Consider the following 69,946-nt stretch of genomic DNA (forward strand, 5'->3'; position numbering starts at 1 on the left):
CCGACAAGGAAATAATTGGTAAAGATGGAGAAGGAGGAGAAATAGAACAAGTGGCGGCGGACGAAGAAGAAGAGAAGCAGGAAGAAGAAGGTCCAAGGAGAAGCAGGAGATCTAGAAAAAGCAAGCTTCCCAGAAAGAGCACCTGAATTTTCTTCTTATTTTCATTTCTTGTAGTATTTTGTAACTGTGCCTCTTGAATTTTGGTTAATTGGGAAAATAGCTTCGTATCAGTTTCGACACTACATATGCTTCTACTATGTTTTCTTCTTGTATTCGTTTTGGATTCAATCCCCATATTGTTTTACTGTTACTTTTGCTTTTTTTAAAAATAAATTTATTATAACAATATTTATAACCAAAAATTGAAGTTAGCTGCTTCCACACTCGACTCCCCAGCCTGCATTCATGCGCCGCTTCTTCCTTGAGGTTCCCATCATCTCAGTTCCAACCTTCAACTTTTCTTTTTATCTACTCTGATTTCAATAATTTAGTACGGCGAGAAGAATGATCAAAATTATCAACTCAATTTTACAACGATAAATAATACTCCGTTCATTCATGAATAAATGTCTTAAAAAATGACATAAGTTTTTTTTTAAAATTATGTTATTTATTTAGTAAGTGGAGAAAGAAGTCCACAAATCAAGAACAATGAAACAAGTTAATTAAGTTAGAGTGGAGAAAATGCCACAAGTTAGTAAGTGGAGAAAGTGACCAATAAGTTATTATTAAAAATAGATTATGATATTTTTTATGGACGGACCAAAATGACAAATTAAGACAATCTTTTTGTGAACGGATGTAGTACTAATTTAATTGCATCATGCAAATCATGTACTTAATTGAATTGAATTATTTTATCAATTGTGTATTATTATTCAAATTAAACTTATGTAGTTGTTCGAATTGAAGGATTAGATAAGATTACATTAAATTAATCATATACTCCCTCAGTCTCACAAAAATATGATCATTTGTGAGTGACACGAGTTTTAAGAAATATTAGATAAAAGTGCATTGTGAATGAAAAACATGTCTCACTTTACTTTACTTTATTTTATGAAAAATAGAGATGAAAAGTAAAGGGATTGTGGTGGGAAAATATAAATATTTATGTTTTTTTTAGACGGCCCGAAATGACAATAAATTCATGTTTTTGTGAAATAGAGGGAGTATGATATCTTGTTCAGTTAGATAGATACGGCCCAGTATTCAATATGGGTCAATGTCACATACGAATAGTCTTGAATTATGAATATTGACCCTATGACAAAATTAATCTTAGGCTATCAATCTCAAGTAAATTAGAACCAATTCAATTAAATCTTAGGCTAACTCAATTTCAAGTAATTAAGAACCAATTCAATCTCGCCAATCGAATGCCACCTAATGGATTAAAGTTGGTGGTAGAGTGTCATATTTTTCTGTTCATCAAATTGACTTCAATTTCGTTCAACTGCTCTTTTGCCCTGGATTTCTTCGACGGTGCCTCAATCATATAGCTCCTTCAGGCATCATTTTACAATATTTTTGGGATCATCAAAAACTTCTTCAACCTCATATTTTAACAGTGACTTCTATGGCTTGAAATTCATAAAATTACATTTACATTTTTTTTTGGAAATCTTCCCGACTTATGAAGGAACCCTATACTTTCAAATTTTGAAGACAATTCATAGCCCGTGTTAAAGTTTCAATCTTTCCAAAAATGGGAACTCTAATTCTACTTAGGTCTCTAAATCTGGTTATGTAAATTTTGCATATAGGTAATGTTATAATGTATTATAATCACATCATAATTGAGCAAATAGAATATTTGAAAACACGAATGAAAGCATTGTATATTTTGAAGGGTTTTTTTTTTGTTTACTTTGGGAGAGGGGGAGCGGTGGGGTTTAATCCCTGAACCTCAATGTTCGTAAATAGAAGTTCGCACCGCTTGGTGTCCCCTTAGGGACATATCTTGAAGGTTCTAGAAAACAAACTTTGCAATGTGCATTTAGATTATTATATTCTTAGCGCTCTTTTAATTCAGTATATCTCTGTATTTAAAATAATAATAAATAAATAATTATAAAATTTATTATTTTACTTTATAATTCATAATCTCTAAATTAAATACCTAATAAATAATATTTAATCCTATTTTTTCTCTGCAGAAGATGAATTGAAACACAAACAACAATCTATCATTCATAAAGTGATAATTTGGTTGGTGTACTGTGGGAAAGAAAGATGAGATGAGTAGAAAAGTTTAGAAGAAAAAAACTTATTTACAGATTTTCACAGCAGTACATATTCATTCTCCAACTCAAAAAGTACATATTCTTTCACTTCTCTTGCATCACATATACAGAGATTTTAGCGCAAAATACATGCAGAAATAGAGAGAATCAAATTACAAGAAATCTGGAAATTTTCTTATAACCGAATAAAATTACAAAATTTCTTATAACCGAATGAAATTGATTCTTATAATAAAATTACAAAATTTCTTATAACCGAATACAAAACATTTGCAGAAGTTCAACTATATGGCCAATCATTAATAAGCAAGCTGCTTTTTTCAACTTCTCTTCGGACCTATCTAAAAATGAATTAGCCTCAAAAATTTCAACTCCTTTGGCTTTTGCTGTAAGAGGATAATAGACGAAACCTAATACATGTCTCATTTAGTCTTTGCTGGGTTCAAAATCATCCCATCTGTGTGTTCTCCATGTCGGAGCACAATTATATCGAGGGTCGCCCCATGGACCTTGTCTAAAGAATGACATCTTCAGCATCAACATTTCTGCTGAAGGCAGACGAAGATGTCTCAAAAAACCTTTGAAATTCAAAACACACCTGTTCAGCGTGCAGATTTGTGGTGCCGTTCTTTTCTATAGCGAGTATGCTGTGGATCGAAACCGCCTTCCTCTGCTCCATAGACAGCCCAGGATGGTGTAGGAGCCATGTAATCGTTACTGGTAAATGGTTCTCCAGTTGATACCTTCAATTCAAAAATAGACAAATTTCAGCAATTAATGGCAAAAAACAATCTAAGAGGCATGCGGAACTACAAGCTGAATTACGTACCAGGTCATGGAACTTCTCATAGTCTATCCATGTATGCCACTGGCCATTGACCTTAAATTTGTCAACTTTAGCCAAAAGAACACAACACGAATGGACATGCTCACAGGCAACCTCATATGCCCCATCACTCTTTCGAGCAATCGCTTCTGAAAACTCTTTTACATCATAATGCCATGGAACATTTTCCATTGTTAGCTTCGATGTGGCTGACCTGTAATAGAATTCTTCTTGTGAAATCAATAAACAAAAGTTAAAGACAAAAAGAATCCTAGTATGGGAGAGAATCTTACGATCCACAGTACGTCACCCCTTTAATTTCAATAAAATCAGGATTTCCGACATCAAATAGGCTGGAATAAGCATCTATATCTTCTGTATTCCATCCTTTTACTAATGTCAAGCGATACACAGTTCGCTGTTGCTTCTCTTTCAGTGCTTTCAAAGAGTCCTGACATTCATTTCAGAATACCTCAACTTAGGCACGTTATATCAAAGAAATCAGTTTTGGGATTACTAACATGACAGGATAGAGTAAAATAACCATGATGAAAACCTGAGATGCGATGATGCGACAAATATCCAGCTGTAAATAAACTATGCATGTCACTGATGGACGATGTTTCCTTCACTAGAAATTGGAAGTAAAGGTGACTAAATGTTGATGAAGGAGTCTAAGGTTTCATGAAGTCAAGGATTCCTAAGAGAAGCTGTAGAACCCATCATATGATACAATTGATCGAGAAGGTAATTTTTAAGAATTTTGGGTTACAAGTGATTAAGAGGTAATAAATAACAAAATGCCAATCCGTCATATGATACAATCGATCGGAAAGTAATACTTAAAGCATTTAGAGGTATAACAGATTAAAAGGTCAGAAAATATCAAATTACTAATAAATACCAAACTGCCATATGATACAATTGATCGGAAAGATATTTCTTAAGCATTTCAGGTTGTAAGAGATTAAGGTAATAAGCTATCAAAATACCTATAAACACCAATCTGGCATGTAATACAAGTGACTGGAAAGGTAATTCTTGATCATTTTGGGTTATTAAGAATAAATAGGTAATAGAAATAACAAAATACCACTAAATGGATATACAAAACCATGCATAAAGCAAATATTTGAAAAACTTGATATGTGTCCTCTATAAAAAACAGAATCAATTCTAGGACAAACTTCATCCAAAGTTCCAAACTCGCAATTCACAGGATTTTTTTCATCTTGCACCCGAAAAAGGGAGAACTATTGTTTGTATTATTCAGATTTCTTTTTTCTTTTGGGGACAAAAGATTGATAAAGTTTTTCAACATCGGAGCTTGAATAATCCTTTTCTTGCGTTTTTCCCAAATACTTAATGTCTGCTCCCAGATATTATATGACATAGAGTTAGATATTCATAACACTAATGTAACTTCTAAATATAAAAACACCATCTAGTTCTAGTAATTTACTCACGAGAAATCTCTCCCAGAAGTCCCCGAAGAGCGGTCTATCAATAGCCTTCAAGCTATCCTTAGTTGCAGCATCTACACTCACATAGAGCTGCACGATCCAAATAGAAAAGGTGTTAGACCTTATCTGTCATCTATTGGGACGAAAATTGCCATCCATGTTTTATGCTCTTCTCAAAACATGTTTTCCACTTAAACAAATGGAGAAAAGAAGACAGAAAAAGCACACCTGCGTGATAGGTTTCAATGACATAATTTTTTCAGGAAACTGAGCATTTGTCACAAGAAAAGTTGAGATTCGCCTCCTATGTAGCTCATCGACAAGAGTGTTGATCTCCGGATACATGATAGGTTCACCAACAAGTGATAAGGCACAATGTCTAGGAGAAAGGCCCTCGGATAGACGTTCTGCCTTTACACCTGTGCATATTTGAAGTTTTGAATAGCTTAGTCAATTATCAGCAATACCAACAACCAGCTTAAAGCCTCACAAAGCAACTCAAAAGCAGAGAAAGAAAATTAACAAAGAAAATATTGACATATATTATCTCCTTGAACCAAAAAAAAAGGCTAAGACAAAGAAAGAACGAACAGATATGTAAAAGATTGACAAAACAGCATACCAACCACTTTTCTGTCAAAGTGTGCTACAATTACAACTAATATATCTTCAAGAAAATTTTGAACTGAACATTTAATACACTCCACAGGAAACATCGATAAAATCTATATCTTATCTGAACATTCTTGACACAATTCTCAAAATTTAGCAAGGGATTCTTATCGTTAAACTCAGATCAGGACCTCAAAAGAAGTACACGTACATAAATTTTTTATAAAGATGATACACTCTTCAACAGTCTGTATTACTTACAACTATTTGTAACTTATATACAGCGCGCAAAAGCATGCATCATGCATTCTCGCAATCCTCTCATATATTTGTAGAGTTATCTTATTAGAGTGAGGTGTTTTAGCCATTTCTTTGAGCATAGTAAAAACTGGAAATTGAAAGATTTCGATATTTAAAAAACACTTATCAGCCTTACCTGGAACTCCTTTCATCTGCTTTATCATTTTTGTATGTAGATCAATTGCGGTGTCAACGATTACCAATGGATCATCCATCTTCCACTGCCAACTCTTCCCTACGGGATTTGTGTGATGTCTCCAACAAAAGACACATTTGTTTGCACATGCTAAACTAGGGGTAGCCTCCATGCACCTAGAGATGTAAACAATCAAAGTCATAAATGAAAGTCATTGATATTAAAATGGAATGTAGTGGCCTTGGATAAACCTGCAGTTATATTAGTACTGTGGCTTTCGATCTTAAAAGAAGAGGCAAACATATGTCTCATAAATAAGCTGAGTAGCTTTAGAGACTCAAGAAATTGAATTACTGAAACCGCATATGTAGATCAGGATAATTGTAGCATTATTGGTGATAAATAGGTAGTCTAACAGAATATATTACATGAATACAGGAACACATAAACACAATCCAAACCTCCAAGTTAAATAACAGTCGCCCACAACACAAACAAGCTTACCTGTGACTCTCAATACCATAAAAAGAGTGCTTGTAACATCCTCCACGCCCTCTAAGCTGGGACTTGGTCCATCTACAAATTTTAACCCCACTGTGAGAGCCAATAACTTTATACCCCTGCCACCAACATCAACCAGTTAAGACAATAGTTCATGTAATAGAAACAGACCACCAGAGCATTTGAAGCGTATGTAACACAAAATTATGTTGACTGATTCTGAAATCAACACACTGATTCATATACGAGTTTTTACCTGCTTCTCTAAATTTGCCCGTATCACCGGAGTCACCATTTCTTTCTCCCCATTCACAGTATGTCCATTCACTGCCCCATTAGCCTTAGCTGCCACTGCTGATCTTCTTGAAGGCCCCTTTCCAGCGATATCCTCAAGATCAACAACATCCGATTCTTCCACCTCATCATCATCTTCCTCGCTAAAATCTCCTTCACTCTCACTCTCAACTACATAATTTTCCAAACCCTGCTCATTTTCTTTTAAATTACCATTCAAAACCTCAAGAATCTTCTGACTCCACCGATCAAACACCCCATTCAAATCCCCCAAATCCACATCTCCCTCCTCCAACTCCACCAGCTCTCTACCCCCAAGCTTCCGCAACTTCGCCGCAACATCTCTGGCCACGGCATTAAACGTCTCCCCGTAACTCCCACTCCCCACCCCAAAAACAGCAAATCTGCAGTCCTTGAGCACGAGCGCCCCAACCCGAAAATCATCAGCACTCTCGGCCAGCCAATTCACCAAGAAAGCCCCATCATGAGGGGGGCCGCCGTTGTCCCACGTCGACGCGACGACCAAAACGAGGGTTTCTTTGCATAAATCCTCAGGCTCGTAGTCTTTGGGGTCGACAAGATCAAAAGGGATGTCGTTGAGGGTCAAGAGAGCGTGGAGGCGCTGCGCGAGGACTTTGGAAGTGTTGGTCTGTGATAAGAAGAAGAGTTTGCCTCTCTTGGGAGGAGCGTGGCAGTGGGTTCCAACGACGGCGCGGCGGAGGTGCGTGAGGAGGCGGCGTTGGCGATTGCGGGATTTGTAGAGGAAGTAGAGGGTAGCGGTGGCAGAAAGGAGAGAAAGGAGAGTGAGGCGAGCGGACGGGGACATGGTGTTCAACTTCAAATTGTTTGGGGAATTGAAAGCGGCATTTGCAGCTGATGCTTCCAACTGAGGTTTTGGAATAGTTTGCGGGGTTTTGCGCCCAATTGGTTGTCGATGCTACATAGGTTACACAAGATTTGAGGCCTCCACCTTCGACATAAATTTTAAATTTTAAATTTTTAATAAATTAGGTTCATTTCTATTCCGATTGATGAGTGGAGGGGAGAAATAAAGTGAATCATAATTATGAATTTATGACTAATGAGCTCATATTAAATTTTAAATAAATTGTGCAAACTCGCGATAATAATAATTAAAAAAAAAACCAAACTCATTAAAAAATAAATTATACATACTTTTATAAGGCGATCGAGAAAAAAAAAACATCCTTATAGGACGAAGATAATATATTCCCTGTCCATCTATCTATTACTCCATATAATAGGATTAAGCCTTAACCTATGTGGCATATCTCAAATCTCACCATTTCAAAATTTACCATATATAATCTTCATCATTTATTAATTAATTAACTATTACATTCTATATAAAGATTCATTAATCATAATAAATATAATTAATAATAAATGTATATATATATAATAATATTAACATTACATATAATCTAAATTAATAAATTTTATTATTTATTTTTTCTAGATAAAAATTAGATTTATATGTCTGATAAGAAAAAAATTATAATCTATATATGATAAATTATTTTAATTGAATGTTAGTGATTAGATGTATATTTGTTATTAATTTTATATTTCTCAATACCGTACATATTATATGTATATGTTGCAATATATTATATTGTGTGTATATATATATATATATATAATATTTATATTCTTAATTTTCAATAAAATTAATTTTAAATTAAGTTTGAATTGAGACATGCACGTATATGTAAATTATAAATGGGTCCGGTCATTGATTTACATGTTTGCATAATAAGGCACAAATTCTGTAAACTGATTAATTTAAAACAAAATCTTATTTTATGTCTATCAAAATAATTAAAATTTTATTTTTATTTTTTATAAAATAAATCCATACATTTTATTTATATAGGGAAGAAAAATATATTTTTCATTTCTGCAAACTTTATTTGTTTCTGTTCGTCCATTACTATAATAATAATAATAATAATAATAATAATAATAATAATAATAATAATAATAATAATAATAATAATATATTCTATAATACGATTAGACCTTAGCCTACGTGACAAGCCTCAAATTCTTTCTTTTCAATCTCAATCTCCAAAGTGGCATTTGAGAATCCAATCTATATATTCTCATTCTCACTTTTAAAACAAAAGTCACGCCTCCCTCTTCCTCACCCCATCGCCGTCGTCCCTGAATCCGGTCGGCGTCGTCTTCCCCTTCACTGTCTCTCTCTTCTCTCAATCCTTTTCTCTCTCTAAAGTCGATTGCACACTCAAATCGAGCCCTAATTCCCCCCTTAAACTGCCCGCCTCTTTCTCCCTCTAAATTCCGGCGTCGCCGCCGTCCTAAGGGCGGCGTTGCTCCGCCTCATCTCTGACTCCCTCTTCCATTCCTTAATTAGTTCGATTATGTTTCCACTTCTTAAACCCATGAGAATTCTCCATTCGAAGCAATTAATACAAGAGCCCTAAGATTTCTTTTTCCTATAACCCGTTGTCGTTCCTTCTTCTAGACTCCGGCGAAATAGTCGCCGCTGAGCCCTGGAGTTCGTCCACCGTGCCGTCGACCCCCACCCCACCGACGACTTCTCTGTTTTGATACCTTCATTTCTGAATCTGTCGTGATTCTTCCTACACACCTTTGGTAAGTATTAAATTAGTTTCCTAATTTAATAACACGTTTCACTATTTTAAATATAGAATGATTATTATTTTAGAAAAAATAAATTTTGGAAAGAATTTTAACAATGGAAACTTATAACCTAGATTTTTAGCAGAGTTGCCAGAGCAGAGTATCCAGAGCAAAGGGCCAGAGCCAAGTTGCCAGAGTAGAGATGCCAGAGCAGAGCTACCAGAGCAGAGATGCCAGAGCAAAGTTACCAGAGCATAGTTGCCAGAGCAAAGCTTCCAGAGGAGAGCTGTCAGAGCAGAGTTGACATAGCAGAGCTTCCAGAGCAGAGCTGCCAGAGCCAGAGCAAACCAGAGCAAAGCTTCCAAAGCAGAGGGCCAGAGCCAAGTTGCCAGAGCAGAGCTTCCAGAGCAGAGATTCCAGAGCTAAGTCATTAAAGTCAGAGCCAGAGCCAAGTCGCTAGATCCAGAGCCAAATCGCCAGATTAGGCCTTAGTTAATTGCATACCTACATTCTTAATCCTCGCTTTTCCGATATTTATAAGTTTTAATTGCATACCTAGATTTTTAGCTATAAATTCCTTAGTTAATAATGATTTACGCTGCATCGTATTTTTTCAGCCAACACAAGGTACTTTTGTTCTTCTTTTGCTGTGTTTAGGGAGCAAAGCAAACCTTTTGCTGTGTAATTTTAGTGCTTCGTATTTGAATAAAATTTGTTTCTGACTTGTGAAAGATATGTTATAAGCCTTTCGACGGAATATGTAAATTACAGTTGATTGGGGTCCATATAATACCATTTTGAGTTGCCAGAGTAAAGCTTCCAGAGCAGAGTTGCCATAGCAGAGCTTCCAGAGCAGAGCTGCCAGAGCCAGAGCTAACCAGAGCAGAGCTTCCAGAGCAGAGGGTCAGAGCCACGTTGCCAGAGCAGAGATGTCAGAGCCAGTGCTAACCAGAGCAGAGGTTCCAAAGAAGAGGGCCAGAGCCAAGTTGCCAGGGCAGAGATTCCAGAGCTAAGTCATTAAAGTCAGAGCCAGAGCCAAGTCTCCAGATCCAGAGTCAGAGCTAAGTCATTAGAGTTAGAGCGGGATGATGAGGACAGAATCCAGCTCAGTAATTAGGGGACAACGACCTGACAAGTTATAATCTAATAATAGCCTTAATTAGTTTAATGGCGAGCATGCAGAATAGATGACCAAACGAATTTACTACTTTACCCCAACTGTAATGCCTATAAATACCTACGATGATGAAATAAAGCACACGCTCTCTCTTTTACTGCTTTAAGAACTCTTCTCTTTTCTTAGAGTTTGAACTAATAAAATTACATATATAAATAAAATATCTAAATTGTTAGAGTTATGTTTGTTAGATAGTTGACAATTGGAGTCATGGTTGAATATAATTTCATATTTGATGATGGTCTCTCAAACTCTAGATGAGATGATGCTCAAAACTCCAGACGAGATGATGCTCTTTCAAGTTTTAGACGAGATGATTCTCTTTCAAGTTTCAAACAAGATGATGCACAGAAGTTAGAGGTGATCTGTTAAGTTTGCGACGAGCTGATGCCCACAACTTGGTTGGTCTTAAAACTCCAAATGATACGATGTTCGATAAATCAGTTATGGTCTTTTAAATATCAGGCGATATTATTTTCATAATTAGTTATGCTTTTAGAAGTTCGGAATTATATGATACCTATGTCAAATTTATATGTATTTCTACTCTCTTTTTATTTCTTACGCGTCAATTTTTTATAAAATTTCATATGAAAACTAATGGGTATTTTTATGATCTCAACAAAATTAATAATTTAATTGCTAAAAGTTGTTGACATTACTATAATTTAAAATGTATTACTAATTTAATTAATTATATAAATAATTTACATAAAAAATTATTTTATATAATTATCATAAGAATAACATAAAATATATAAATTACAAGAAAATATGTACCCGTCGAATTTCGACGGGTAATACACTAGTAAGAGTGTATATGATTAGTAATGATACTAGTTTTAATAAAGAGTGTGTTATAATAGAAGAATGGACTTATTTTTATTAGGGGTTATGGCCAAAAAATACTCGAAATTTGAAAAAAATTGTAATTTTAACTTGAATTTTCAATTAAACCAAAAAATATATGAATTTATATTTTTGTTACAATTTTCTCCTAGGTTTGACTTTCAACGAAATTAGAGCTTATTTGACAATCGAAATTAAGTTAAATATATTAATTTTTGTTGAAATTCTATTTTGAAGAAGTTTCCAACAAAATGAGCTTGTCTTGCTTGGAGCGAACTTGTACTAGATATTTTTTGGATTTTCATCTGCCCATCTTCCTTAACTTGCTCTCTTTTCGATCTTCAAATAAACCGACTTCGAGGAGTAAATTTCACTACTTTCTACAACCCACGTCCAGTTATCCTCTTTGTTTTTAGTTGGCTTGAACATGTCAATAAGAGATATTAAACGAGCATTTGAGCTCATGAATCGAGCTAAATGAACTTGTTATTAGATTTAAACAATGGGCTATAAATCGGATTTCTGAGTCCAAATGTAGAAAAAAGGCATTCAATTTTTTAAAATGGGGTAATTTCCTGTAAATCCATAACGTTTACACGGAATTGGTTTTTGCTCATATTTTAAAAAATTCGCCCCTAAATACATAACCTTTCATTTGTGTCTTGTTTTTGTCTGGTCGACGGTTTCCCCAAATTTTAAATGACGTGGCATCGGAAAATGACATTGTGGCATTAGAAATTGCACTGTAGGACGTCGTAAATTGAATTAAAAACGACGCCGTTTTTAATAAGCCAAAACAACGTTACTTCTCTTCCTTTTAACATTCCATATTCGAATTTATGTCCTCTATTCGATAGGGCTTCCAATTTCTAGGGTTCTTACACGATTTCACTGGAACTAGCGTGAATCTTGAGCGAATCGCGGTACCCTTTGTGCTTGCCCTTCAAATTTTGACCTATTAGGTAGGGATTTGTGATTCGTTTCAATGCCGTCTACACCTTCCAGTTCAATTTCGAGCGTGAATCGTGGAGGTTCTGAAAAAGTTCTTTGTGGGCATGAAATCCCAGCTTCAATCGACACCTCCCACACTCAAAAGAATCCTGAGAGGCGGTTTTATAGTTGTAGTCAAAGAATGGTATGTTTCTTTTAAGTTTTCATGCTTGGTTTTGATTTGACATTGTTTTTCATCTTTTTTTTATATATTTTGTAGTTTGAAAAATGTGGATTTTGGAGATGGTTGGATCCAGAGTTAAGTACTTACTACAAGATGACCATGAACAACATAATTCTTCAAAGAGATAAAGCCTACGAAGAGCTAAAATTTTGCACACTTATTGGAAAAACGAAAGCTGAAAAGTATGAAGAATTGATGGAAATGTTTGAGGTGAAGTGTGATGAGGTTGAAGAAATTAAACTTGTGATGAAAGACCAAGAGATTCAAAGTAGGAAACTTCAATATAAACTTAGGATTACTTACTTCATGTTAGGCTTAGTATTTGGTTTTTTGGCAATGAATATTTTGTCTTAAATGACAAAGCTTATAATAATGTTCATGAATGTGTAATATGCAAGTTGTATTCATGTTGTTTTGATGGAATGAAATGACTTTCAATTTAAAGAAATACTCATGAACACAAAATGATAAACAAAATGAATGGTTGTTGCATTAACATACTTAACATAATGTTTACACAATTATCAACATTCATTGTTTGCATCATCAAAAGGTAAGTCATAAGTTTGCCAATCAATGCAGGAAAAAAAAAAAAAAAAGGTAAACAATTTCATGTCTGATTTCCAATTGATGTGCCTGCTAATTTACTCCTTGCTTGTACCACCCTAAGATCACTTGACCTGGGGGCACTTATGTATTGATTTCTTGTAGTTTCACGAATGTATATCCCAACTGCTGATCTTGCAAAGTTCATCTCCCTGAAAAAAAACTTCACTGAATCACTTCTTCCACCTCTTCCACTGGGTCTACCTCTTGCCACATAGGTTCACCTCTGATTGGCACTAAGCCACTTTCATATACCTTCAAGTACCTAGACACACAGTAATACTCATGCACCATCTCCATTGGGTCCCTCCCCATAAAGTGTAGTGCACTAACAATATGGATGCATGGGATACCAGTTATATCTCATTCTCTACAAGTGCAAGTGTTGTTATTCACATTCACCACAAGCCTACAATAGCAAATTCCAACAATTAATACTTGAATATAAATCAAACAGTTATTAACATACATATTACCTGGCTTGGTAGTAGAAACCTCAAACTTGTTGTCAAGAGATGGCTTAGCAATACAATCTGGTATTTTTTTTCCTATACTTCTCTAGCTTCTTCCTTATGTTTGGACAGATGGTATCTGTCACTTTTTAAGATGTCATCCCTTTTCTTTACTTGTCTCACCATCAGGTTGCTTCTTATTTCCTCAAGCATGTGTATGACATGCTTTCCTCTTGCATTGAGTATGTAGCCGTTGAAAGTCTCTGAGATGTTGTCTATCATATTTGACTTCACAAATGTGGAAATGAATGGTTTACAAAACATGTTGGTGTCCTAGACACAAAGTCCTCGTAGGCATGAATACTCTCCCTCTTCATCTCCAATAAATGACTGTTGTATTTCTCCACATAGGTACTTCTGCAAACCTTGAGGAAGATGTTCTTCAAGGTTGTACCTTTGTGGCTTTTCTTCCAGTTCATGTAGATGTGTCTAGAGCAATTCCTATGCTCTGCATTATGAGCTAGCTCTTTCACAACCTTCTCTAGCCCCTATACAAATATTAAGCATCAAACAATGGAATATCAGTAGTTATTACAAACATTAAGTATCAAATAATGGGATATCAATTAATTTGATACTTATTTTTTGCTGGTCAGAAATGAATGCATAGTTCAAACCATCTCCAACCCCTAGGTCATGCATCAAAATCTTTATGAACCAGGGCCAGTACTCCTCATTTTCAAGTGCACATGTTGTCCATGCAATTGGAAACATTTGCTCATTGTCATCTTTGGCAATGGCACACAACGGTACCCTTCCTAGAAAAGTTTTCAAGTGACGCCCATCAAGGCCAATGATAGGCCTACAACTTACCTTAAACCCCTTTACAAATGAACTAAACCCCACATATAACCCCTTGAATACATGGTCTTCTCCCAGCAACAACTCAAACCTACCTTCATTGTTACTTCTCCTAAGTTCTGCACAATATTTTCTTATCAACCCATAATGGTAATCAACACTACCCATCAACCATTCCTTAGCCCTGACCTTAGCCTTGTACAACATGTCCCTAGGTATGTCATATTGAAATCTCTCAACGATGTCCTGCCTAATATCAGTAACTGAGAAATTAGCTCTAGTCCTAAATACATTCAAGTATTTCTTGGCTATCCACTTGCTTGTGAGAAGCTTATTATTCATATGCCTAGGGCATGAGTGATCACCATGGTATGTCTTTATCATGAAAGATTAATCCTTTTTCACTACACTGCCATAAATCTTCCACTGACATGGTGGAGTACATTTTGCAAAACACTGAGTTTTACTCACTTTCCTAAAATGGACAAACTTACCTTGTTCTATATTCCAAATGGTCAATGCATCCCTATACTGATACCCATCTTGGAATCTCATTCCAAGAACAATTTTCAGAGTCTTGTGATCCCAATTAGGGTCATAAAAAATCCTATTACTGTTAATCTTAGGAGCTTCCATCCCAGGATAAGTTTCATCATTGTTCATATCATTGTCACTAGCTTCATATTCACTTTCAGCCTCGTCAGCAATGTCTGGTTCATTTAACTGCCTCATTAACCTATTTATTTATTCATCATCAGTTTCCTTTCTCATTCTTCTAGCATTTAAATATTTAGGGTCATCATTTTCTAAGTCTGCATCACTTAGCCCATCATCATCATCACTGTCATCTTCCATTCCCTCATCTTCTACAGTCCCTCTAGCATTTACCCTCTCACCCTCATCTTCTACCCTCCATCTATCACCTTCCCTATGACCCTCTTCAACACCTATCCTTCCTTCAGTGATAAACTCTTGTTCTACTTGCTCCAGTATCTCATGTAAGTCAGAGCTCTCTGCCTCACTAACCACCCCTTCCCCAGCCTGAGTTTCTACTTGTGTTAGGTCTCCATCCCCAGCCTGAGTTTCTACTTGTGTTAATTCAGGTTCTATCATAATAGTATCTATTATACTACCCTTAACAAACTGATTTTCTTGTTCATCTTGCATTCCTTCCCCTTCTACCCTCTATGGTTCATTTAGTTGCTTCTTATTTTTTTCTGGGTTGGTAAACATTGCATTGTGTGTTACATCTATCTTCTCTATGTTCTTTTGCAATCTACCAAAACCATCATCAATTCCCCCATCCACATAGACACTAATCACATAAATGCATTCATTTAAAAGATTCAACAGTTGTCTAACTTGTTCATCCCCTTCAATCAAAACAAACATGTTTGTCCTAGGATATCGGAAGAACAATTTAGACCATGACTTATACCCTACACACTTCACTGCATGGGTAAGCTTATCATAATCAAACGAATTAGACACCAAATCAAAAATACCCAAGTAAAAACCATTCATATACACTGGAAACCCCCCATACTCATCAAAATAACCTCCATGGTGAATAAATAGAGAAAAAGAGTCACTGCATACAAAAAAATGTCACATGAGACACATCAATTTCTAAAATTATCGCAAATACGGTTCCATAACTATAAAGATGCGAATACTTACGGGTACACGACTTCGTTGTCGACCATGGAAGACTGTGGATGTTTCCTTATAGATTGTCGCCCGAAATCACCGGTCTTCCCCCTCAATAGCCCGCGCCCGATGAACTTCTAAGAACCCTAACCCAGCGAATTAGAAATGTAATTTGGGAATTTGAATCTGGAATGTTAAAAGGAAGAGAAACGACGTCGTTTAGGCTTATTGAAAACAACGTCCTTTTTAATTCAATTTCTGGCGTCGTACTGTGCAATTTCCGATGCCACAGTGCCATTTTTCGATGCCACATCGTTTAAAATTTGGAGGAAACCAGCGACCGGACAAAAACAAGACACAAATGAAAGGTTATGTATTTATGGGCAGATTTTTTAAAATAGGAGCAAAAACCAATTCCGTGTAAACGTTATGGATTTACAGGCAATTACCCCATTTAAAAAATAGAAGAAAATAAATTCTCTCTAGAATCATATCGTGTTTCAACTTGATTTCTCTCGTTCACAATTGACGTTGAAATTAAAACTTGATTCAACACTAGCCATGCCTTTACAAGATTTATTGCTTGAAATATTCGTTCTCAAGCCTATTAATTTTAGAAATAATACATCCGCGTAGCCATTTTGAAGAAGGAAACACAAATTTTAGTCACTAATTTGAAAAACACAAAATCTAGCCATTTTTTACATTTAGGGACTATTTTGTTCTTTAATTAGGGCGGACCGAATTCGAGTTTGCGCACGAGTTAGGTACTCTTGGCACTATTAGTGCCAAAAGTAATAATTGCCAGCGACCGCGGGAAGTGCTTGAATGGCACAATTGGCACTAATAGTGTCATTTGTACCAACTTCCAGCAATCGCGGGAAAGTCAACGGCCGCGCTTGAATGGCACAATTGGCACTATTAGTGCCATTTGTACCAATTGCCAGCGACCGCATGAAAGTCAGCAGCCACGCCTGAATGACACAATTGACACTATATGAATGACACAATTGGCACTATTGTACTATCATAACCCGCGAGTCCAAACTCGAAGCTCAATCGCGTGTAACCCTAACTCAGTCCGCCAAATTAAGGGTAAAATAGTCTTAAAACATATTAAAAAAATGATCAAAATTTATGTTTTTTAGATGAGTGGCCAAATATTATGTTTCATTGTTTAATATGGCTATCTCACAAGTTGACTTCATTTTATATAGCATGTCATATAATTCAAACTCAAGTAATTCATGCGCAAAACAATATGCTTCATCGATTTAATTTAATTTAATTTAATTTAATCAACATGGATTTCTGATTTGGCACTTAACCGATTTCTAGGAAATTCATGGTATGTAATTACTTATATAAAATATGATATGATATGTTTTTGCATGGTGTGACCTACGTCGGTTTCTAATATAAAACGAACTCAACGACGTCAAATTCTCAAAATCAAGCTTAATCGCAAAACTTGAAATAAACTGGACCATGGTTATACATTTGGCTATAGTGTGTCACTTGAAAATTTGCATCTAGACTTGTACAAAAAAGCATCATGCATGGTCTGGGACGGATCTAAAGGCCAGGCACCCCAGGCCGTCGCCCGGTCAATTTTTTTTTTTGTTACCTATAAATGTATGATTTAAATTTTTTTTTTATCTATATATGTTAATCTCGTCCGGTCATAATTGTGTCATTTCAAATAATTATTCAAGATTCAACTCGTTTTCTTTATTAAAACTTTATTAGAATCATCCGGTGAAATCTCGCCCGGTCATTATTAAATTTGTAGATCCGTCCCTGTGCATGGTTATACATATGGCTATAATACGTCATGTGAAAATTTGCAACTATTGCATTAAAGTCATTGCGGAGCAATTTATTCAACTCATAATTAATTAACAAACTAGTACACGCCCATTCGTGCGATGCACGACGGACATCGAAATCAAACGATAAATTTAAATAAATAAATATAAATAATAATAAAAATAAAATATAAACAAATACAACACATGCTTTAAAAATATAATATAATAATTAAGATCAATTACTCAATAAAATCTTGAATATAAAATTATAAATTTTCAATTTATACAAAGTGTAATGAAAATTTGCATTATGCATATTATTAAATAGTATTATACATCATAATAAATATTTTCATACACAAACATACATAAAAAGTTGTAATTTTTTAATGAAGAGATAGAAAATAAAATATTTTATACTTTTCATAACTTATTCGTTTTAAATTCGTTTTTGATTATTTTTATACTATATTGAATTTAAGATACATATGATTATTTTTTCACGAATCAAATTTGATGACGTTTAGAAAATAAATAAAATATAATAACATAAAAAGCAAAAAAAAAAAAGTGAAAAAATTGGTGGAAGAAGAGAGAAAAAAGAGAGGGAAAAACTTCTCTTTTATATACTAATATAGATTGTCAATTCTCAATCTAATATTAAATTTAATTAAGACATAATAATAACAAATATGTTAATATAAAGAAATATAAAAATTCATACAAAAATTTAATAAATCTAAATCATATTTGAAATTAATTTTTTAAGATTTAATTAATTAATTATCTATAAATTTATATTAATATAAATTTCAACCTTTAAAATTTTATTTTTAAGCTAAAGAGTTCTAAAATGAACAAATATAAGACTAATCTTTTTAGTTACATTAAATTGTTATAGCAAAAAAAAAAGAAATAGAAAATATTAAAAATGATGTCTGACAAAAATATAAAAAATAAAATAAAATAAATATTAAAAAAGGAATGAAATAGAAATAAAAAATTGAACGTGTTATTCAAAGAAAGGAGGTAGGGGAGAGGAGAGGATAGATGAAAGATGAGAGAGAGAAAAAAATTGTGACTTTAAATGATAATAATTTATTTATTTTAAATTTATTTTTTTATAAATTTTACATCAAATTAAAGATCTTATCATTATCTTTAATTTAACATCCATATAAAATATTTTTTTATAAGTAAAAGTTGATGAATTTTAAAAAAGAATCAAAACAAAATATGCAAAGTAAAGAGAAATTTTTGTAGAAAAAATTCGTGCATGTTTTATATATATAGATTAACTAATAGATATTTAATGAGTAAATAGTGGGATAGATTGTGGGAGAGAGAATATAGTTCTTTTATAAGAGAGAGAAAAATTGGCGATAAAATTTTTATCTTTAAACTGCTCTTTTATATTATATATAGATTTAAACTCACTCATACAATACATATATACACAATCGTACACGTGTATATAAATAAGAGAGGGGGGCCAATAATTTCAGCAATGATTCATAATCTATTGTCCACATCCACCAATAATTTCAGCAATGATTCATAAATATCAACATTAAAAATGAAATGAAATGCAGTTGCCCTTGTCGAATTTTCTTTTTTCTTACAAAATTGTTCCTTTTACATTCGGATGCACATATTACTTGGTAGCATTCCAAAAGAGTTTTGCTTCGTTGGAGATGTATTTCTTTTTGATGGACAGGTAAAATATAAATAAAAAACTAAGGTACAAAGTTACAGAATAGTAGAGCAAAGTTTAGGGAAACAACTCAAAAAAAGAGCAAGGCCAGAAGCAAAAGAAAATGAAAATAAATGTGAGTATATTCTAATGGAACCTTAAATCACTCTCTATGACATCGTCTGTATTCACCTTTGGTAGGTTTGCATAGTGAGCAGCATCAACAAATAGCCATTTAAATGGTGAGGATATACTGAAGGCAGCAGCTGCAGATTCCCACCAACTCAAATGAACTGTGAATAATTAGGTAGCAGCAAAGAAGAAAGCAAGCTGTACAAAATCCATCTCACCTTAGGGTAATATGGTGGTCAAAACTGTTGGGGGTCGACGTGCGATGAAGGATGGTATCAGGGGCGCCACGTGGTCTTCTGGGCACTCAGGATGGCCTCCCGGTCTTGTGCAAAAGTCATCCGGATGTCCCAGTGCAGGCTTCTCAGAATTTCTTCCAGAGGGTTTATAATTTCTACTTTGTCGCGGATGATTGCCCAACCACCCGGTCGTAGAAGCCGGTCCATCTCCACAACAATTACTATGGCCTGCTTGCATCTGAACATAAATACAGTGAGGACGACGAGAGGCCTAAAATCTCATGTTCAAAATTGAACAAAAAACTCAAAGGAGCGTTTACATTGGCTGATAGATTAAACTGATAATACATAAGATTGAGTGTTTGAAGGATTACATGATGAAACGACATCAAAATTATTCAATGCCATCACAGTTATGTTGTGGATAGCTTGGTATAATTTATATCTAAACACCCTTCAAATGTATAAATAGCTGCTCAAATGTTGGTTCCAAACAATGGAAAGAGTGGGAGTAAAGAAAGAGCAAATAAAGTGAAAAGACAAAACTAAAAGAAATTGGCAACAACCAGATCCTCCTATACTAAGACACAAGGCGCTTGTATAATTTCTTCTAGTGATGAATCTAAAAAAAATCTACAAAATTCATTAATTATCCCTCAAGTTCAGCTTATCTAATGATATCACCCTTATATTAAATTACTAAGACACCATTCCTGTGATACATTCGGATGCACGATGCATCGGCCTTAAAATTAAATCCTAATTGTGAGTTAATAAATCCTAGTGCATGAGCTGTTTCAGTTTCACACTCACTAAACTTGTAGATTCCGAATCAGATTCAGCTACTGGAACTGCATCTACATTCATCGGGTTCTACTCTTGGAACTACATCTACATTCATACCGGTCGACCCATCTATGCGGCTCGATGCATGCAAGTTTTTATCTTTTATTAAAAGTCTTTATTCAAGGTAATTCGGTAATCAACCTTTAAATATGTAAATTCAAGAAATATTGCAACAGAGTGCTTAACAAGATAAGAAGCTTGTTTTCTAGCTTGTACTGTAAATCTAGGAAACTACTGTCAGCAAACGAATATTTACAAACAGACATTTCCCATAGTAACATAATATCATCAAAGATGCCAAAATAGGTCAGAATTAGGAAGACAAATGGGAAAAATGATTTGTTGCGGACCTGTTTTTAAGCCTTGAGAAGAGATGATCAGCATGCAGGAGGTCATAAGATCGAGGATAAGAACCAAAAGATTCACACCAATCATGATACACACCAAGAAGCCCACGCTCAAAAATTATCGGAAGTGTATTAGGTGCATGTACAGGAACCACATTCATAACCCAAACACTCTGGTCTGAAACTGCAGCTGCAAATCTGTAGAAAAGTATAGTAAAATGATTAGTTATTATCATCATGTCAAGTATGCGAGAATGGTGTGACAGACACGCCGAGTGTACACCACTTGACTGTATATTACTCTTTAAAATCTAAATTCCTTTTTTTCTTAAGTTAAGACAAATAGAGATCTAGAACTACGTAAATATTTTAGTAGCTTACCCTCCACTTATGGCTTTCATGTCCATTATGTTTCTGATGGTTGACCAATCGATATCCATTCCAACTAGATACGACTTGTTCACAATAGATCTCCAGTGCTCGCTGTCAGCAATTAACTTCTCTCTGTTGTTCATCCATTCAGGAAATGTGTGAAGCCGCTTTGGCCATTCCGCAGGCCACTCAGCTCCACGTTGTTCAATAGCTTCAGGAACAATGTGAAGGCAAGTTTTAAGCGGAGCATACCTGTATTAATATCGCAATCACAAAACTAGAACCAGACAGATCGAGTTACACCAGAAAAAGCTGATCAAATGAAACGAAAGACCACCTGATGACATTACTAGGAGTCTAGGACCAACAATTCTAATGTCGGCCTTGAAGGAAAGGCTGTTTCGGCATAGGAAGTTTTATTAGAGGGATTTAAGAACTTTCCATTTGTTTCTAGATGTGATGTCTGCAGTTGACTGATTTGCCTATTTTCTTGCTATTGCACAGTTTTATGGGATTATATAACGGTTCTTTCTTTAGTTCTTGTTTTCTTTTAAAATCCTCGAGTAACTTATTTGTCACTAATCTTTAAGATTTTTTGTTTTAAATCACAGTCATTGATCTTGTCTCTATAATACAGAAAGTGACATATGAGTTGCTTGATCAACCACCGGACAATGTTGATTTCTGCTGAAACATGAATGATGCATGAACTAAGTAAAGGAAGATCATATTTCTCACCAGGCAAAATCTGGGTTCTCATTTTCCTTGCAAAGAGGCGGAACTTTCTTCCGTCTCAGTTCATAAATATCATTTCCTTCTGGCTTTTGATATATTTTCATGCCTATGTCACTGAGTTCATCGGTTTTATCAGCCAGGATGTTCCAACAGATTGATGCTGTCAATGTGGACAAAGCTGAAAAGGGGATGAAATTAGAAAATGTCACATCATTAGGTCAGAGAGCAGTGTAGACAAACTTGCAGGGATCAACAAGCCAATTTAAAATCATGTTAAATTGAAATATGGAACTAAATCCATAAACAAGATTTCTTAATAGAAGCAAGAGGGATATTTCCCAATTATATGCATTACAAATAAGGATGAATAAATCCCGGCATATAATTGAAGGGGAGTTACGAGTGTAATATAACAGGTGCAAAGAAAGTTAACGTGCATATTTAGGTAATGCAATTAAAATATAAGAAATGTAACTACAAAATCTGAGGGCACTTCATAAATTTCAAACGAAGTGCAGGAGCTTGTGGGAACTAAGAGCAAACCTTCTTCGGCTTCGATACTGCTATGCTTAGCTGACAAAATGAAATACCCTCCAGGCCTTAATATCCTATTCATCTCCAAGATAAGCTTGGTCGCACCTGAAATTAAATTAGATCAATATCTTCCTGATGCTTGCAACAAGTAGAATGGTAAAAAGGGGAAATTTAAGATGAATGGGAAGCTGAGAATGGCAGCACAAACCATTTGAATGCCAAGAGATACTGCATTCGCCACAATGAATTGCATCAAAGACTCCACTAGGAAATGGAAGTCTCCGAGTTGCAAGAGGGCTAACTACAGCAGGGAAACCACGCTCAAGAGCAACTTGTGCTAGGTCCACTAGGTCATCTTTCAAGCCAAGCGTAAGAGTCAAGACGTCCTTCTCAAGTAGAGAAGCCATAAAGCTCGAATCTTTACATCCCATATCTAGAACTATGCGAATGTTTTTCCCCAATTCAATGTCTGGCACCATCTAAATCCGCCAAATTCCGGAAATCAAAGATGTAAGTATCCATGTTTAAAGGACAAAAATATAGGTGGAGTCAACTCTCATATCAAAGATACATATATAAATGCAAGAACCTGATTAAGACTATCCCTACCCATGTAAGAGAACTTAGATGAGTTAAAAGTTCTTTTGTATCAATTTTCGCCTCTTAATCAAGACGAACAGTAAAATTTTTACCATAGACACTAAAACAATCCAGACAAAATATCAAGCTATACAAGTTTTTGAGATGAAAAAAAGTTATTACATAAAACAGCAAGAACACCTCACCTCTTCTATCGATTCTAGATAATGCTGAACTCCACCCTTGAATACAGACTGATTCTGTGGGAAGGTGAGATAATCTCCAGATTCCACCAACCAATCCTGTGTCTTAATATATGTAGCTAATTTTGGATGTTCCACATTTTTATACAATATCTGCAAGCAACTTATAGTTAGCAATGTACAATTTCTACACAAAGCAAAATCTGAGATAAAAACTCTGCAAGTATATACCTTTCCTTTGCTTTCAGGCCACCTAACCGGAGTCCCATAACCATCACGAGGGAGGGGCACGAGACACATGACAGCTGATCTCGGGCAACTCCTCTCGTGATGCCTATAACTTTGCAGCCTCCCCGTGGCACTTTCAATGTCGATACAGGGAATGTAGTTATGCTTGCTCCTCGTGTTGCATAACTTCCAAGTGTACCGTTTTTTAGGATCAAAAACAGGACCCGATGTCTTCCTATTTGCCTTCCTTGAACCACCATTGTCCTCCTCAGAAGATTCCTGATCAAACTCCTCCGCATTGATGAAATTAGCATCTTCCTCCACAGAATCATTGGCATTGGCAATGGCATTGGCATCCTCATCCCCATCATTACCTTCATCATCTCCCTTCTCTGTGATCACCTCCTCTTCCTCCTCCACCTCAGATCCTTCATCTTCTTGATTCTTGTTTTCACCATCCTTTTTCGACAGCTTCGCATTCCCACCACCACCATTTTCCGGCTTCTTTTCTGGCTTCAAAGGCACGGACCCATTATTGATTTTCTTGTCTTTATCACCCAATCCAGACTTAAATCTCTGCTTCCCACTTTCTTTTTCCTTTTTGGGTACTATTTTTTCAGAGTGAACTCCGAAATTACTCACCTTCCCATTTGATGCAGCAGATACCGGCTCAGCAATGTCATCAAAAGTCTGCCTTTGAGAAGTCACAGAATAATTTGAAAACACAGACCATACAATCACAAAGCAGAGGCCCAATACCACAGTTGCAGATAGCTTCACAAAGAACCCGTATGATTGATTAGAGCGCTTCACCTGGGGCCCAAATCTTCCTATAGCCATCTCTCTCTCTCTCTCTCCAAACCCACAAAATTTCCTTCCAAGATTTCTACTTCAATGAAATTTTAAGTTAACAAGAACTGTAAAGAGAAAGATCAGCTAAGCTGAAGTAGGAATGATGGGAGCGAGGTCGAATCATTACAATATGACGAAGTTTTAAGTTTTAACTGTAAAAGAGTAGAAGCAAAGGAAGATCCAGAAACAGAATTTTGTACTAAATTGACATTAAACCAACATAACCCTCCAAAGAATGGGTAAATTTTCAATTAACCCATGATTCAAAAATGTGATCTTTACTAAGGGTTACGTTGTAGTTAACGACAGATTTCACTTAATATGGAATTTTTTTTTTTTTTTTGAAATATGGTCAACATTTCATTTACTGTCGTCAAGATTTTCAAGTAGGCTTATTTTAGTTCATGCGAACGGGAGGAGAAAGCAAGAATGAAAAATTACTTTGTTTTTTACCTAAAAGAAATTACTCCACTTTGTTTTTGTTTTAGTAGCAGCGAAAGGCGTTTGTAAAATAGTGATGTTGAGATTTTTTAAAAAAATCTGAACTTACTTTGTTTTGTTATTTGCAGCTGATTATGAGCATCAGACGTGATTAATTTTGAGATGCAAACTTATGTTGGTTTTGGAATTTGTCAATATCTGTTAAAGAAAAGCTTGATTGTTTGAAAATGTTGGCGAGGGACATTGGTTTTAATAGTATAGTTTTGCATGCTTAATTAATTGCTTGAAGTTTTTAATTTTTAAATATGTTAGTGCTCTTGATTGATCATTGTTGCCTTTCATGTTAGTGGTGAATTTATTGATGAGGCTGTTGATTAAATATTTAGTTGTGAAAGAAAATACATTTTCAGTATAATGTGATTTGTGAAGCATGTTTTGACGAATTTTAGGACTCAAGTCAAGCTTCTAGGAATTTTGAATAAAATTAAGTATGCGAAATTTAAAAACTTCATAGTAACAACTTTTTTCCGCACATATGAATTCAGGAAAACAAATTAAAAATAAATAAATAAATCCTCCACAAAGTTTGTCAAACTAAATTTATTATTGAATTTTCAGGAATCGATTATTTTTCTCTTTCAAGAAAGAAAATGGTCATTGGATGTACGTACATACATACATACATACATACTGCTGTAATAGAAATTTTATTAAAAAGAAAATAGAAAGAACAAAAACAAGTGAAAGCACCCGCGAGAAGCCACGAGAAACCGAAAAACAAACAAGACTAAGAGAACATATTTAGAGGATCATCCTCATCAAAATGATCTTCGTCGTCAAGCATATCTCCCCATCTTTTAGAAACCACGGTCGACATAGCACGAGCAGCGTCAGAAGAAGAAGAGTGTATCACAAAATTTTGCATAAGCGCGCCTTCAGAATGAGCATGTTGCACTTTTTTCAAGATTTTGCGCGCCTTCAAAATTTTGCATAAGCGCGCATACATACATACATACATGTAGTATAGCCTAAGCCAAACTATAAATTAAAATGCAGGTTGTTGATGGGAGCTTCAAGGCAAGCTCGCAGGCCACAGCCAGATTTTAGACATCCAACAACTCCAACTTGTATCCAGCTAGGCTAGGCCTCTATTTATCTACATCACCTATAATTCAGACCAAGTTCCACTCCTTTTCCTAGTTGATCTCAACATATATAAGACTTATATAAGCTGTCTTCGGCAACTATATGAGCTTATACACTTCTACTAGGTGTTAATCGGGTGACAGCTTCAAACTGGAGTTGTAGATTGAATCGAGTTCGAATCCTGAGAAGTAGCATTCATGTTTATCTTTATCCTGCAATAAAGACCAAATCGATCTGATTATAGTTTGTGAAATTTCAGTCTAGGGAGTTCATCAAACCTTTTCTTATTAATAAACAATGCTTTCAAAGTAATAACTTTCGCAAAATTTTGAAACGATGACAAAAGTATCACTTTACCTATTGTGTATGTTTACATACTCGTCTGTTTCGTCAAGTATCTCCTCCTGACAAAACAAGGTTAAAAATTGAACGTAGGCCAAGAGAAGGAACAAGGATAACCAACAATACTACAGAAAATATTAGTGATATGAATCATTATAGCAAACTGCATTTAGCTGATTGTTAACTACAGAAACCATGTCGTTTAGATGAATTGTTGCTTTACTACTATAGACAGAATTCAAATATACGAGTACCTGAAGAAGCTCCTCAATCACATCTTCCATGGAGATGACACCAACTACTTCTTGATCGGGTGGAAACTCAGGGATTGGTGAGGTTTCTAAATCTAATATACAAAACGAACAGCCTTTGTGTCTCTTCTTGAAAGCAGGAGTCGATGGAGGGCTTTTCTTAACTTGATCATCAGACTTATTCATGACTGAGTCAGCATCATGGGTGGCGGTTTTCGTTGCAAATTTCTGATTGTCTGCATGGGGACACAAATTATTATGTTTTCCGCACATCCAGCAGGAGATCGTGCAAATTCAGTATGAAAAATGCAACACACTGACAGTTGCAGTTGCAGTCAAGAATTGCTATAGCTAAGAGTGTTGATGTCAAGAGTCGATTATGGAGCAAAAATGCAACACACTGACAGTTGCAGTTGAAATAAAGATGCGTACAGTTATACACAAGAAGTCAAAAGGAGCAGAAAATGAATAATGGGAACTTCAAAACTCATATGGTGCTTGATAAGAAGAAATTACTTGTATGTGAATAAACAAAGGTTTTTAAATATGGAAATCAGAAAAAAAAAAAAAAAAAAAAAAATCCTTGTATGTTGAATACTGAAGAGAATAATAAATAAATGGATTAAGTTGGAAATAAATAAAGAGGCAAGGCTTTTTCCATTATATGAAGCACAAAATTACTCTTCCCATTAGTTTTTGCATTGCATGAAAGGAAAATACAAAATCTGTTTTGCATCATTTTGAAGATTCTAAATGTTTATACCTTCTTTGCTTTTCTGCAGTGAATCTTTTGTATCCCTATACACGACAGCGATGTGGCTATGACCCTTTTGGAATTCATTCAGAATATCATAAAGGGGCATGTCTTCCGAGACTCTGAGAGTTGTACATGGCAAAGCAAGAGAATAAGCTATCATGTCGGAGTGTGTGCTATTGAATGGAAAGAGTGCTTATAAATGGCTAGCGCACAGTTACTAGGAAAAGAATTAGCACGAGTACCAGCAACAGCCGTTACCAATTGGAACCGGGAATAGGAAAGGAAGTGTATCTCACCGAGGAATTTTTCTGATTAACATTTTCCTTAGAGGAACCGAATCATCAGGGTCAACTGCAAGGAGATTTTTAACCTGCACGCGGTAAAGACAGATATTAGCTTCTGTTCATACGGTGCAAATCACATCCTGTGAATATACGGAAGGGAAAAACATAGAAAGAATGTGAAGACATCATTGATTTAACATGATAAATTCAGGTAGAAGAACAAGAAGATTGGTTAGAGCATCGTAGTTGTAGTAAAGAACATGACAGTTACCAAGATGAGCCCAATGATATTATTTTGGTTTTTATAGTACACAGGAACTCGACTGTGGCCCATAGTCATTATAGCATTCAATGTCTCCCTGTGAAGGGTTACAGAGTGAGGATAAAATTAGAGGGACGGATATCGTGAATAACAGTGTATTGCATATTAGTTAAATCTGATGGGAAATGCTAAACTCACAAATTAAGAGTTCCATCGAGATCAATGGAGAAGGCCTTTGCTATAGATGTCATGGCATCTTTGGCAGTCTTCGCAGTCAATTCCAGTGCCCCAGCAATTATTGTCGTCTCATCATGTGTCAAATCCCCTCCTTTCCCAGCCTATCAATGCAAATTGATACAACTGGGTTAGCTTTCCCAATATGACTAATGACATCTTCCAAACATAATTCATTTTAGGGAAGCTCAGCTGCAGCTATAGAAATAAATCTGCCTAAGAAAAGCAGGAAAACCAATTGCAGCCTAGATCATCATGACATACCTCATTGCCATGGAAATCAACAAAAGTTTTCAGCTCAGCTCTACGCAGTAGAGCAGCATGCCCCTTACCCAACATCCAATCGAGGATCTACAAGCAAAAAAAGGTTTTTGAGTAATCAAGATAAAGAATGGCCACTTTTTGTGAATTCCACAATCTGAAGGAGACGCAACATGTAACTTCTTCTTCGTTCTGTGGTGCCTTTGAATTATATAATTCATCCAGTCACGAAAAAAGAGCAAACTTTTACAACCTTGTTTTGATGATATCTTCCTATCTATCCTTGTTTTGAACATAGAAACTACATGACTGGAAAAGTTCAACACATTTGAACATGAACCTTCGATTCAATTTACCTTACTAATTGGATAGGCAATAGGGAAGAATACCCAAAGAAGAAGGTGGACAAAGGGTGCCACAGTTGCTCCAACGGTTAACCCATAACGCGTACAAATTGCTTGAGGCAATATCTTCAGTAAGAAGGAAACGTTAGAATCGTGTCAACAGAGTGTACAATTTTTTCCTAAATTCGACTTTGTTCAGTTAAGTTGCAGATCAACCACCTCGCCAAACATGAGGATGAGTGTGACCGATACCAGGATCGCAGCCCATGGAGGCACAAGCTTGTCCAAGAATATGGGAAGCGACTACAAGGAAGAAAGCAAATAATGTTCGGTGACCTACATGGACAAGGTACATGGAACTACCACCAAGAATACGAATGCCGTAACAGATAACACACAAACCTCCATTGCTAAAGAGTTGCCAATCAAGAGTGTGCAAAGCAATAGGTGTTGATTTTTCACCACTGGAAGTATTTTAGCTGCCAAAAGAATGATTGTCATTTATAGGTCCCTGCTGTTATCAATTTGTCATGTATAAAGAAAAGCAAAAAGTGCAAACAGAATCACCATAAACCACATTGTTCACATCAACAACAGAGTCCTAAAGCAAGTAAGAAACAATATGATTGCAGCTTGATAAGAACCATATCTTGTCCAGAAAAATAGAGCACCCGATGATTCACTTGTCACAAATCGATACGCTAGACCATCTCTAGACCCCAGACACTTCGCGGTTCAATATTATTACTCCAAAAATAAAGCATTCAGAAGTATAGATATACAATAGAAAAAGAAACATGAAAGAAATTACATGATTTTTGGCATCAATGATGTAAAGTAACTCCACCCCACTCTCCGGTAAAGCAAATAAATCTATACTTACACCCTGATAACAAGACAGAAAAAGCTCACAGACACAAAATAATAAGCAAGCTGAGAAATAGCAACAAATGAAATAATAATTCAATTTAGGAGTCAAAGATTTAGCTAGAACGAAAAAAAACTACAAATCAGCAAGATTTTCAAGAAGGGGCAACATCAAATCAAATGTAGCTCAAGAATTACAATCCCAACCGATCAATAAACCAACACAAGAAAGCTTTCATCTTCTAAGTGAGTGATCAAATCATAAAAAAAGAAATCCAGACTTAGAGAAACAAGTCCACAACAACACAAGAAACCATAAACAGGCAAAACCCCACAAACCCAAATCCACCAAAAACAACTTTGTAAAATCCCAACATCAAGTAAAGGGGGGAGAGAGAGAGAGAGACTAATAGTACACAGTACAGGCATGTTTACGATCTTGAGGGCGGCCTGATTTGCTGATAACCTCGAGGTCCACAAGGCCAAGAGACATGAGGCCGAGGGTGAGACCAGCCATCAACCCAGCAAACAACACCAGCCCTATGATAATCATCACAAACAGAAAAAACTCGGTACCACAACAAGGCACATCATCAGCCATCTCTGTCAGTCGCACACACACTCAGTGGGTTTGTGCGTGTGTGTATCTTCCGGCACGCACTTCCTAAAAATAGGCCTCGTCAACAAAATCTCGCACTTCGTGCTCATATGCCTGTCTGCATCCTACTCGACTTTCAGCTTTCACTTTTATATTCCTGATTTTTTTTTTATTCTCGAAAAAGTTAGCATTTTGCACTCATTTGGTGGTCGGTGCTCGGAGCCCAAGAATAATCGAATCAACCTCTTTTGGTGGTGAATCTTATGTGTTCGCTACAAAGAGTTTTCTTGAGCTTCTTGCCTTATTTCTTTTTTTTAACATTTGTTTTATGTGATAGAGTAACTATGATTGAGTATTTGAAATAGTAATAGATTATCAAATAAAGTTAAAATTAAGTAATTTACTATTATTCAAGATTAGTCTAAATAATAGGGGTGCACTCCACTCCAGTGTGATTGCTCTTTATAGCTATCATCATCATACAATAATAATATATATATATATATAGAGGTGTACTCCAATAATTTATCATATGTGAATATCGCTAAATTAAGTACTAAATTTAACCGCATTTATATGCTATCATCATCATACCATATATATGAGTAGTTTACTTTGCTGTTTATCAATGTGTACATTTAGCGAGTATATGCATATGTTTTAGGAAAAGTATTAGTTTTATTTATTACTCCCTCTGTCCCAATAAAAGTGGCAACATTTCCTTTTTGGGTTGTCCCACTAAAAGTGGCCACTTTCTAAAAATGACAAAAGTTTACTTTAATTAAGTCAACAATTATTCACTAATTTGGTCAACAATTGTAGGCTACTTTCTAAAAATGTTAAAATTACTCACTAATTTGGTCAACAATTGTAGGCCACTCTCTAAAAATTAATCACTAATTTTGGTGGGTCACACTCAATTAAAACATAACAATAAATTTCTTAATCTCCGTGCTCAAATAAAAGTGGCCACTTTTATTGGGACGGAGGAAGTAATTAAGAGCAAACACATAACTACATGAGTAATGAAAAAAAATCTTTAACTGTTATTATGAGACAATTTAATAATAAAATGGGTATTTTTTAAATTAAAAATCTTAAAATCAAATCTTATTTAATGCGCATGGAAGATAGCGACCACCAATTATAAATTATCAATAAGAAGGAAAAAAATTCTTCGCATGATTCAGATCTCAAACATGTGCAATAAAATAATTCTTGGCCTTTCCAAGTGATTCTATATGTCAATTGATGATGGGACTTAGCTCAAGAGTTTATTGTGTCGCATACGATTATACTAATTCGGTTTAATCATAACATAGTTTAATAATGAAAATAAGATAATACCATTTGTATGTTATTTAGTTATATTACCCACAATATACGTGACCTAAACTACATATTAATATATAGTGCAATTTTTAGCATTGACAAATTATTTTAAAATATAGAGCTTTTCTTCCTAAAAGATTATATAGCGTTTCAAATATTTTAAAAAGGCCGTTCCAATTTGGATTTTATACCATAGTTCCTCGAAATTGATATTCCAAGTTGCTAAAATTGATTACTTGGTTTCTTTTTTCTTTTTGTTTTTGAAAAAGAAGATGATGGAGTTTGAGAGTTCAATGTTTATTGTAAGTTTGTTTCCAATACTCAACTAAATTGGGATAATGATAAATTAATTACTCGATATGGAGGAATGCATATGATCTGTGTGGATGAAAATCAGTAATTGGCTGGGAAATGCTGATGTGGGCCCTCATCGTTTGAAAGTTGCATCCAGCTGTCGAATCCCAATTGGTTGAAGCTGAAAATGAGACGACCAGTCTCTGGAATGGTACAAGTCGGTATCAGCTTATCATTTATTCCAGATAATCCACAGCTTGCTCCCATGTAGATAATTATCACATTTTATGCAATATTAAAAAATTATAAATGAAGGAAAATTGTGAAAAATATGACATGAATGATGATGCTTCGACCTTGTACACATGATTTTGATTTGAAGGTTGTGATATTTGTCCCCCGATACTATTTATTCCACCAATTTATTTATTCAAAGAGGCACAAATAATAAATTCAAAACATAAATATTGAACAACAAAAAGTTTGATACAACATGTATTGGAATAACGAATTAGCAAACGTTACAAGAGATCAAGGCCATCTTTTCTTTATTTTTGTCTCGGTCGTCCTTCCTAGTCAAAATTTATTAGTAATTTATAAGTGTATTATTAGGTTAACAAAATTGACGATGAAGCATAATTTATTAGTAAGATATTTATCCTCAAACTAATAAGTTTGAGATTTTGAATCATTTAAATAATTAGTGTGAGAGTGCGTTTTTATTTATTTGTGATAGTAAATTAAAAAAAAAACTAGGCGAACAAAATTATCCATAACCAGTTCTTGTGAAGTTTAATACTATATCATATTGTATAATATTATCATTGGTGAAGTCTCATAATAAATTAACGGAAATTCAAATTATATAATTTTATTTATATTTCAAATGGTAAAATTTTATAAAAAGTGAATGTGAAATCTAAATTTTATTTTAAGAAAATTGTAAAAAATATTTGATCTTATGGACAAATAAAATTGAAGAAGTAATTTATTTAGTCAAAAGAATTTATTTTTTTAAAGTTAAACGAAATAAATTTTTTATTTAACCAAAAAAATTGATCAAATTAAATTGGCAATGTGTGTTAATCTTAACCAGTCAACCAATTAAATGTGAATTTTTGATTTTGAGAGTAATTAAGATTTATTTTTTATATATAGGTATTCATTTGGTGAAATCTCATAGAAAATTAATGTGGGATGATAAAATATACTAAGATTATATACTTATTTAAGTTCTCCAATAGGTAGAATACTAAAAAAAAAAAAAAACAATGTAGGATTATTCGTTAAAATAATTAGAATGAAGGAGAATATATTCAAAGATTTTTTTAAAAACGCGACTTTTGAATGTCATATAAGTAAATCTTATTTTCTTATTATATAAAAGGTGTTATGAAAATAAGAATTGTAATTATTTTTTTGTTTCAAATGAAGGAGATTTGATACAATTTGACCTATATAAAAAAACAAAATATATCATGTTATATATGTTGTCAAATTAATAAAGACTAAAAATGATTGAATAATATTAAAAATTACACATTATATATCTAATTAGTCATTTTACAAAAATTCTTCCACTGGTAATTAAAATACTTTTAAATTTAAACTTTCTAAATAAATTTCTCAATAAAAATACAACTATTTGTTTGGCCAACTAATTAATTAATTGGCCAAATTAAATTGATGATGCAAAACAATTATGAAATGAAAAGTGATGGGGAGTAAAGTATGCGTATACCTAGGACGCAGCAAGGGTCGAGGGGCAGAGCTGGAGTTGAGCACAAGAGGATTGCCCTTATTAGTATTCTCTAAGGAGTTATCACCCAGCGAAAGCATCTGCGGATTATCAATGGTATTTCTGCTAAGCGAGCGAGCAGCCCTGCAAGTCCCAGCTGCACAGGAGTGTGGCAGCGCTGCATAATAGATAAAATCCGACAGACTACTGACACATTCGACAGCTACCTATGCGAGGCTTTCTCTCTAATTAACCTGGTGATCGTACAAGGATGATGGATGACTTCTTTGCCCATCTTGTATATCTCTATAAATAGGAGTCTTATCTCTCATTGTAACGTTACGTGATATGAAATACAACACCCTTACTCTTATCACACGACTGGTGTTTAATCTGAATATTTAGTTCGAAAATTAACATAAGGTTATTTAGGTAAATTCTTTTTTAATGTAATTATGGGTTGACCGAATTTATTATATTTTTTAGTAGAGTTATGAATAATTTTGTATCATAATGTCGACGGTTATCAATTGTTATGTTTCAATAGTTTTTATTTAGTTAAATGGGTTAATAGTCGGAAAATCCATGAATTTTTTCCATTTTTTGGTTTATATCACGACCATAAAATTTGAATTCCAAATACACCAATTTGTAATTGGTTCGCAATTATCCCACGACGAAGGACTTCGGCGAAATCGAAAGTGATGTGGCAAGTACGTGGCAAAATCAGAACTGATGAGTCAATTTCTTACAGAAAACGACGTTGGTTCATTAATAATTAAAAGCAGTTTATATTTAATTAAGAGTAAAAGATAAATTAAAAAACATAAATCCCCCAACGTCACCCCATCCCCCTTGCCAATCCCCACCTTCGCCGGACCCTCCCATGGTTCCCCACCTTTGCCGGACCCTCCCATGGTTCCCTACCTTCGTTGGACCCTCTCATTGTTCCCCCATCGCCGCCGAGCCCATCGGGCAATATAGAGGTCGTGGTCCTCAAAAATGCGGAATTACATAGGCCCACATCGTCGGAGTACAGAATCGACGATGGCAAGGATGGCGGCGTCGCAATCTTCAGAGGAGATACGCGACGGTGAATTCGGGTTTGGGTTTTGGATTTGAGGAGAAATCGAGCCCTAATCCCTTGTCGATTTTTTAGTACTGGAGAGTGGTGTTTGAGGCTATTGGTGCGTCGATTCTGTTGGTGGGAGAGGGCGGTGGAGGAAGAGAGTCGTGGGGAGTGCGGCAGAGGGGGAGGTCTGTTGGCCACCCAACGACGGAGGAGGGTATGGAGAAATTGATGGTCTGCGGAAGAGGGCGGCGAAGGTGATGATGGCAGGCGGCAACGTGGGGCGACATCCAACAAGAGGCGCCCAGATCCACCTAGATACGCCGCCACAACGGCCACTCCACTCCGTCCTCGTCAGGCGGCGGTGATGGCAGGCGGCAACAAGGCCTTCGCCAGTGGCGGATCCAGGATTTATAAGTTGGGGGTACGAAAAAATAATCTCATAAAATCAAATGTAAAATATACTTTAATGTTAAAAGTACTATATCATCAAACATTATTCAAAGATAGTTAGATGCAAAAGAAAATTAAATAACTATATATCTAGTTTATCTTCCGACGAGTCTTCATTTCTTCAAAACGTTTGACGACCTATCATCGGAAACTTGTAGAAACATATATTTCTCAATGAAAGTGACCAAACAATCATTTAATACTTGATCCCCCATGCTATTTCGCAACTTATTCTTGACCTAAGTCATTCCAGAAAACACTCTCTCCACACTTGCAGTGGCAACCGGAAGAATTAATATCAACTTAATTAGCAAAAACACTAGAGGATAAGTCATATGTCTCTTTGTTTCAACAAGCTTCATCGAAAGAGAACTAATATCATCCAAATTTTGAAACTCATTATCTCTTCTCATATCTTCCATGAATATGGCAAGTTGACATTCAAGAGTTAACAAATCAATGCTTGAAAATTCGGAGGGATAAAAAGTTGCAAGTTTGAGTACTTTTTCCTTGTCATAAGAAGAGAAGCCATCTTTAGGATTTAATGAAGCCATGCATCGGTTGTCAAGTTCTTGAAGTAGTAAATCAATTACTTCTATAAACACATCAACCCGAAAATGATGAAGATATGAAACTTGTTGAGCAAACCGCTTTGATCTTCCTTGAGGGATATAACAAGCCTCCATGTCCGGAACAACAATCTCATTATCATTGCAAAATGAGATTACTTTATTCAAGTGAGTCTCCCATCCATCATCTCTCATTTTCTGTAATGTCACTTTGGTCAAAGTGACAAGTCTCATAGCACTAACAATATCTTAATCTTTTCTTTGCAAAGCAAGACATAAATCATTAGTGTACCCAAATATAGTAGTCATTAGATGTGCCAAAAACACAAAATTAAATGACTCTAGTGAGTACAAGAACCTTAACAATTGTAGAAAACAAGTTCATGACATTCAAAAGACTTTTGTAATGAGAACTCCAACGAGTTTCTATGGGCCTCTTCAAACCAAGTTCTTGATTTAATCCCGATCTCGTTTCAAGTTCACCAGTTTCCAAAGCTTGAGCAACTTTTTGTGCTTGAAACTCTTGAATCATTTCTCATCTCTTACAAGAAACACCAATCACATTCAACAAGATTGCAAACGTATCAAAAAGCCAAACACACTCATTGTTCTTTTTGGCAATGGCTACAAGAGTTAGTTGAAGTTGATGAGCAAAGCAATGGACATAGTAAGCACTTGGAGTATCTCCCCTAATCAAAGTCTTGAGGTCATTTATCTCACCCTTCATGTTACTAGCCCCATCATATCCTTGCCCTCGAATCTTGGATGGACTCAATGAATGTTCAACAAGTAAGGACATAATAGCACTTCTAAGAGACAAAGCCGTGGTATCACCAACATGAACAAGTCTCAAAAATTGTTTTACCACCTTTCCCATTTTTTCTTCAACATAACGCAAACAAAGAGCTAGTTGTTCCTTTTGGGACACATCACTAGACTCGTCGGCCAATATAGCAAAGTAGCCATCACCTAGCTCCTCCACAATTCGCTTAGTTGTTTCTTTAGCACAACAATTGATAATATCTTTTTGAATAATTGGAGATATCAATTGACAATTGCCGGGAGCATTTTCAAAAGTGACCTTTGTGATAACTTCATTATGTGTGTTTAACCATTTCAAAAGTTCAAGAAAATTTCCCCTATTAAGGGATTCTTCATTTTCTCTATGTCCACGAAATGCCATCCCCTGTCCCAATAAAAAGCGCAAACAAGAAATTGAAGCTTTCAAACGAATTTCATACTCTCTTTGAATCACATCAGTGGCATTTTCAAAGGAAATAAGAATTGATTTTTTCTTCCCATCTCTTAAGTTTGCATATTTCTCATAAGCAAGATTGTGAGCACTTTTAACACCACCAACATGTTTCAGAAATCTTTCGGGTTTATTCCATGGCTTAAATCCTCCACTAACAAATGCATCTCCACCAACATTAATCTCAACTTTATTCTTGAACAAATAGCAAATAAAATAAAATGCGGCATCTTTCTTAATACTATATTCAAGCCAATCCCATTTTTCAAACCAAGAAGCACTAAATCGACGCAAACCTCCAAGGTCTTTGCGAGGAAAATCATGAGTTTTTGGTTGACAAGACTTTTTCAAAATATATGCTCTCCTAACCGCATCTCGTTCATTTGGAGGATAATTCATTATGCTAATTCTTTTTCTTGGGTCATGAGGAAGAAGCTCAACATCATAAATCAATTCTTTATCCTCTAATGGCACACTAGTACTACTTGAACCACCCAAATTTTGTTGTAGACTTGTAGTGTAATATGTCAATATCGATTATCCGACTCTACTCTCCTCTCTTTGATTTCCTTTCTTTTTCTTTGAGGAATCAAAAATCTCGCCTCTGTCTCTCGTCTGTTAGCCTCCTCTCTCTCCAATTCTATTGTTTTTCTTTGACGAATTGTTTGTAATCTCTAATCACAGCCGCCACTTTTATTAAAGAGAGCCGCCACTTTTCACATTCTATGGGCCAAAGGCCCAAAGTCCAATTCTTTTTTTTTTTTGCAATGCCCGGTGGGACTTTGAGTTTGGGATTGGGGGGACAAAATCAAGCAGCAAACTTTAATTACATAATACATATATAATACTATTACTAAAAAAAAATTTGGGGGTACAACCACCGCCCCAAGTAGATCCGCCTCTGGCCTTCGCCAATCTGGAAGTCTTGCAGCCGGCCAGGCTCGGGGGGAAGTAGGGGTGGTAGTGTTGCGTGGGTAAGGGGTGGTGTGACGGGGAGATGGATGATGACGAGAGAGAGATAGAGTACGGACGAGATGAGAGAGAGAGAGATGGAGCAGAAGAGGAGAATGAGGAGAGAGGAGATAGATAGAGTGTGTGGAGTGTGCGCGCGTGTGATTTGGCAATTTCAGTGGCCACGTTGGCATTCCAGCTGACAAATCAGCTTTGATTTGGACGAATTTATAATTCGTGAGATAATTGCGAATCAATTACAAATTGATGTATTTGGAAGTCAAATTTTAGGATCGTGATATAAACCAGAAAATGGAAAAAATTCATGAATTTTTCGGCTATTAACCCTAGTTAAATTGTACTCCCTCCGTCCCAAATGAAATGTCTTGTTTCTTTTCGGTACAGTTATTTAGGAAAATGTTAATTATATTATTAAGTGGTGTGGTGTAGAGTTGAAAAGGTGACGTGGGTCCCAAAAATTCTACTTTTTGAGGATAATTTTTTTCATAAAAAGAAACAAGACATTTGAAGTGAACAACCCAAAAAGGAAAACAAGACATTTGAAGTGGAACAGAGGGAGTATTATACTTGTCTATTGTTTTTAATGTATATGACGCAATTATAGTTTGATTTATTTGTTTTTTTTATACATTTTGATTTAGAATTTTTGTTAATGGTGTATGTTAATACTTTTTTAATGCATATTTTGCTATTATAATTAGGGTTAAGGTGCAGATAGGCCCCTCAAGTGAAGGCCCTTAGAGCGTTTCAGTCATCTTACTAACTGTGTGTGCAGATTGGCCCTCGAACTCAAAAAAATGGTGCAGATCGCCCCCTCTGACTTAACACCGTTATGGGCCGTTGGTCAGAGGGGGCGATCTGCACCGTTTTTTTGGAGTTCAGGGGCTAATCTGCACCTTTTCCCTTTTTGGAGTTCGGGGGCTAATCTGCACACCGTTCATTAAAAAAATCACATCTCATCTTCTCCGACCAACTTTTCCGGCGTCAATCGCCGTCAGATGAGGAAAATCACGAAATCAAGTTCCCAAGCCCCAAATCGGGAATTCCAAATCGGCGTCATTGCTCCCGAAAATCACATAATCGAAATGGAAACTCGAATTCTCCCTCGAACGTCACCGTCCCCAATTGCAGAATCACCCCCAACGAATTGAACTTCGCCTCGCCGTAGGCGGTGATCGTGACCCCAATCGAGATCGAGATCATGTTGGCCATGGTCTCTGATTTGAAGGCGTCCTTCTTCAACAGCACGCCGGTAGTGTAGATGGCGACGGGCATCATCGGCCTTTATCACCGAATTTCACCGGATTTGAGAGAAAGAGGCGACTCCTTATCGAGAAAAGCTAGGCGACTCCTCATCGAGAAAAGCCAGGCGGCGGGTTCACCGGATATTGCGGCGGCGATTTCCGACGGAACGGGAGAATTAGGGCTCGTCTTTGACGCTAAGCGTGTGCAGTCGAGCGAGCTCCGAGGTTTAGGGCCCAAGAGAGAAAGAAAGGGGCGGCGCCCTCCGCCGGAGCTTGAATCAGCGACAACGACGATCAAATTTTGAGCGAGAGAGATGAATTAATTTAAAAGTTAAAAGGTGCAGATTAGCCCCTGAACTCCGAAAAAACGGTGCAGATCGCCCCATTGACTAACGGCCCATAACGGTGTTAAGTCAGAGGGGCCGATCTGCACCGTTTTTTTGAGTTCGGGGGCCAATTTGCACACACAGTTAGTAAGGGGACTGAAACGCTCTAAGGGCCTCCACTTGAGGGGCCTATCTGCACCTTAACCCTTATAATTAATGTTGTGATCTGTTTTGCAAATTTATATGTTAGAATATTTTTTATTTTTTAATGTCGCAGTATATGCATGTTTGGTTTTAAGTAGGGTTATTTGTTTAATTTTTATTTTTTTACAAGTTAGATATTTAATTAATTATTTTTTTTTGTTGGTTGTTGTGATTTTTTAACAAATAATTCGATATATATGTCATGATATTGATGAGGCATTTGACTTGTATTTTCCATTATGTTCTCATGAAATGACCAGATGTTCAACAATTTGGATGAGGGCCGGGTTACAAAATTTATGATGATTATGCTGATTTATGTGGTTTTATTTTCCGAAGAAGTTTACATATAATTTTAAAATATGATTTGATCACCGAATAAATATATAATATTAATGAACAAAGTCAATAATTCAATGAATGAATAAGATAAGAGTCATTTCAAGTTCGATCATTAAATTGTTATGTATAAGAGATAAGATTCAACAAATAATTTATGAAAATATTCGTAATTTGTATTATACTGTTCGATAAATTACTTTTAATATTATTTTATAACATTAGACTATCATTACTCAGTATTTCCTATTTAAATATTCAAGAAACTTTGAAGTGCATTCTAAAAGATTTATGATAACGTTTTTACATAAATATTTAATTTTTTCAGAATATTGCATTTTAACCTATCAATCATTACAATAACATGATAATATTATGATTTTATCACTAATCCCAATTAATAAAACAATCAGGCATTGAAAATACAATAAAACAATGTCAAACATATCATTCCCCTAAAAAAAAAATGTCGTCAAACAATCATTCCAATGGATAACATGAAAAATATCTCACAAAATCCACCAATTAATCTCGCAATTTTTCAAACATGAAAGTGTCCAGAAATTGTAGTAAATCAACCGAGCAACAACGAATCTACATTCATATGAAATTCAATAGGTAATAGTATACAAGACATGGCAAAATCAACGAGATATGTAGTAGCGAAACGATGAAATAAAATAGTAGTAGTACGAAACAACAGTTAATAAACCTAAAATATGCAGCTTGAAAGAATCACATTAACAGCATTTATCGAAACTGCACTAATTTGTAACATCAACTACTTAAAAATTTCCAAGACATATATGATCCCAAAAACAGAAGTAACTACACGAATGAAAGAATTATATGGTGATTTGTAACATCAAGAGCAGACTAGCTACTTAAAATTTTCCAAGACAAGAAACAAGGTAGAATTATAGGGTGTGATGAAAGAAAGTAGTCATTCCTTTTCCTTATCCTGTCTGCAGAGCTTCTGAAAACCTGGCAATGAAGTTTTGGTGTGACCATAGAGAGCAGCCTCCACATGCTGGTTTATTTCTTGCTCAGTGAGTGGATCTGAAGTGGTAATGCCATCCGACAAGGGAGACCATTCGGCCATGGCAGCAGGTGCTCTCTGGTTCACAGCGAGTACAGGTGGAGGTGGATATGGTGGTATTATGTCCAGACCGGGTGGTGGAGGTGGATTTGATGGCATTGTGTGCAGAGCCGGTGGAGGATAAACAGGTGGAGGTGGATCCAGCTCAGCAGGCATTGGTGGTGGGGGCATTGGCATTGGCATCGGTGGGGGGTTCAGAAGAGCTGCATATGTAGGCATCGGCGGGGCTCTCACAACAACAACAGGCATTGGCATCGGCATCGGCATCGGTACAAGAACAGGCATTGGCATCGGTGGTGCTATCGCAGCAGCAGGTACATACGCTGGTGCTTCCGGGTTCAAAGACGTGCTTGCTCTCGGGGGGTTCTTTGGGGGTGCCATTGATTTCCTACATCATCATCAAAATAAATGAGTCAAGATTGAGTTGCTGCGATCAACAAAATCAAGAAAAGGGTTAGTTGCAACTGCTGAATTACGATGATTCAATTCAAAACACAAAAAGAATATTCTTCAAACTTCCATCATTTCAATTCAGATTGTGGCAACTAAACAAACACATTTTGGGATCATATATATCGATTTTCTCATGCATAACAAGAAACGATCGACAAAATGTGTGTTTATATCTCAATATCTGCGACTACGATCAAGTAAAACCTACTTCAATCAAGATTCGAGAAAATTTGTACATAGTTACCAGAGAAGAAAATAGGAGGAGAAGAAGAAGACTAACCGTTTTGATTTGGAAAAGCCCTTCACCAAACCATAGCAGTTGAGAGAAATGATATATGGAGCTGTAGAGAGAAATGATGTATGGAACTGTTGAGAGAAAAGCGCATGCAAGATTTATATAGGGGAGAGAAACATCAATTTTCAGAATGACTCGTATGCTTCGATTTTTTTATTTAGTTTTGTCACTTTATTAGTTCATTTATTTGTTTCGCGTTTTTTTTTTTTTTTTTTTTTTAAGCTTTGTCACTTTATTATTTCATTTATTTATTCCGGGTTATTTTAAATTTCTTCTTTCTCTGTGAGGCAATTTTTCAACTTTTTTTTTTCTTTCTTTCTCGCTCTGCTGAACTATATATATTTCGTATTTTTGTATTTCTAGCTAGTTTCTTCAAAGAAAAAATTGAATTCAGAAACACAGAAATTGTATCTCGTCAGAACTAATGGAAATAGAATAAATACAGTGATTATCATATTTACAAGAATGCGATTTATTTTGCTTAAAAAAAAATGAAAGAATGCGATTTATTATAAAAAAGCTAACGAATATGCTTTTAGGGAATTGTTACTCGCAGAGTAATTAATTTTTATAGGAATCATATAGGGCTAGTTTATACGGAGAAATTATTTTTTTTGTGAGATTTAGATATATGATTAGTTTCAATGGAGAAATTATTTTTTTTGTAAAATTTAAAAACATTGCACATGTCAATATTTGTTTATGAATATAACAATAATTTTATTAAACGTTTGAGGATCGAATTCTGTAGTGCGAGATTTTCAATAAATACGTTTTTTTAACAAATACGCCGGTTCTTCGATAATAATAAGTACTCCCTCCGTCCGGCGAGTCTTGACACGTTTGGGTTCGGCACGAGAATTAAGGAGTTGTAGATTAGTGTTTTAAGTGTGTAATTAATAAAGTATAAAATTGATAAAGTAGGAGAGAGAAGGTAATAAAAGTGATAAAATAGGAGAGAGAATATAATAAAGGTGATAAAGTAGGAGAGAGAAAAGGTAATAATTATTGCCCAAAAAGGAAACGTGTCAAGATTCGTGGGACGACCCAAAAAGGAAAACGTGTCAAGATTCGTGAGACGGAGGGAGTACTAAATTAAAATTAAAATAAACAAAGAAAAATAAAAATGAATAAATAAAGAAACTAGAAAACAATAAAACGCAAGTGAAAAGAAGTGGAAGAAGACCAAAATTCAAAATATAAAATGCACCACGAGCATTATGGTTTTACTTGTATTTTGTCCATTTTATAAGGACTAGAGAAACACAAATTGGGGCATGAAGTTGAATACCCATTTGATCTCAAAAAGAGTAAATAAATACACAAATAAAAGGCAACTATCCAAAACCCCAAAACCCCAGAATTGAAAGAACCCTTCTTCCCCGTACGCGATTCCGGCTGCTGCAGCCACACCCCGCCGCTGCCGTCACGCCTCGTCGCTGCCGCTTCTCGTCATCCTCTTTGCTCCTCCGAGCCCCTCCGTCGCTTCTCGGTTCGCCTGCAGCACCTCCAGCTGCTCGTTCGCCACCGCCGCTCCTTGGCTAAGGTTGGTCTTCGAATTAACAAAAATACCCTAGAAAACTGGTCATTTAATGCTAGGGGACACCATGTCTTTCTATCTCAGGAATCACTTTCAATTTGGATAATTTTAGATCATCATCAGAATTTGGAAATCCTTACTGCTACCCATTTTTAAGGTGCCACTCATTGCCACCATCTTTTCATGATTTATGTTTCTATTTAGTATTTACCTCATAACTCTTACAATCTGGCAAATGAATTCTCATGATTGACACTTGTGACTTTCGTCATTTATTTGGCTCTCTGAGTGTCATTCTTATGCATATCCTTGTACCTTTGCCCTGAATTTATCTGTGCCTTTGGAGGGGAAACTGTCCTATCCCTTATTCACAACATAAATTTAAGTAATCTGTTAGCGAACTGAAAATTATTGTTAGCTTATCACTTAAGAAAATTGACTAGATAAAGTAAACACGTACAAACTAGTTTACTGGGTTCTGTCTTTGAGGTCTGATGTTAGAACAAGCTCCAGTGGAATTAATTTGAATCTCAGCAATGATATGAAACTTAATTATGAGAGGCTGATAGCATGTATGGATAAGAGGAAATTAGAAATGGGATTGAAAAAGTGTTCTTTTCCTGGACCTTGTAAATGCATTTTGGGTTCAAGTTCCCTTCTATTTGTAAATTTATGGTGACGCATGTTTGATCCAATTCATAGATAGTTCAGTTAGTTATGTAGACAGCTCCCACGTTATTAACATCTATTTCTTGCATGGTTATTCTTCAGTACAGTGGCTAGCACAATAGTGATCATGGTTAGGCATTGGATGAAAGAACGCCTTGAATGGTTTTAGGCTCATCATAATTTTTTATGTCTTATGGTGAGAGCAATGGCATGCTTATAGGTCTGGGAGTCTGAAGATACTGTTATCTTGCATTATGTGACTTATTCTGTATAGGTTGTGCTTTACGTCTCTTACTTGAACATTGTTTCTTTAAGGTTGAGTCTTATAAAGTCACGAGATATGGACATCGACTCAAAAGCACCTGAAACTGCTGCAACAGTGGATACACAAGTAAATATCTGATTTGTGAATCCTTCATTTGATTTCCTATACCTTAATTCTTTACTCGTTAAATGACGCGTGATCAATTGGTTGTTTAAAAGAGTAAAGATGCTGACAACATATCCAAAACAATGGAGCAATTGAATATTGGAGAATCCTCCTCTAGCTTCAAGAAGAAACCAGTTATCATTATAGTTGTGGGAATGGCAGGTATTAGTTGGTTTCTACATAAAACTTAAAAAATAAATCCGCAGATTTTACCTATCTATTTATTCATTTCACTTCCACGACTATACTCTGAATATTCATCATCAAATTTTCCAGGATGTGGAAAGACTACATTTCTTCACCGGCTAGTCAGCCACACTATGACATCAAATATTCGAGGTTATGTTATGAATCTTGATCCTGCTATTCTGACACTTCCTTTTGGTGCAAACATTGACATCAGAGATACTGTTCGATACAAGGAGGTCATGAAGCAGTTCAATCTTGGGCCAAATGGAGGAATTTTGACTTCACTTAATCTATTCGCTACGAAGTTTGATGAGGTAAATATTTCACGAAGTTCCTTTGAAGTTGTAACTTGGGCCTTCTATATATCCAAGTATATGCATCTTATGATAATTAGTAAACCTTAGGGGGCGTTCTTGAATTGAAAATACAGTTTGTTTTCTTTGCGCTGGGGTTTTTTGAGACCATTCACCATCTGGTCTAGCGAGCAGCTATTCTGTAGTCTCAAACTTGTGTATTTAGCACCTTCTCAATTTGTGATTAAAAAAAGCAATATTTGTTCAATTAGAATATATCGCACTTTCTCCTGCTTGCTAGATCTTGCATCAATTCAACCACCGGCTTTAGATCTGATCAGAAACTTGTATCTGTATGTGTTGTTTATGTAAATTATTGCATTGGTAAGCTTACTTTATGTATATTACCTTGTCATACAGGTAACTAGTCCCTAAGGTCACCAATGTGTACCCTTGGTGAAGTGATTGCTGCATCTTCCACTGTGCTTCTGGTTTTAGATTAACTAAGCAATCATTTTGGTAAAGTCATGTGAAAAAAAGTGATTGCTTTGGTCAGGTCTCTATATTGTGCAAGTTTACAGAGGTCTAATCAATTTTTATTAAGAAAATAAACAATCCCATCTTGGGGCTTTCTCTTTTGAGGGGGGAGGGTGTTATGCTGTTTATCAATGATTTCGTTACTCACGAATAGTCATTTATACGATTTGTGTATCATCATCGCTGTTGTTGATTCAGTTTTTAGCAATGCCGTTTGCTATGCACCTTGTGCAATTTTGGTTATCAAATCTTCAATTAGGAGGGGGGAGGGTGTTGCTTTAATTGTTTGTCTTTGGAATTGTAGGTTATATCAATGATTGAGAGACGAGCAGATCAGCTTGACTATGTGCTGGTGGACACTCCTGGCCAAATTGAGATTTTCACTTGGTCTGCATCTGGAGCTATTATAACAGAAGCTTTTGCATCAACATTTCCCACAGTAATAGCTTATGTTGTTGATACGCCGCGTTCAGCTAGCCCAGCTACCTTCATGAGTAATATGCTGTATGCATGTAGCATTCTCTACAAGACACGGTTGCCACTGGTTTTGGTGTTCAACAAGACAGATGTGGCACAGCATGAGTTTGCATTGGAGGTATATTTTTTGTGTTATGTGCTCTGATATTTTCCCTTTCATGTACTTGCCTTTGCCTTCCTCTTAGCTTATATCAGGGATAAAAAAATTGCAGTTTAAAAATGCAGTTTAAAATTGCTTATGGCTACTCTATTGTTTCTACCTTCATGTTTTCCTTTCCCAAACACTGAAGTATTCTATTATATGTCATCACTCAACAACTTGCTTTAATATTTTGTAATTATTCAGTTTGAGCTTGTACACTGGCTTACTTTATCTATTGTTGGTGCAGTGGATGAAAGATTTTGAGGTATTTCATGCGGCACTAGATTCCGATCATTCTTATACATCTACCCTGACCCGTAGTCTCTCCCTATCATTGGAGGAATTCTATAGTCATCTGAGATCAGTCGGAGTGTCTGCAGTCACTGGTTCAGGGATGGATGCCTTCTTTAAGGCTATTGAAGCCAGTGCAGAAGAGTATATGGAAACTTACAAGTACTTAATCTGCCAACCCAAACTAGTTCAGATATTATAGTAATGGTTCTGCAGTACACCAACTTCGCTTCATCCCAATCACTTTTTGCAGGTCTGATCTTGACAAGAGACGAGCAGAGAAGGAACGATTGGAAGAAGAACGCAGAAAAGAGAACATGGAGAATCTCAGGAAAGATATGGAGAAGTCCCGGGGGGAAACTGTGGTATTGAGCACAGGTTTGAAGGATAAACTTGATGAAGATGAAGAAGATGAAGAGATAGAGGACGATGATAGGTTCAGTGACGAAGATCCCATAGATGAGGACGAGGATGAAGATGAGGATGAAGAGGTAGCCAGTTTTCCGTTTTGAGATACGAGTCCTTCATCTGAATCTACTCAGTAAGTAACTGAATATTTGAATTGAGTGATGAGAAACACCAATATAGCTGACTAGTTTTTGTGTAGATGAAGCCCAAGCCCTTTATCCCTCAGCCCTGTGGTGAAGTGGTCTGATTTGTGTAAAAAGATACTAGCTGTATGGATTTTATGCTTCTCCAAAGTTAAATCTCCTATGGTGTTATGGAACTTCAATTTCTAGTGGCAACATTTATAATTGGTTTAACTTGAGAAGTATTGTTCGGAGTAAATGATCGAAATCTTGTTTTATATACTTTGAAGTTGGCAACATTTTTTGTTGTGGGGCTCGAATTTGAGCAACGACCACGACATCGTGCCGTTTTCCACCTCCGACAAAGAAAAAACACCTAAACAGAATGACGTTGCGTCTCTCTCTCTCTCTCTCTCTCTCTCTCTCTCTCTCTCTCTCTCTCTCAACACTAACCACTAGACAAAGCATCTCAAGTCTTAGCTTAATAATAATCAGAGGGTGGGGAATGGTTAATTGGATTTGGGCTTGGGAGATAAGCAGTCGTCTTCGAGTTATACGTTTGTCATTTTAAATAACGTGGTTATGTATAGTTGATTTTTAAGCTTAATTTTAAACATAGTCTCCAATTTTTTCGCTATAGCCCTTTATTTTAAAAATTAATTATGATTGTACTATTGTATTCTTATAGCCCTTATTTAAAATTTATAATAAATTTATCAAAAATAATTCAAAGAACATTATGTATAACCTCAATATTCATATAGCCCCAACTCAAATACTTGTAAATAACTCATTTACATAGCCCCAAATCAAATCCAAGAGATCAAGGACTTCCTTTGCTCGAGCTTTTCTTGATTTCTGCATTATTCTCCTTTTGAATGCTTTGGTTGTTATTTTGAATTAATGTTGAAGCCATGGATTTGTATGGGCTCAATTTTGAGTTGTTAGTTATCAATTGAATTCATATAGCCCCATATCAAAATTTAAGAACATCAAGCATGGAGAATAACACGAATATGGATTAACAGCCCCAGCAATTGCTCCAATGGCGAAGAAACGCAAAGCCCCTTCTTCTCGGCAATTTTGGTTGAAACTGTTCCCCCCCCCCCCCCCCCAAATACAATGTAATATCTATACACTTCAATACATCATAATATATTTCTAAACTAGTAAACCCTGATAGTAATATGTAAATTTCCAATTCTTTTTTTAATTTGATGTTAATAATTATATAGGATGGAATTTTAGTAAAAATCAAAGTTATTACGAGAAATGGGAACTAATCTCAGCATTTTTATTTTATTTTGATTAATACTAGTACTCCTCTAGTGCGACGCACAGGGAATATATGTGTTATAAATTTAATATTTTATAATATAAAAAAAATTCAAATTTATTACTCGAATTTTAATAAAATATGAATGAAGTTTTGAGTGGAGTAATGATCTCACTTTAAATGTGGGTCGAGTTGTGTGTACCCTACTACTACAAATAGAAGTGACAATATTTTCATGGACGAACCGAAAAGGAAACGTGACAAATTTTTCGCGAGCGAAGGGAATGATGAAACGTGAAAATTTAGAAATATACATGCATTGCATATATACTTTTTTTGGAGCCTTATGTTTAATCTTGGCAAACTTTTCTATCATGAAGAATTATGCAGTTGTGTCAAACCGGCGACTGCATTGAGCTTTGACCTTTCCTCTCCCCTCCCTTTTTCGCCCTTTCTGCCTCGCTCATTGAGACAAAAATCATTTTTTGTTATTCAAAGTGTCTTCACATGCATTAAAATTATCATTATAAATATATAATTATTGTTTGTACAAACTATTATTTGCACACAATCATTTACATTTAAGAAAAGTAGTACTAGTTTTTGTTACTAAAAATTTCATTTGCATGCATTAAAAATATCATTTATAATATAGTATTATTTATTTTTATACAATTTATCATTTATTTTTATAAAAAAAATCGCACAGGAATGATCACGATGCGTCACACAATATATATGAAACACTTTACAATTAATAAATAAATATAATAATGTTAAAATTAAAATTTAACATTTATAAATTTAAAATAATAAAAAACAAATTCAATCTTATTTGATTCTCCATATTTCCTACTCCCTCCGTCCACCAAAAATAGTCCTAGAAGAGGTCCCACTTAAAAGATAATGATAATAATAATAATTAATTGTATTGTGAGTGGAGAAATGAGCCTACCATGTGATAGAAAGTTTTCAAAAGTGAAAATGGACTAATTTTTGTGGGCATCCTAAAATGACAAAAATGGACTATTTTTCGTGGACGGAGGAAGTATAACTTTTCATTCAGTTACAAAAGTTCTACTCCCTCCGTCCTACTAAACAGGGCTCCTTACTTTTGGCATGGTTATTAAAGAAGGAGAGTGATTAAATGATCAAAGTGATAGAAAGTGGTGGAGCCCATAACTTTTTGGAAATGGCCATTTGTAATGGGACAATCCAAAATGACAAATGGGTCATATTAAATGAGACGAGAGAGTATTAGCGAATACTGAATTGAATTTTTCCTACATTTGAAAATAAAAATAAAAATTTTAAAATTTACAATTATGAGTTTTTAGAAATTTGCAATGAATTCAAAGTTATGTGTATTTTTTTTTTTTTTTTGCAACAATTTGAAAAATGTGTCGACTTTATAATTTAGTTCAAATATCATGATTTAAACGACAGCGAGCCATGCATATTCTGGTTTCTTTAATAAGAAATAATTGTTTCTTTTCTTTCAAATATTTTTTTTAGACAACCACAGCCACTATTCGATAGTATATAGTAGTATGTTTTAGGAGCCGCTGTTCGGTAGTATATATTCCCTCCGTTCCACGAATCTTGAGTCACTTTTCTTTTTCGGCCACGAATCTTAAGTCATTTTTTTATATGGCAAAAAAATCCCTCTTTATTCACTTTTTCACCTACCACACTTAACACACTATACATTATTTTCTTAATTCGGGTAATTCTATTCATAACCCCCATTTTACTAATTATAGCCCCCATTTAAAATAAAAATAATAAATAATTTTAAATTTACTATTCAACCCCATAACCCATAACCCATAACCCCCACATAGTCCCAAAGCAACAGAGCGTGTAATTGATAGGAAAGAAAAGGGCATCTGCTTCAATGCATTTAAGAAAATATCCACAACAAATTCAGTGGCACACATCTCATTGTTTGCAGAATCAATCACCACATTCACAAATTCTTTGAATCAAGACCCAATCTTTGGGTTTATTAGTTGAATCAGAGAGGCGCATGATGATGGCGTGTTGCTCGTCGGTTGGAGACAGAAGCTTAGACAAGCGCATTTGATCTGCAAACTGCAAAATTAATTTGATACAATCTGTAGACAAACCTATATTGCAAGAGATACAATGAAACTTCCAAAACTGTCGAGTGATTGTTGTTTAGAAGTATTGAAAAACTTAATATAAAGGATCAAAATAGCCAAAATCATTGGCACGAACCGTGTTCTTAAGCTCCCACTTATGTAACCATTATAAAGGATTGAATTATTCTTGGCTTTATAATTGAGATGAAGAACAGTATCAAGAATGATGGGCTACAATTAATTTGATGAGCTTTTCATAGAGAGTTAGAGAGCGCAAATATGCTACAACAAACATATCAACAATCATTACGTCTTTTTGTAGTTTGTACAGTTGTTGCTTTGATCTTTTACAGATTTATTTCTGTTTCAATCATGTTTATTTTTTTATGCCTAACATTTGATTGCTTTGATCTCTCTGAGAATCGGGCTATAATTAATTAATTTTTTCTTTTGAGGAGGGGCTATAATTAATTTGGGGCTATAAAATATAGGATAAAATGGTAATTTTTAATTAATTATTATTATTATTTTTAAAAGGAGCTACAAAGAGTGAAATGGAGGCTATGACTTAATTCTCGTGCCGAAAAGAATTGACTCAAAATTTGCGGGACGGAGGGAGTAGTATGTTTTAGGTAAACCAATTTATAAACCAAGCATAATAGCCCCAAAAACCAAGCACGTGATATAAAAAAAATTCAGTACAATGAGACAATTTATCAACCGTTGATGAGACTCAAACTTAAGATATTTTTTTCCCAAAGGGAATATCCATAATTTGTTAGGGTCTCAACAGCTGCCCGATCCCTATTTAACAGCCCACATGGATGTGACTTCAGACGAGCATCTTAAAATAAAATCTCGATTAAATAACTCATTTTGCACATTACTACTATTAGATTTGCAAAATTTGCCTTCTATGTTACAATTTTACATTATTAAACATAGAAGCATATGATTAGTGTAATGAACTTCAACCAACAGCCTTCAACTGTGTTGAAATATATAAAAAAAAATGCGCAACAGAATCATGTGAAGAAATAAATAGACAGCAAAGTACTAGGTGTTGTACATAAGAAAACGTTATCTTGAGCAAATATGGAAGTGTGGGAACCACATTTTAGAGGTGGGAGCCGTTTTCAGCCACTTTATTCGCAACTAGGTGAAAGCAAAAGGACAAGTAAGAGAGGGAAAAAAAAAATGGGTTCCTCATAAAAGAAGAGGATATGAATTGGTGGTAATCGTGGACTCTTCATTACCTTCTCTTTCCCTACAAATAAAATGAGGTGAGGTTGGATACCTGAGCACCTTTCATAAGTGTTAATTCTGTGTGTGGCTCTCTTTCCTTATCCCCATCGACAATCACGACTATATCTTGAGTCGACTATCTCCTCAGAACTTCGCTTCATCCAACTACCGTACCACATATGGTACTATGCAGCATAACATGTCGAATGAGAATGATAACAATGTAAGTGTGTTTCCAGAGGACGAACCTTGGCCGGAGTTTAGGGTGCCCGAACTGCTGAGCAGCGACACTCTGATAAGTCTTCATGCGACCATCACGAACGACTGGGATTTCCTGAGGCGATCAGCGTGCCAGACAGCAGCCGGACGAGCATTGTGGAAGCAGGTGATCCATGACCCGCTAGCTGAGCTATTTGCAGGCGAGACATTCCTGAAAACCATATACGAGAAGATCAAGAAGGACCGGCTTCGAAATGCCAGGGAGATTTCTGGGGTCATTCTTGCTGTTCGGACACTTTGGTTCGATTCAAAGCTTGAAGCAGCTCTGAGTTCACATGATGGGGGAGGAGCACAAGTTGTCCTGCTAGGTGCAGGTAAGTAACAATGCTCAACCATTTTTTCTTTTTATTGTTTTCATTCAAATAGTATAATCCCTTCTGTGATAATCACAAGTAGATCAACTCCAAATTTAGCCTACAACACTAAATTAATGGGAATGTGCAACAGGCTTCCATAAAACTAAAAAACTTGAAGAAACATAAATTCTTTCTTAGATGCTTCATATTAACATATATATGGAGTTCTTAATCGAGTCAGGAAACACAAGAACTGGACTAAAACAATTACAGCACATAGATTGCTGCATTTCATATCAAGATTCACGACAAACAAATTGTGCAAATGTCACCAATTTGAGAGGATCCTGCATCTCTACAATATTATATATCATACTGTGCCAGAGAAATATACCATTCATTCTGTACTTACCTTAGAAGCACTGCAGGGTAGCATTCTATTTTTACGAAGCTTAGTATAGGATGAATCTGTGATAACCAAACACACAACTAAGTCAAACTGTCATAACTGACAACATAGAGTCAATTTCTTCATTTCCTTGGACAATTGTCCAGTTACTAAAAGGTTGCTGCTGTGATCAATTAATAGAGTTGTTACAATATGTTAAAGCCTCACAACTACATGTTTTAAATAAATCTAACTTCAAAAATTGTAAACATTAACTAGTGCCATATGATTCATGAACTAAAGACAACAAGACCTCACCATCTCAAATTGAATACCAGAACTTACTTTTATCCTCAAACATATTTTTTCGGTTTAATTTGGAAAGAAGTTTATGGTTAAGATGATGACAAACTTCATGAACCAAAAGACTTGACAATTATAAAACTTAAATTTACTGATATTATAATAAGGAAGCTCCTAGATGGGTCATATCTCTTTTTAGGTGATTTTCTGTTCTTTTTAATCTCCTCTACGTACAGTACTGTAGTTTCAGAACTTTGTAATATTTGTTAAACCATACAGGCAAAGAAGCTCAATTAATTATATCCAGCATTGTGCTACATGCATTTTAGACCAAGCCAACTCAGAGATATGTGCTTACTATAAGAGGGAACTGCAACAAAAACTCAAAATATCCGAGAATAACTAATACAACCATCTCCCTCTAAACATGGCACCAACACCCTTTTGATTTATTTCAAACTTATTCCAACAAGAAGTGAGATATCAAACCACCTCTCAAGTTTGAATAAAGTATCTGTCTTTCTACCTGCAGGAATGGATGCAAGATCACATCGCCTAAGCTGTTTGAAACAGAGCAGTGTTTTTGAGGTTGATTTTCCTGAGGTGTTGCAAGCAAAAGCCACTATTCTGGAGGCAGCTGCAACTTCAAGAGACGAGCATCATCATCCAATCCTTACAGCAAAGTCACTGACTAGAGTGGCAGCTGACCTAACGGAAGATGACTGGCTTGAAAAGCTCCAAACATCAGGATATGAGCCAAACAAGAGTACAGTCTGGATCTTGGAGGGAATCCTATACTATCTCTCGCACACCAATGCCATGAAAGTACTTAAAATCATTGCAGAAAAATGCAATCTTACCAAGACTGTGCTGTTAGCAGACTTCATGAACAAACAGGCAACAACATTATCCAGCTCCACCTTCCATTTCTATTGTGACTGGCCAGATGAACTACTCCCATCTCTAGGCTTTGCTGATGTTACGCTTTCACAGATTGGCGATCCAGATGCCCATTTTGGATTATTGCAAGATCCACTTAATCTGTTCAACAAGCTACGCAACTTGCCCAGATCAGTTCAAGCACACCCAGATGATGGCACACCCTGCGGTCGCTTGTATTTGTTGCAAGCCTCTGGTTCACCCAATGAAACTAGTTCATGAATTCATGTTGCAATAAGCTATATATATCCAAGTTTCACTTTATAGCATACAAATAGGCACTATTTCTTGTTAGTATTATTTACAGGCTTAGTTAGTGATGAGATTGCAGTTCCAACTCTGTCAGAAGATCTAACTTGAGAAGAAAAGAAATGCTGAAGGGGAAAGTGAAAGTGCAACCTTTCTAATATTCACATCATTTAAGAAACTCCTTGTTCCCTAAGGTTCTTAGCCTCACGTTCATTAGTGTGTGATGGCGTTTTAATATATCAGCAGTTATGTAGAATATTTCAAGCCAAAAATATCAGTTCCTAGTACAGATAAAACCTCGCGCTGTTCTTCATCTTTTTTACTTATTATTTTATTTTCATTTCCTTTTTGATGAGAATCCTTGGCTTCAATTTGTAGCATCTTAATGGTGTGTGATTGAGATCATCAGTATAATGAGAGTGAACGACTAAATGGCGACATAACTCCTTTATGCATTGATAAAAGAAAATTCTAACCAAATAAAGAGGAGTCAGTTTGCTTTATGGCCGAAGATGTCATACATTACCCATGATATATAGAAGCTGTCCTGCAATTAAGAGCTCTTAGATGTTCAAAGAACTAGACTAATATTACTGCAGACTCTGCAAGTGGAAGATGACTTTCAACTGGAGAAATCCTTTTCATAAGGTCAGATAAACTAGCACTACAAAAATTTCTAAGACGATAGCCAAATATGCCAATAACACCCTTAATAAATCCAATCACATACTGCTTGTAGTTTATAGAAGACAAGAATGGTTTTATGAGATCAAAATGTTTCGATCAACTTCTATTTGAAGTTATCTTTTTTGAAGTTAATCAACTAAAACTATTGTTGCTTGATAGTTATTTTACCTTGATAACTAGTCTCTGCTCATCCATAATGCCCAAGCTATTCACATTTTGTTAATTTTTAAAACAGTACACCACAATTGTAACATTTTGGTGTTAATAATTGTAAATAAGACACCTGTTTTGCAATGTATTAGTTTACATTTAAAAGAAGTCGTTTCAATAACATTTTAGCAAGAGGTGGAATGATCAAACTTGGAGACAGTCCATGATACCCTGCTCAAAGCTGTTTAGTGAAGATATAGTATCCTTAAGTGCATCTACAACTCTTTGTTTGCTGCACGAAAGACGAACAAACCATATCCAGAGTCAAATATGAATATATGAAATAAATTGGTCAGTTGCATTATAAAAGTGCTAGTTGAGGTGCATGACAGATTATCGAATCAGTGGGTTATTGAACCTGTTCAAAGTAAGTTGAACACTTCCTTCCCTAGCCATGTCACTAAGAGAAGAAAATGATCTGCAATCAGCAAGAGATGCATTAGAATGAATCTGCTGAACCTAGATAATCAACATGCAGTTTGCTGTCTCCTATGAATGGGCTCACATACTTCATAGCATCAACGTTAAGCGAGACCCATTGGCTAAACATACCTTATGAGATCATTGAGCTTGGATTCAGCTTCTAGCTTGAGAGGGTCTCTGTCGCCAAGCAAGGACGACGCATTTTTCACAATCAACTTAAATGTGCAGACCTAAAAGATAGATTTTAGACTTCAGAAGTAAATTTACGAACCCTTCAAGAGCAAGTAAATTAACAGATCACTTTTGCTTCTCCATTTGCATCTATTGATCCATTTTGTCTTCACTAATTTGTGCTATATGAAGAGTGCTTCAGAAACACAGAGTAAATCTTACTTGAGAAATTAAGAAATACAATAACTTAACCTCTGACAATTCACCACTTGTTTGGAAGTTTCAGTAACTAGTTTGAATGCATTTCGAAAGCTCACATTTAAAATGTTACGTTAATCCTATTGTTTCCAAAACACTTAATTAACGGCGGCACGTCCAGGTTTTCACATAACATAGAAATAGCTAAAGCCTCTGGTTCTTCTAACTTAGCTAGGCTGAAGCAAAACAAAATTTGATTGAAACCTGGCACCTTGTAAAAGGATAGACTATTTGAGGAGGATTCAGTAAGTATCCGTTCCCAGACAGTAAAAGCACAACATATAGGCATTAAAGTTGTGATGATGAGTCGTACAAGTGTTCAAGATTGTCACAGAAAGAAATCCAATAGGCGACACGAATGACAAGGAAATTTTAGCTCATGTAAGTAAATAACATTAGTGCAATCTGATACCTCTACTCCAGTACTGGCTTGGAACTCAACGAAAGAATTTCTATCCTGAGGAACACAATCTCTAGCTGCAGAAACCAACAAATTCTGAACTTCGTCCAATTCACTTTCACCAAACTCTGCTTCACTTTTCACTAAATTAATAAATTAATTAAATTCATGTTTTGTATTATTAGAGAATTAGAATACGTCCACACAAAATTAAACAGAAATGATAATGAACTAAATAAGCATTAGCAGAAAAGATATCAGGGACAAAAAGGTACTGAGCAAAAGGTAGGCTGACTGAAGGATGTTGCGTGAAGCATCAACCGGAGCTAACAGAAATTTGGAGGACTTCTTCTTCTGCTCCTTAAGCCACTCCTTTGGTCCTGCTAATCACGGTTCAAAAACAAAAACTTCACATACAATTGAACTATACGAATATGTATGTAATATAGGATTTGAAAATTGTGCAATGAAATTGAGAAAACGAGAGTTACAGATGCCAATTGAGAATGCGGAGGCGAGAGGTGGTCGGAGGATGGGAATGATGACTGAGGAGAGCAAAACAGCGGCGGCGCGGCGTGAGACAGTGCTTATTTCGGGTTGTGAGAGTTGAGGAGGTGGTGGTTGTGAGTGTGCAGGCGGCGGAGCGGCCGCGGGAAATAGGGACGCAATGACCGGCGATAACATGGTGGAGGTTGTGTGACTTAACGGTTAAGGTGGAACGTTAAAAAGATACGAACATAATTATTCAAGAAATTAATAAATTAGGGGAAATAAAAAAAATATATATTTATCAGAGCGAGGTTTCGATCCTCGGACCTGTGGGTTATGGGCCCACCACGCTTCCGCTGCGCCACTCTGATTTTTGAATAAATTATCACTATCTAACATTTAGTATCAATTTTGCAACGGCAAGCACCACTATTTGTTTTCCACTTCTCTCGTTTTTGTAAGACCGATTCTCTTTTCTCTTTTAATACTATGTATTACTAGTATTAAAGCTGTTTTTCCCTTTGCATATTGAATGGTTCATTAAAAGTTACAATTTCCTTGATTTTAAAATCGTGGTTGCAGATTTGATTTTCCTTTTGATTTTTGAACATTGTCAAAGATGATCAATTTTTATTTCGTTGTGTGCACAAAAAGACTTGCATTTGAGAAAATCCAATATTGAATATTTTGCTAAATGTGAGCAATATAATATTTTTTGGACGCATAAGAAGACCATCACAAAAAAAATATCAATATCATATGTATTTTTTTGTCAAAGTTGAGTGACATAATATTTTGTTGAGCACATTAGAATACCTAATATAAATATTTGTTGAACCAGAATGACATACTTTGTTGTTGAGCTCGTGAGAATACCAACATTTGATTGAGAATACCTCTCATTGAGCTCCAAAGAGTAAAGATATCCAACAAAAAATATAATTGTTGGATGATTTCGAGGCATACCACGAAGGTAGCTTTAAGTATCACCATTAGATGATTTTGAGGCATACCACAAAGGTAGTTTTAAGTATCAGCATTGGGTGATTTTGATTTTGTTCCCTACAATAAACCCTGTCAACGAAGTTTGTCTAGCCCTGTCTATTTATGATTTTCCCTTCAACCTTGTAGCCCCGTATTCAGTAGCTGGATTTGGATGCTCTAGCCATGTTTCTTGACTAATAATTTTGAGTGCCCTGAAAGACCCTTTAAAATTCTTCCCTTAGATAATTTCAAGCCATACTACAAAGATAGTTTTAAGTGTCACTGTTGGGTGACTTCGAGGTCAAGACAGAAGAGGTCAAGACAAACTGAAGAACTCTTAGCAAGACGTGTAGATAAGATCCCTACAAATTCACTTGTGATAAGGGAAGATTCTGGATAAGATAAACATAGAAGAGTCTACACAAGGAAGGACTCTGGACAAGACGTGCTTGGCCAAGATGATGACGTGGTGGATTTAGTCCGAGTAAGGAATGGATAAGGGTGAACGCCTATTCTCCCTTAAAATCTGGAAGATGATATGCTTAACGTTTTTTTTTTTTTTATATAAGGATAGCAAGCGATATAAGCTTCAGACATAGTTCATGCAAATCTGGAGTCTAAGCATGATGAACTTAGACAAGTTCACCAAGTAACAGACTCTATCAAATCAATCAGCCCAAAGCTTTCGGCCTACTCCAAATCTCTCCTATAAATACCAGCTGCACATACACAAATTAGAGAGCAGATTTTAGAAGAGAACCACACCAAATCTCTAGCAATAGTTTTTTCGTTTTTGTTATGCCATCGGGGCAAGACATTAGTTTAGTTTAACGTATGTTTGTTGTTGGGGCGTTGGTGTTTGTTGTGTTATTATTTATGTTCAATAATAAGTTTTCATTTTATTTACTTAATGTCTTCATTTATTTTTGAGTTTGTTATTCCCTCCGTCTCACAAAAATATGAATATTTGTAAGAGGCACGAATTTTAAGAAATGTTAGATAAAAGTGTATTGTGAGTGAAAAATGGGTGCCACTTTATGTAAAGTAGAGATAAAAAGTAAAGGAATTGTGGTGGGGTAGTGTACGAAAATAGAAATGTTCATGTTTTTGTGAGACGATCCAAAATGGCAAAAAGTTCATGTTTTTGTGAGATGGAGGGAGTATTTATTTTATATCTAGTTAGGTTTAAAAATCTGGGATGTGCGTGATGATATGAATATAAACTCTTAAATAGCGAGGTTGTCTTGGGCGTGAGAATCTGCTTATGTGTGTTCCTGAAGTGCTTGACTTGATTCAAATATGGTCTAATACATCTTGATTAGTTAATTGATAACTAATAACTAATTAATTGAGTAAACCTAGATCACCAATGAATCGAGGTTATAGGGTGTGCAAGATCATTGCGCATTGGGAGTATTGTGGGTACAAGAGGTTGAAGTAGACTACGGTCTGCCTTTGTCAATATCAGATCTATCTAGGACTCAATACTTTTTGGTTTAATTGTATTTACTGAGGTGTCCTCGTGTGTAGTTGGTCAAGATGATTTTCTAACATAGGTGTTGTCATGCGTGGTTGGTCAAGATGGATTTTTGGCATACAGATCCCTTGTCTGGGCACAAACCACTAATGATTTATAACTGATAGATATACATAGTAGTGTACATCTTGACCAATTGACCGATCGAGTTTATATTTGTTGATTTATTGCGTTGCCCAAGTTCTCATTTTATTTTGATTATTTCTTTTAGTATTTTAGTTTTTCTCACTTGCTTGTGATACTGTCATTTGAGATCATAAAAAAGTTCCTTGTGATCAGGATATTACGTCCATCTTTTCTCCCTCTCTTTTTTGTGACCGTGACAAGAAATATAATCACACCAATTACACGTGGAATCGATCCTAACTTATCACTGACACTACGCTTGTCGTGAGCAAGGAGAATTATACACGAAGTTGAAACGACAGCTTCATTACGCTGTCGAGCTGCTATCTTTCTATCTCTTTGCCTATGATTTCACCCATATGTTACCGTCACATCGACAAAAGCTTTTTAATAGCTTATCTGACCATTTAACAATGATATCATATTCGCATTGTTTATTTAGATTGCATAGTTATTGTGCTAAGTATTACCTATAAGAATGAATGTAAACTTGTCTTCTTTTGTTGTCACTATAATTTGTACAAAAAAGTACTTTTAAGGTGTGTTTGCTTTTTATATCTCTAAATGGAGGGATATAAAAGTACTCTATAATATTGAAGTGATAATATTATCCCTCATTGAAGTGAAAATAATGAAGGAAAAATGATGAACTTCTCTTTTATCTAAAATATGAGAAAAGAAATAAGACATTTAGGGCGTGTTTGATATTGGCTAATACACTGTATTAGCTAATTTAGTACAGATCAGTCTAGTGTTTGGTATTATTTAGTAATAATGCGAATGACCCGGTTTAATCCCACGACCCAGTATTATTAATCCAGATTTCTTAGGATTAATAATACCACCTCCCCCCTAGGATTAACTTAAACCAGGATATTCTGTATTTAGTCATGATAGCAAACACCAACTCAGTATTAAACTATTAATAATCTGTCATTATCCACGCTAAATATCCTGATTACAAATTATCCTACATAATCCTTTACTGAAAATCAAACGAGCCCTTAAAGGCATAAATTTTTGTTATCCCTCGTTTTCTTAGGCTATGACTTCCACAATTATGTCATCTTCATATAATGTAACCAAAATTATGTAAACATGAGCCACAACCCCTAGCTAACTCATGTTCTTGCTCAATATGAAGTAGTTATATTGTGATTGATGTGATGTTCTTATAATTTTCTCAAGTGGACAGAGTTTCTCATTAGGGACAATTTGCGAAGTTTCGTACACAAATATGCAAACTCGGAGAAGCAATGTCTTGCGAGAGCAATAAACTACTATTGTGTTTTGTTTGTGCGCGAAAAAATAAGATTGTTGTATTTTAAAATTGAGTAAAATTTTGAAGTAGCCAAAATGAAGCATAAAACACAATTTATGGTCACACATTGAAAAAACACAAATTTTGGCCATTTTTATAGCTTTGGGACGTTTTTGCCCTTAATTGGGCGGACTGGGTAGGGTCAGGAGCGCGGGTCGCGTGCCGGGTAGGATCAGGCACGCGGGTCGGGTTAGGCACTTATGGCACTATTAGTGCCATAAGTGCCAACGAAATTTTTTTTTTACTCCCCCTGCCCTGTCTACCCCCCAGACCCCCGACCCCACCCACCCCCAAGCCAAAAAATTTTACTTTATTATTTTATTTTATGGCACTTATGGCACTAATAGTGCCATAAGTGCCAACGAAATTTTTTTTTACTCCCCCTGCCCTGTCTACCCCCCAGACCCCGACCCCACCCACCCCCAAGCCAAAAAATTTTACTTTATTATTTTATTTTATGGCACTTATGGCACTAATAGTGCCATAAGTGCCAACGAAAATCCAAATAAAATAAAGTAAAATGGTTTTTTTTAGCACTTATGGCACTAATAGTGCCATAAGTGCCAAACATGCAGAACAAATATAGAAACAACAGCATCATCTAAACCCTAAATGGAACATTTAAACCCTAAATGGAACATCTAAACCCTAAATGGATAATCTAAATCCTAAATGGAATATCTAAACCCTAGGGGAAGTGTTTAAAAAGTTCCTTTTGGCTTGGGGGTGGGTGGGGGGGGGGTAGGGTCGGGGGTCAGGGGGTAGGCAGGGCAGTGGGAGTAAAAAAAAAAATTATTGGCTTGGGGTGGGTGGGTGGGGGGATGGGTGGGGTTGGGGGTCTGGGGGGTAGACAAGGCAGGAGAAGTAAAAAAAAAAATTTTTTTTTGCTTGGGGGTGGGTGGTGGGGGGGTGGGTGGGGTTGGGGGTCTGGGGGGTAGACAAGGCAGGGGAAGTAAAAAAAAAAAAAAAATTTGGCTTGGGGGTGGGTGGTGGGGGGGTGGGTGGGTGGGGTCGGGGGTCTGGGGAGATAGACAAGGCGGGGGAAGTAAAAAAAAATTTTTTTTTTTGGCTTGGGGGTGGGTGGGGTCGGGGGTCTGGGGTATGGGGGTAGACAAGGCAGGGGAAGTAAAAAAAAATTTTTTTTTTTGGCTTGGGGGTGGGTGGTGGGGGGGGGTGGGTGGGTAGGTGGGGGGGGTGGGTGGGGTCGGGGGTCTGGGGGGTAGACAAGCAGGGGAAGTAAATTTTTTTTTTTTTTTGGCTTGGGGTGGGTGGTGGGGGGGGTGGGTGGGTGGGGGGTGGGTGGGTGGGGGGTGGGTGAGGTCGGGGGTCTGGGGGTAGACAAGGCATGGGTTAATCCCTAAATCTGGATCTGGGTCAAATGAAGTTGTTGGATCTATTGGGTTAAAGGGTAAATTAGGTAGAACACATAAAAGATGGCCAAATATTGATATTTTAAATTTTGTGGACAAAATTTAAGTTTCAATCACCAATAGAGCCATTCGGCCCTATTGTTTCTTTAAAATTTATATATATGTCCCATTTTTTATATTCTAATTTGACAATTTATAAGTCTACACTCAGTAAAAGTGAGATTATTTCTACATCAACTTATTCCACTTTTCAATTACTTTTTGTCTTAACATAAAAAAAAAATTGCTTTTTGTCTTTAGAGAAATATAATGACTTTGTAAAGTTACGAAACACTCATTTTACTTGTAGACATACAAAAAGTTATACTTGTAAAGTTATGAAACACTCATTCCTCTATTACCCAAAAAAAGAATTAAAAATACAAAAATTTATGTGTCATTGCGGTGCAAAGTTATGAAAGTGAAACACTCATTTCACTTGTAGATATTCTAAAGTTGTCACTTGTTACATAGGATTAGTGAAAATCTAATCACTGAGAGTATATATCCAATCTGTGTCAAAAGAAACTTGAACAAAATATCCTTCATGGGAATAAATACGAGAATATAAAAGGGATAATTGTAGATTATGCCAAATTAAAAACAAAATAAAGGAGAGAAAAATTCTCTTTATCCGTGGCCATAAAAATTAATTTGGATACACAAAATAAAAACATATTTTCCAGGCAGGAAATTAGCCTGCTGTCCCCATCAATTTGGCTAAAATACGCCTGTGCGTCTTCCTCACTACTCTTCTCCTCTTCCCAGCCTGTCAGTTTTTCCGTTACTACTCCAAATTAAAAAATATACAAGCACACAACACGTTCGCCAAAATTCCACAACCAAATTCGATTAACAAAATCCCAGAAGAATCCAAAATTCCGCCAACCACCGCCACGGCAGCACTTGAAGCTTACGACAGCGCCCACCATCCTCACCTCCTCGCTCCGCCGCCACGTGGCGCGCCATTCTGGAGCTGGTGGGAATTCGAATCGATCCGCTTTTAACCACATTGGGGATTGGTTTCGGGTGAATCTCCCCCCCATTTAATGCTCTCTGAGTTCGAGCGGCAACAGGGCGCATCGAATTCGAATCGTGTTCGGGAATTCGGTACTGCGGATTGGAATTCCTCTAATCCCGTTGAGGGGAAGAATGGCTATTTAATGCGAAGATGCGTATCATTAGAGGACGCTCTTTTTCATTTTACGTCTCCTTGTTTTCTGCTCCCTCCTCGTCTTCCTCCCCATTTCCGTCCAGGATTTTGCATTTTCATTCCCGTGGCTTTTGTTCTTCGATCTCCGATCGGTTTCCGAGTAGAAGGAAGGTCTATCGCAGCAGAGGTTTGTGTTAGCTCGATTGATTGTGTACGTGAGCGTTCCGTTTTTTTCTTCTCCCTTCTTCTTTATTACTTCGTGTATGTGTTTTAAGCAGGGGTTTATGACTGTACTGTAACTCTATGAAGTGAAAAAACACTTTTCTATTTTTTTTTTTAATTCTGGTTAATGAATCAAATTCTGCTTTGCAAGCCACCTTCTCTTTTAATTTCGACATGCATGGTTGATTCTTTTGAGAAGTTCGTGATTTATTATTTGTTAGATTTTGAAATGGACTATTTCTCTCTTTCTTTCTTTCCCGGCCATTTTTATGATTTGCAGACGGGGAAGTTGCAGGGTTTATATGGAAATAAAATAGGAAAGAAAAGAAATCGAGTGAAGAATATATGCAAAATTGTGAAATTAATTGCTCTTTGAACTGAGTGAGTGCAGCATTCTATTTTCATGAACTCTTTGATGTCTTTGGTTGCCAACATAACCATCTCCTTCGTCATAGTGCATAATGAATGGTAGTACATACCAAATATGAAAGTACTAAATTCATATAAGGACATGAATTTTTCCAAATTTTTTGGGGCGTAGGGGAGTCAGGGGGTGATGGCCTCCTTAAGCATAAGGTACGGAAGACCTTGGATTGAGGAGTATGTATGCTTTTTTGAAGATTAGAATGATATTGGAGGACTAACTCTTGGTGGAAGTCATCCGTGTAATGTGGTTTGCAAAGTAAATAGATTTTGAGTGTTTAGCTGCTTTTGGCTTTCTGAAATGCATGCATGGAGGGTGGGAAATGAATATATAGTGCATGTTTGAAGCTCAAATTGTATGGTTTTTAGACGCACTAATGCATGGCGATGCCATGCTGAATCAGATAAAATGGCTGGTGGTTTTGTGCTATAAATGCAAGCATTAATCCCTCATGTTGCAGTTTGGAAAGCTCATGCGCTGGGTTTTGAGTTTGATGAGTTTGGGCACTGGTTAGGGGGTGGGTTTGGGTATGTAACTTGAAGGGTCTGGTCAGGTGACGTGAATTGATATAATTGAAGCATAATAATTGACAGATAATCTGAAATAGTCGTGAGTTATCTTTTTATCGAGGTTTTGGCTTAGAATACTTGAGAGATAAACCCTTTAGGCATGACATTGTCTTTAGATAATTCTATTTTACCTTTCTGGAAGCATTTTGTTCAATTTGAGTGTTGTTCTCTAATTATTGTAACTCTCAATTTGTTATCCTGTGGACGTAGACTCGTTCTTAGCCAAAACCATGTAAATTTCATGTCATTTTGTTTTCTTTAGTATCAGTTTTGTCGTCATACTAAACAATTTAATGTTTGATTCTGTTGCTAGCCAGCCTTAGCCTAAGAGATAGCAGTCAGTGGGGTGTTTTACTCTCAACCATAAAATCAAAGTAGTCATTTCCTAATTTCTATGCTCAAAAGAGTAGTTAACTTAACCCAAAACCATGGTCAAAGGTAAAGGGTTAAGCCCCCTCTTATGTATCATTTCGCACTTCCATGTGGAACCGATGTGGGGTGTCCATCCCCCATTAAGACCGGACGTCCACGGATGGCTCTCACTCTGGGGAGCCTTTGATGGACCCAGGCAGGTTGCCTTCAAACCCCTGAAGTCGTGCGACACTCTCCCCAGATAGCCTTCTCCCGTAAACGTCCAGATCTGGCTGGTCGGATCAAATTGTTAAGCATATAAGTTAGGGAGCCCTAACTTAACCCAAAACCATGGGTAAAAGGTAAAGGGAGCCCTCTTATATACCATTCCACGCTTTCATAAATTAATGCTTTTCTCATTTACCTGTAGATGTTGTACAATTTCTTGGTTCACTTAAAGTTTATTGTTTTACCGATATTTATTACCCACATTGTTAGTCTAGCCAATAATGGAAAAAATCTCTATTGAGCATATAGCGATACATTTGTCCAATGTGAATTTCTCGGTTGATTGTTCTATTATTTATAAAATATGTGAATCAGTTTATTGTTGGTAATTTCGTGTCATTATGGAATTATCTAGAGCACATGTCAAGAACGGCAATTGGAAACATATGAAGTAACCTAGCAAAATATACTCGAATAAATATAGGACAGTTGACTGCCTTGATAGAGCTGACCTGCTATGTTCAAATTTGCGTTTCAGAGTACAAATAAAGTGGTGTGGACTGTGGCTTGGATGATAAATCTATGTCTGATTTGAATACCTATAATTATATTATACTTTTCTTTTGTTGCACAGAGGAGTCAAGTAAAACCATGGACAGCAAAATAATGCAGTTTGAGAGGACTAGCTCCGGCGAGGTTGATAAACACCCTTGTGTGTGGTCTTCTCCTGAAGGAGGACAAATGATTGACATAGGAAAGCAGATCTTCTGCAATAGATCTCTAAACATGCGTAATATAGTTGCTGTCGGATTTGATATGGATTATACGCTGGCGCAGTATAAACCAGAGACATTTGAATCACTTGCCTATGAAGGCACAGTAAAAAAGCTAGTTCATGATTTGGGATACCCAGCTGAGGTTAGTATTTTCCTATTGTAACTGATCTTGCTTTTCTTATTTTAAGTAGTTGGATAATGGAAGTAATTGATTTGAGTAATGTTATCTTTAGTATAAGATGTAAGTCAATCTTGCTAAAATTGCGATTTATTTTCCTGTCCCAGTCCAGGCTCCAAACTTATGGAAGTAATAGAAATAAATATTAAAAGACATTGTACCAGGATATGAGAATAATGTTATTCCTATCCAACTTGTGCTTGATGTGAATCATTATACTTTGGACTTGAGGATCTATAACATTTTAACTCAATTGGCTTGTGTAGCTGCTGGGTTGGTCATTTGATTGGACTTACATGGTCAGAGGACTGGTCCTAGATAAAAAGAGAGGCAATATACTGAAGGTATGTGTTTCTGAGTTGCACTTTTCATAAGTTTCCAAAGGTCTTCCAGAAATTCTTCTGCAATGAACTCTATTCTAATTTGATTCTTGTTTCATGTATTTATGAAATTGTTTGTTTGGTTCTGCGATAGATGGATCGGCATAAGTATGTAAAAGTAGCTTATCATGGATTTAGAGAGCTGTCAAAGGAAGAGAAAGTTGCTACATATGGGAGTACATTAATCCGTGATGCATTTGATGAGCCTGAATATGCTTTAATTGATACCCTTTTCTCCCTGGCTGAAGCTTACTTATTTGCACAACTTGTTGACTTCAAGGACAACAACCTGGGCAAAATACCTGCAGAGTAAGAGACCTACAACACACTTCTGTTTTAATCCATTATGTACTGTAGTTAGTCCCCTTACTGTCTTGACCATATGATGCTGTAACAAATTCAAGCAATGCTGTGAAGTTCCTCTAAAGAAGTCACAGACTCACAATACCTGTATTTTGGATGAATTCGGGCATCCTAATTTCATCCGTTATCTTTACTTGAACAGTGAACTTTTATGATTCAACTTTTATTTGAATTTTTCTGGACTGTTGGATTATATGAAAAATACTTTCCCTTCTTGAAGCTATCAACGTAATGGCTTATATACCTATTCGGAAACAGTGTTACTGTTCATGATTTCTTGGTAATAAGCAGTCTAAAATTGGCTTTAGATCGCCAGTAAAATAATGAGGCTGACTTTAATTCTAGTTCTATTTTCATCTATATTCAACATAGTAAAGATTATTCTTTTTAGTTCTCATATTGTGTTTGTTTCATCCGCACAAGTTTGTTCTTGCGGGTTCCGATCATGAGGATAAAGTTAATAGTAAATGATTTATGCTATACTTGCTACCAAATAAGTTACCATCTGTGTCATAAAACTGTCACGGGTGTATGATAATTCATCTGGCTAATATTTATGTTGAGAAGACATATACAAGATTTTCTACAAATTCTAGGAGAATAATTATTTGAAACTTTTGCGATCGATTTAAAATGTCTAGAAAAATTTATATTGGAGATACATCAGTTTGGAACTTTAACAAGTGGATTACACATATGTAGAATACATCTACAGTGACACCATACTATAAAAGATCTGGCAAGATTGATTTTACATGAAAAAGAAACTTATGTGAGATGATGAACTAAGATAATACGACTGAATTTTAATAATACTTTAGTAAATGAAGTAATATTTTGTAAAGATATGCATTAAAATGGTATTACTTTGTTGTAAAAAATATTACTATTGATATTCAAAATATTGCTTGGATCTTTCTGTCTCATGGATATTTTCTGCAAGATTGTCTCATGATCATGAGACCTACTTAAAATGCTCTACTGTTCTCTACTTTTGTAATTTTGATATACAATGCTGATACCATGAAGAGAAATATCATTGGATAGTAGAGACTAACCAGTTACGCTGCTGACTACACATAACAAGAATGCTTGCAGCCTTCATATAGTTAGAGATTCAACTTGTACTTGTTCTATTCTCATCCTTGCCATGTCATGACCTTGCAGCTACTCTCGTATGTATAAAGATGTTCGAGCTGCAGTTGATCTGTGCCATCGTGATGGGACATTGAAAAAGATGGTTGCAAAAGATCCTCAAAGGTAATTAAAAGGTCATCCATTTGCCTTATAAGTGCAGAGTTGTCGTGTATTTTTCTTTTGAACTAGAACTTGGAAAGAAATGTTGACTGAACTGCCAAAATATTTGGTTTGATATTTCTTACGAGTCCTGAGGTTTCCTCTTTCATACGCATTCCTTCTCATGAATTTCTCCTATGGTTTTACCTTCTTAAACGTCTGACAATAAATGCATGCACGGAACTGTTCGTATTACCTGCTCAGCCTCTTGTATCATTGAGGGTAGAAATATTATATATTCTACTATGTGATCTTTCAAACATTAAATGAAGTGGGCCTCTCATGAGGTCTTCCGTTTAGCATTAAGAGTAGTGCAAAGTCACCCTCAGGCGCCAACCACCCTATTGTTAACGACGTGCTCATTTATTGGGTATCATCAGCATTTATGAGCCCCACAGTCATATCTACTTCTGTTGCAATTTTGCAGCTGTCGTTCTTTTTATTCTTGCAAATGGATTTTGCAGCAGTACTATTATCTTTTTTAATTTTTATTTAGTAGTTATATTTTTATTTTATTTTTTTGATATGGAGGCTTGACTTTCGCCCATCTTGATTCTCAGTGTGCCTTATACTCATCTAGAAAAAGACAAAATTCTTCCCGAGCTTTACAAATTATGATTATTTTCTATCATAGAGAAACTATATAAAATTTCTCGATAGAGCAAACCTTCCATTATCTATAGAATAATCCATCTCATTTACGCATGCTTCACTATATTTCTCAAAATGGTGTTAACTTTAACCATGTCATTTGTAGAAAATTGCTATCTTGAATCTCTCTCTAGCCTACCTGAGAGCACATTGATGTAATATGAAGATTTAAACTGCCACTATAAAACCACTATCATATAGACAGATCCATGTCTACTTTACAAATTGCAATATCATTGAATTGCTATGACAAAGGAATGATAGAATAACAATGTCAAAATGTAATATCGAAAGCCAGATGATTAATTGATTAGTGAGAGGCATGTCTCGAACTAGTGTGATACCATTATTTTGGATTTGGTTGATATATAAGAGCTTACACATAATCATTTAATTGATACGGATGTTGATGCCTTGATTCATGACTTTCATTTGATTCATTTGAACAATGATTTAAGATAAGTGGAAATTGTCACTTAGTTGCATCATCAGTTATTTTTGGATGTATTTTTCATTACATCACGCAACAACAGAAAAGTTATTTTGTCTTGATTCTTGAGTTCTTTCATTATTTAAACTTCATTGCTGCATGGTACATAGATGAATTGTGGATGTTGTTCCTTTGTTTGTGAAGAATTTAATGCAGGGTGTCCGCATCTATATTTTAGATTCTCTTCTCAATGACTATTTTATTTAACAAAAGGTTAGTAAATGTTTCTAAACGCTAAGTGAAATAAATTCAGATATCTTGTTCTATAATGGGACTTAAGAAGGTCAAGTACTATGAATGACGTCATGATTATTCAAAATACACATCTTCAATTACTTCTGATGAAAGACTAGTAAATGCTTTTGAATACCAAATGAAATAAACCTGAATATCATGAACTTGGTCTATATTGAATCTTATAAGGTTGAGTTATGAACGGGTCACGATTGTTGAATATACATATAATAACCCAATGACAGGAAACTATGAGCTGTCATTCGGTTAAAATTACGCCATCTGACCCACAAAAGCTGTCACCTATTCATTTTTTGTCCGTTCAAAGATCATAATCCTCTTTCTTTTGTTCGAGTTATATTAAATTTTCTTTTTCATAATATACCCACATTCATGATCTGTAAAGTTAACAATGTTTCATTTTTTATGAGCAAATAAGGGTATAATAGGGAGTTTGTGTGTCCATTTACTTTTCTGAATACATTCATTCTTAATCCATGTGAAAAGAGAATAGGGAGTTTTGCAGGATGGAGGGAGTACTTATTGTCTTCAAATGCTAGATTTCAATATTCATCATAAGTCATTAAATACAAACTATTGTTGTCATTTAATTTTTTTGACTTGATTGTTTAACAACTGTATTTTTCAGTTCGTATCAAGTTACCTAGT

The 69,946-nt window shown here is 35.7% G+C and overlaps 8 protein-coding genes across 18 annotated transcripts in view; 3 read left to right on the forward strand and 5 right to left on the reverse strand.

Moving 5' to 3' along the window:
• Positions 1 to 2,398: 2,398 nt before the first annotated feature.
• LOC131010520 (S-adenosyl-L-methionine-dependent tRNA 4-demethylwyosine synthase) lies at positions 2,399 to 7,352 on the reverse strand. 2 transcript variants are annotated; one of them, XM_057938076.1, is made up of 9 exons: positions 6,341 to 7,346; positions 6,088 to 6,203; positions 5,584 to 5,759; positions 4,764 to 4,954; positions 4,539 to 4,625; positions 3,366 to 3,523; positions 3,076 to 3,286; positions 2,845 to 2,989; positions 2,399 to 2,760 (listed from the first exon to the last, which is right to left on the reverse strand). In XM_057938076.1, exons 1-8 carry the CDS (start codon positions 7,202 to 7,204, stop codon positions 2,849 to 2,851), a joined length of 1,944 nt encoding a protein of 647 aa, XP_057794059.1. In that variant the 5' UTR covers positions 7,205 to 7,346; the 3' UTR covers positions 2,399 to 2,760; positions 2,845 to 2,848. The 2 variants fall into 2 exon arrangements, with proteins under 2 accessions (XP_057794059.1, XP_057794057.1); XM_057938074.1 differs by having other exon boundaries at positions 2,399 to 2,989; positions 6,341 to 7,352.
• Positions 7,353 to 19,184: 11,832 nt separating this feature from the next.
• LOC131010519 (probable methyltransferase PMT28) lies at positions 19,185 to 24,673 on the reverse strand. 2 transcript variants are annotated; one of them, XR_009096584.1, is made up of 9 exons: positions 23,495 to 24,667; positions 23,267 to 23,416; positions 22,690 to 22,960; positions 22,491 to 22,586; positions 21,951 to 22,125; positions 21,222 to 21,464; positions 20,844 to 21,038; positions 19,630 to 19,885; positions 19,185 to 19,545 (listed from the first exon to the last, which is right to left on the reverse strand). XR_009096584.1 is itself a non-coding variant. In XM_057938073.1 (8 exons), the coding sequence occupies exons 1-8, from the start codon at positions 24,329 to 24,331 to the stop codon at positions 19,687 to 19,689; spliced, it is 2,166 nt and encodes a 721-aa protein (XP_057794056.1). In that variant the 5' UTR covers positions 24,332 to 24,673; the 3' UTR covers positions 19,185 to 19,686. The 2 variants fall into 2 exon arrangements, 1 of the variants encoding a protein (XP_057794056.1); XM_057938073.1 differs by having other exon boundaries at positions 19,185 to 19,885; positions 23,495 to 24,673.
• A 799-nt stretch (positions 24,674 to 25,472) lies between these two features.
• LOC131010521 (DUF21 domain-containing protein At1g47330-like) lies at positions 25,473 to 30,435 on the reverse strand. Of its 4 annotated transcripts, none has more exons than XM_057938077.1 (12): positions 29,956 to 30,434; positions 29,068 to 29,144; positions 28,885 to 28,968; positions 28,678 to 28,791; positions 28,325 to 28,411; positions 28,025 to 28,164; positions 27,836 to 27,923; positions 27,577 to 27,650; positions 27,287 to 27,399; positions 26,527 to 26,759; positions 26,288 to 26,334; positions 25,473 to 26,142 (listed from the first exon to the last, which is right to left on the reverse strand). In XM_057938077.1, exons 1-12 carry the CDS (start codon positions 30,131 to 30,133, stop codon positions 26,076 to 26,078), a joined length of 1,302 nt encoding a protein of 433 aa, XP_057794060.1. In that variant the 5' UTR covers positions 30,134 to 30,434; the 3' UTR covers positions 25,473 to 26,075. The 4 variants fall into 4 exon arrangements, with proteins under 4 accessions (XP_057794060.1, XP_057794062.1, XP_057794063.1 ...); XM_057938079.1 differs by having other exon boundaries at positions 29,949 to 30,252; XM_057938080.1 differs by having other exon boundaries at positions 29,477 to 30,205.
• Positions 30,436 to 36,120: 5,685 nt separating this feature from the next.
• On the reverse strand, positions 36,121 to 37,236 carry LOC131009781 (uncharacterized). Its single transcript, XM_057937189.1, has one exon. It carries the CDS (start codon positions 37,234 to 37,236, stop codon positions 36,121 to 36,123), a length of 1,116 nt encoding a protein of 371 aa, XP_057793172.1.
• A 5,819-nt stretch (positions 37,237 to 43,055) lies between these two features.
• Positions 43,056 to 47,101, forward strand: LOC131010522 (GPN-loop GTPase QQT2-like). Of its 2 annotated transcripts, XM_057938082.1 has the most exons (8): positions 43,056 to 43,315; positions 43,394 to 43,466; positions 44,294 to 44,369; positions 44,462 to 44,570; positions 44,685 to 44,911; positions 45,732 to 46,022; positions 46,294 to 46,499; positions 46,591 to 47,101. In XM_057938082.1, exons 3-8 carry the CDS (start codon positions 44,319 to 44,321, stop codon positions 46,847 to 46,849), a joined length of 1,143 nt encoding a protein of 380 aa, XP_057794065.1. In that variant the 5' UTR covers positions 43,056 to 43,315; positions 43,394 to 43,466; positions 44,294 to 44,318; the 3' UTR covers positions 46,850 to 47,101. The 2 variants fall into 2 exon arrangements, with proteins under 2 accessions (XP_057794065.1, XP_057794064.1); XM_057938081.1 differs by lacking the exon at positions 43,394 to 43,466.
• A 4,248-nt stretch (positions 47,102 to 51,349) lies between these two features.
• Positions 51,350 to 54,243, forward strand: LOC131010523 (uncharacterized). The gene is made up of 2 exons (XM_057938083.1): positions 51,350 to 52,086; positions 53,292 to 54,243. Exons 1-2 carry the CDS (start codon positions 51,681 to 51,683, stop codon positions 53,918 to 53,920), a joined length of 1,035 nt encoding a protein of 344 aa, XP_057794066.1. The 5' UTR covers positions 51,350 to 51,680; the 3' UTR covers positions 53,921 to 54,243.
• Positions 54,244 to 54,879: 636 nt separating this feature from the next.
• On the reverse strand, positions 54,880 to 56,851 carry LOC131010524 (uncharacterized). Of its 3 annotated transcripts, none has more exons than XM_057938086.1 (6): positions 56,588 to 56,851; positions 56,372 to 56,479; positions 56,109 to 56,173; positions 55,397 to 55,497; positions 55,203 to 55,262; positions 54,880 to 55,076 (listed from the first exon to the last, which is right to left on the reverse strand). In XM_057938086.1, exons 1-6 carry the CDS (start codon positions 56,778 to 56,780, stop codon positions 54,989 to 54,991), a joined length of 615 nt encoding a protein of 204 aa, XP_057794069.1. In that variant the 5' UTR covers positions 56,781 to 56,851; the 3' UTR covers positions 54,880 to 54,988. The 3 variants fall into 3 exon arrangements, with proteins under 3 accessions (XP_057794069.1, XP_057794067.1, XP_057794068.1); XM_057938084.1 differs by having other exon boundaries at positions 56,109 to 56,239; XM_057938085.1 differs by having other exon boundaries at positions 56,109 to 56,224; positions 56,588 to 56,822.
• Positions 56,852 to 62,590: 5,739 nt separating this feature from the next.
• LOC131010525 (uncharacterized) overlaps positions 62,591 to 69,946 on the forward strand; it is a 12,886-nt gene continuing 5,530 nt past the window's right edge. For 2 of the 3 annotated variants that reach the window (XR_009096585.1, XM_057938087.1), the window contains exons 1-5: positions 62,591 to 63,302; positions 65,544 to 65,827; positions 66,130 to 66,207; positions 66,338 to 66,552; positions 67,774 to 67,866. Coding sequence is in view for 2 of the 3 variants with exons in the window: in XM_057938087.1 (XP_057794070.1) it covers positions 63,134 to 63,302; positions 65,544 to 65,827; positions 66,130 to 66,207; positions 66,338 to 66,552; positions 67,774 to 67,866 (839 nt within the window). In the remaining variant the exon portion in view is untranslated. Of the gene's footprint in view, positions 63,303 to 64,656; positions 65,044 to 65,543; positions 65,828 to 66,129; positions 66,208 to 66,337; positions 66,553 to 67,773; positions 67,867 to 69,946 lie in introns of those variants that run through there. The other variant, XM_057938088.1, reaches the window with a different exon arrangement.

Source organism: Salvia miltiorrhiza, chromosome 2, assembly GCF_028751815.1.
Source record: "Salvia miltiorrhiza cultivar Shanhuang (shh) chromosome 2, IMPLAD_Smil_shh, whole genome shotgun sequence".
Classification (NCBI taxonomy): domain Eukaryota; kingdom Viridiplantae; phylum Streptophyta; class Magnoliopsida; order Lamiales; family Lamiaceae; genus Salvia; species Salvia miltiorrhiza.

Bases quoted from the DNA above. Each gene is read 5' to 3' on its own strand.
- LOC131010520 (XM_057938074.1), bottom strand. From the start codon at position 7,204: ATGTCCCCGTCCGCTCGCCTCACTCTCCTTTCTCTCCTTTCTGCCACC. The intron at 3,524-4,538 runs GTGAGTAAATTA...AATGAATGTCAG, and splicing joins ACTTCTGGGAGAGATTTCTC to GACTCTTTGAAAGCACTGAA. The intron at 2,990-3,075 runs GTACGTAATTCA...TTTGAATTGAAG, and splicing joins ATGAGAAGTTCCATGACCTG to GTATCAACTGGAGAACCATT.
- LOC131010519 (XM_057938073.1), bottom strand. From the start codon at position 24,331: ATGGCTATAGGAAGATTTGGGCCCCAGGTGAAGCGCTCTAATCAATCA. The intron at 21,465-21,950 runs GTGAGAAATATG...ATATTAATACAG, and splicing joins GAGAACCCAGATTTTGCCTG to GTATGCTCCGCTTAAAACTT. The intron at 19,886-20,843 runs GTCCGCAACAAA...ATTTATGTTCAG, and splicing joins TTCTCAAGGCTTAAAAACAG to ATGCAAGCAGGCCATAGTAA.
- LOC131010521 (XM_057938077.1), bottom strand. From the start codon at position 30,133: ATGGCTGATGATGTGCCTTGTTGTGGTACCGAGTTTTTTCTGTTTGTG. The intron at 28,792-28,884 runs GTGGTTGATCTG...TTCTTACTGAAG, and splicing joins TCATCCTCATGTTTGGCGAG to ATATTGCCTCAAGCAATTTG. The intron at 27,651-27,835 runs GTAACTGTCATG...TACCGCGTGCAG, and splicing joins ATATCATTGGGCTCATCTTG to GTTAAAAATCTCCTTGCAGT.
- LOC131009781 (XM_057937189.1), bottom strand. From the start codon at position 37,236: ATGAATTATCCTCCAAATGAACGAGATGCGGTTAGGAGAGCATATATT.
- LOC131010522 (XM_057938082.1), top strand. From the start codon at position 44,319: ATGGACATCGACTCAAAAGCACCTGAAACTGCTGCAACAGTGGATACA. The intron at 44,571-44,684 runs GTATTAGTTGGT...CAAATTTTCCAG, and splicing joins TATAGTTGTGGGAATGGCAG to GATGTGGAAAGACTACATTT. The intron at 46,500-46,590 runs GTACTTAATCTG...CACTTTTTGCAG, and splicing joins GAGTATATGGAAACTTACAA to GTCTGATCTTGACAAGAGAC.
- LOC131010523 (XM_057938083.1), top strand. From the start codon at position 51,681: ATGCAGCATAACATGTCGAATGAGAATGATAACAATGTAAGTGTGTTT. The intron at 52,087-53,291 runs GTAAGTAACAAT...TTCTACCTGCAG, and splicing joins AGTTGTCCTGCTAGGTGCAG to GAATGGATGCAAGATCACAT.
- LOC131010524 (XM_057938084.1), bottom strand. From the start codon at position 56,780: ATGTTATCGCCGGTCATTGCGTCCCTATTTCCCGCGGCCGCTCCGCCG. The intron at 56,480-56,587 runs GTAACTCTCGTT...AACCGTGATTAG, and splicing joins CGCATTCTCAATTGGCATCT to CAGGACCAAAGGAGTGGCTT. The intron at 55,077-55,202 runs GTTCAATAACCC...TCTTTCGTGCAG, and splicing joins GTTCAACTTACTTTGAACAG to CAAACAAAGAGTTGTAGATG.